This window comes from Bombina bombina, chromosome 5 (genome assembly GCF_027579735.1).
Source record: "Bombina bombina isolate aBomBom1 chromosome 5, aBomBom1.pri, whole genome shotgun sequence".
NCBI classification, from domain to species: Eukaryota; Metazoa; Chordata; class Amphibia; order Anura; family Bombinatoridae; genus Bombina; species Bombina bombina.
The window spans coordinates 564,673,288-564,745,376 of NC_069503.1; the positions used below are offsets into that span (position 1 = coordinate 564,673,288).

The 72,089-nt window shown below is 36.8% G+C and overlaps 1 protein-coding gene across 1 annotated transcript; it reads right to left on the reverse strand.

The window, feature by feature from the left end:
• Positions 1-13,018: 13,018 nt before the first annotated feature.
• LOC128661555 (putative nuclease HARBI1) lies at positions 13,019-19,573 on the reverse strand. Its single transcript, XM_053715798.1, has 5 exons — positions 19,467-19,573; positions 15,341-15,914; positions 15,058-15,237; positions 14,905-14,973; positions 13,019-13,075 (listed from the first exon to the last, which is right to left on the reverse strand). Exons 1-5 carry the CDS (start codon positions 19,571-19,573, stop codon positions 13,019-13,021), a joined length of 987 nt encoding a protein of 328 aa, XP_053571773.1.
• Positions 19,574-72,089: the final 52,516 nt, after the last annotated feature.

The window sequence follows — 72,089 nt, forward strand, 5'->3', positions numbered from 1 at the left end:
GATATTTTTGCTCTACCGGGCAACCTAGGATAGATTCAGAGTCTCTCCAGTCCAGAACTGTATCTATATGGTTAGCTCCTGTGAGTGGTGATTTTACATAGTTTATACGCCCCTCCTACAGTTCCAGGTGATGTGTAGTCTGGCCATTGTGGGTTGGACACACTTCATTGAGAATAAGATGATCCTCAGTGTTTTTTGTGGATATCTCTGTTGTGGTTTTAGTATGCCCGCAATTATATCTGAGGTTATTGATCTACCAGGTTGCATTATCCATAGATAGTGTCCATACCAGATTATAACCATACATCCACCCCATTAGGACTTTGTTGATTAGCCAAGCCCTGGCACGGTGAGCACTTGATGTTACATATAAACGATCCGGTTAGTGGTGGATCTGGTATGCTGGTTTGATATGTATGCCTATGGCGATAATTGGCTCTTAGTTTATTATATGTCTATACTTTCTTGTACACTGGGGCTCAGGTATTTTCAGCTTTTGGATCTTGAACTATATGTTTTTACTATAGACAGCTACCGATAGGCATTTTCGGGATGTTCATGGTTTTTCCTATGGCGCTTGCACCCAGTGCCAGTAACCTATATCTGTCGATCAGAGGTTGCAGGACATTTGTTTATAGAATGTTCACACCATTTTTGACAGATCGACTTTATGTTTTATTATTCTTTTTTCGACAGCAGACAGCACCAGCTCACCACACCACTTACGTTAACAGCTGTTCTGACTTATGGTTACGCTTTACATGCTATTTAAGGGTGTGCTGTGTAGTCTTTCTGTATCTGTCTTCCATACTCCATCGGGAGCATGGCTGGTTAGCCAGATTAAGGTATGTTACCCTAAGTATGTTAGCCTCTTACTCTATGTGAGCTACGGTGCCCTCTTTTTGTACTTAACTTGGATGACCTGTTATGTTATCGCTTTGACTCAGTGTGGCTATTTATAAGTCTTAGTCTTATCCGATTGCTATACATTTTGATAGGTGGAGCTGGTTGCTCATGAGGGCCATGATTATTTTTTCCAGTCCATAACTTACCGTACTGTTTTGAACCACCGCTTTAGGTTTGCCCCTGTAACATAGTAGAAGTTTTTTGCTTTCACCATTATTTGCTATTGTTTATTACGGGTTAGAATTATTTGATTATGCAGTGAGCGAGTAGTTTTTAGATGTTTTCATACTCGGATTTATCCCCCACAGTATAAACAGCTCCTATAGTGACCTCACATAGAGTGGATAGAAGGATCCGCAGATGAGACTGCTTTCTTTCTGATTACGGTTGGATACTGCCTAGTTAGCTTGTCTGTCTCATTTCAGTTGAACTTTAACCATCCTAGCTGTTGGTTAGCTATGTCTGCAGCCGTGCCATGGCTTGTGCGCAGGGCTAAATTTATTTATTAATTTCTGAGTAATTGAGCCGTAGGTTTGGTTAACACTAATTCGCCTATTGATTAGAATTTCATATGTATGCAACGACTGTGATGGTGTGCAACAACGTGCCTCTTGCCAAGGTGTTATATGCGCTATTTGGTACCATTTGGGGTAACACTTCAGTAATGGCTCGTGCCACGGTGACTTGTATTTAATTTTGAGTTCCATCTTAGGTGTCTGTACTGTATTTTAATTAGTAACGTGTCTGTTATGTGTTTTCACGGTTCGTAGAGTGGGCTACCCTGACACAATGTGGTATACAGTCTGTGTGGACTTAGAAAATTATTTTCTAATTATCTTGGTGCTTTGTGTGCATATGGTTACCATCCCACTTGGGAGGCTTGTGTGAGCTTGATGGATTCAATGTTTCATTCTGACCATCTATCCTCAGACATACCTGTTTGGGCTTGAGCACCAGTTTATCAATTACATTTTATCTCTATATGTGGTGGTGGGTGCGCTTGTTGTTAGTTCTCACTTATCCTGCACTGTACAAATGTTGTCTTTTTCTATTTTTATAGATTTAAAATTAGTCTTGAAGAAGTCTCACACAATGAACTGAAACATCGGCCATGACAGTTCACGCTTAATGCTTGATGTATTTGTAATAGACTTTTTGACTATTTCAAATCCTGTGAGTGCCCTCCTTTACTACTAAGTTTTATATATATATATATATATATATATATATATATATATATATATATATATATATATATATATATACTGTATATATAGATATATCTATATATTTAAAAAAATATATATATATATTTGTATATATATCTCTAACGATATATATTTATATATATACATATATATATATACATGTGTATATCTATATCTATCTATCTATCTATCTATCTATCTATCTATCTATCTATCTATCTATATATATATAAAATGTATATTTGTATATAAATATCGGTTATGTCCATTTCTTAAACTTGCTAACATATTCCTCAATATAGTAATGCTTTAATAAGGAAACGTTGACCTTCATATCTCAGTATTTATTCATATGACTAATTTTAGAAATAGTAAATATATTATTAATTGTATAATTAATATATTTAAAAACAACATGTAAAGAAAATTCTTAGGCAATTCATTTTTCAATTTAAACAAATGTTATTTCATATCTTAAAGGGACATCAAACTCAAATATGTTATTTCATTATGTAGATAGACAAGACCTTTTGCAAGCAGCATTAATAATTTTCACTTCTATTATCCCTCAGATATACTATTTATTAGAAATAGCAATGCATATGTAGACAGCATTCAGCAGCTATATAGTTTCTATAAATATGCTCCCCATCAATGGATAGATGCAAAAATGGATAACAATAGAATATATATCAAACAAATTAATATTCAACAACATTGCATGCTATTTATACATGATTAAACATATATTTCCTTTTTATGTCCCTTTTAGATAATACTTAAAGTAATGCAGCGACAACATGATATTGTTAACAACATTTTTTTTTATTATTTATAAAACTTTAAAAAACAAAAACAAAAAAATTAAAATTCAAGTAGGGCTTCTTGAATCTCCCTCACAGCCTCAGCCACTGCTTGTAGTGCCTGTGTCAGCTGCTGAAATAAAAGAACAACAAAGGGCTCAATTTGTGTTCCCTGATCCCTGTAATAAAAACACAAACAAAATTAGTAACAACAATTCCCTTTCAAGATGTAATTTATAAAACATCATATGCTAAATTCGGACATTCTGTTGCTGCCACCTCATCCTCTGCTATCTCTGGCGACGTTGCCGCTGTGGCCTCATTGTCAGCTGTGAGAGAAGAAGCACAAATCAAAAACGTTGTTATTGAAGTTTGAATATGTGTCAAGGCCTATATTATACTCCACGTTGTTCTAAAAAGAAAAACAAAATACGGTCTCCAAAATCACAATCAATGTAGAAATGAAAAAAGATGATATGATAAATTCTTACATTCTGTTTCAGCAACCTCCTCTTCTTGACTCTCCGGAGTCATGGCTGCTGCAATGAAAGTCTCAGTTTCATCTGTCAGAGAAGAATCACAAACACAAATGATTGTTAGGATGATGAATATGTGACAAGTACTAGATTATGCTCATCATTGCTGTAGACGGTTATGGCAACCTCATGATAACAATCAAATTAGTGATTTTAAAAACACAATGACTTACCTAAAACTCAGTGGCAGATTTATGATTTTTTTTCCCTAGGCACTCACAATTATGTGCCCCCCCCCCCCACCTTAGAAATGTTTATACTATTTTTCCACTTAATATTTTTGTATGTGATTGTGTTAATTTTTATTTTTATTTTTTTTGTAAACCAAAAATAAAAATAAAAAGGTCTATCAAAACACTTGCATACAGGTGGGTTGAATTGCATGCATCTCATACCATTTTCTCCCTGACAGAAGGGAGAGAAAAGAAGAGGAATGTTGAAAAAGGTAGGGAAAGGAAAGCATGAAGTGAGGTAGAGAGAATAGAAAAGTGTTGATTGAAAGAAAGGAGTTAAAAAAGCGAGAAAGGGAGGTAGTTTAGCTAAAGGAGGTAGTGAGTTGAGAGAGGTATTGTGTTGAGGGAGTAAGGGATGGAAAGAAGAATACACTTTGAACCAATTAGTGGCCTTTACATGCAACAACATGCATACATTAACTTTGTCAATCAATGAAAATGTTAAATTGTCTGCTATTTTCTTTATGGGTTAATGAATGCATATAAAGCTAGCTATTAGTAGCTTATATACATTATCACTGAGAGTTAATGATTAGACATTACAAGCTGATCAAAGCATTGCACAGATGCATCTATTCTATTACCTGTTAAGACCTGCAATAAGCACTGAGCTTGCAGACCCACCACAGCTGATAAGGGGAGGCAGCATATCGGCACAAGGTCTTCTCCTCCAGTCTCACCTTTGGAAGCTTATCCCCGGTCAAGTTTCTCACGTTTAATGCTTCCACATCAAAAATTACTTCTCCTCTAAATGAAGCAATGGTTTAAAGTAGCACTGCCTATAAGCCTTAATGTGTGTGCCTTGTCTTCTCTTTAAAAGCCTGCACATTATCGGTCACTGTATTGTATGCTTGATTTTAGATAGAGGATAGTACAGATGTGCTGCACATCCCAAATCTGATTCCCTATGCACAGAACTTGTGTGCCTAGGCCATAATACATCCCTGATGAAACAGTATTATGAAAATTAAAATTTTTACATTTCTCTTTCTCATGTAAATAATGGCATGTTGTTACATTACTGTCATGATCCCGCCTCTTGTGGGAGTGTTACTCCAGCCTATAAAAGGGCTCAACAACCATCTATCATTGCTTGGTAATTTTCCCCTCAGTTCTAAAGTAGAAACACTATAGCTAATTCGATCCGAGATTACTCATCTCAAGTACCTATAATTATTATCGTATTTTTGTCTCTCCTTAACTCCTAGTTGTAGGCTTCCTTTGCTTGTCTAGCATTCAGCTGCATTTGCTGGAGCTCTCTCTCCACTCACCTTGCCACCGCATTTGTGACTACTCTAACGCTGTATTGAGATCCGTGTGTTAGACTCACTTAAGTACTGGTGTGACATCATCAGCTACAGACCGCTTCACTTCAAACGTGCACGCTTACAGCTCATCCTTGCCATCCAGTTGCACCCTTTACAAACTTCTCTGACTGCCTGCAGGTAATTGTTTATCAGGATTCTCTCACTGACTTATTTGTATGTACCCTAGTTATCGGATGTGTTTAACGGAACTTGTGCTGCATAACTATATACCTTAAAGAGCTCTTCTTATTTCAGGTACCGTATTTATTATTTCCATTTGACAGTTGAAAGTTGGGTTGTGTTTGAATTCCATTTCACCTTTTCACGCAACGTTCATTACATCTGTCATTCAGAATAAACACAGAATTCTGAACGCCTGTGATTCAGTTAGTTCACAGAATAAAGAGATCTGTTACAAATTTACCACTGTTGCTGCATTAGAGTTCAGCAGCTGAGTTATCCACATTTTGATAAATTTGGTATTAACCTTTCAGATACTTGACATACATTTGATGTGATTCCATCACCACTTTATCCAGTGGTATTAAGTATAAACTGGTTACTAAAACATAAACCAGAGATGGATTGGGAAAAGCTATCCCTACATCTTAAATCTGATTATTGTAGGAATACATGTTACTGTACTCATGACATTTTAAATTTCACTAGCACTACTTTACCCCAATCTTACTCAGACTTTAATGAAATTTTTGATCCTAAAGAGGCACAAGTGTTGCCTCCCCATAGACCTTATGATTGCCCAATTGAATTACTACCCGGTAGCACAGTCCCATTTGGCTGTATTTATCCTTTATCGAAACCTGAATTAGACCACTTAAAAAACTACATCAATTAAAAATTAAAGAATGGTTTTATCAAACATTCAACATCTCCAGCTGGGGCTGGCATATTTTTCGTTCGGAATAAGGATAATTCCCTTAGTTCGATAATAGACTACAGACAGTTAAATAAGTGTACAAAAAAAATCGCTACCCATTACCCTTAATACCAGAACTAATAGAAAGATTACACGGTGCCACTATCTTTACCAAATTAGACCTTAGAGGTGCGTATAATCTCATTCGTATTAGATCTGGAGATGAATGGTTAACTGCATTTAAAACCAGGTGTGGGTTATTTGAATATCAAGTCATGCCATTTGGCTCATGCAACGCCCCAGCTACGTTTCAGAATTTTATAAATTATATATTCAGAGATATCTTAGATGTCTACATTGTAATCTACCTAGATCATATCTAAATTTTTTCCAAATCTACAAATGAACATATTATACACGTCAGAACAGTACTTTCACGATTAAGAGCACACCATTTATACGCCAAACTAGAAAAGTGCATCTTCAATTCCAGAAAGATATCATTTTTAGGATATCATATATCACCAACTGGTATTGAAATGGATCAAACTAAGGTCCAGGCTATACAGAATTAGCCATTACCCACCACAAGAAAGGAAATGCAACGTTTCCTTGGATTTGCGAACTTCTATCGCAAATTCATCAAGAATTTCATCAAAAAATATTCATCCTTTTAATTGGGATAAAGAAGTACTTCATTCCTTTGAGTACCTCAAAACAAGATTCCCAGATCCTCCCAGACCATGACACCCTTGGGTGCTCCTTGGGGGGGAGATATGTCATGATCCCGCCTCTTGTGGGAGTGTTACTCCAGCCTATAAAAGGGCTCAACAACCATCTATCATTGCTTGGTAATTTTCCCCTTAGTTCTGAAGTGGAAACACTATAGCCAATTCGATCCGAGATTACTCATCTCAAGTACCTATAATTATTATTGTATTTTTGTCTCTCCTTAACTCCTAGTTGTAGGCTTCATTTGCTTGTCTAGCATTCAGCTGCATTTGCTGGAGCTCTCTCTCAACTCACCTTGCCACCGCATCCGTTACTACTCTAACGCTGTATTGAGATCCGTGTGTTAGACTCACTTAAGTACTGGTGTGACATCATCAGCTATGGACCGCTTCACTTCCAGCGTACACGCTTACAGCTCATCCTTGCCATCCAGCTGCACCCGTTACAAATTTCTCTGACTGCCTGCAGGTAATTGTTTATCAGGATTCTCTCACTGACTCATTTGCATGTACCCTAGTTATCGGATGTGTTTAACGGAACTTGTGCTGCATAGCTATTTACCTTAAAGAGCTCTTCTTATTTCAGGTACCGTATTTATTATTTTCATTTGACAGTTGAAAGTTGGGTTGTGTTTGAATTCCATTTGACCTTTTCACACAACGTTCATTACATCTGTCATTCAGAATAAACGCAGAATTCTGAACTCCTGTGATTCAGTTAGTTCACAGGATAAAGAGATCTGTTACAAATTTACAGCTGCATTAGAGTTCAGAAGCTGAGTTATCCATCTTTTGATAAATTTGGTATTAACCTTTGAGATACTTGACAATTACATTACCTTCAGTATCGGTGACATCTGAAGATGCCCCTGATTCCTCCTCCCCCTGAGGCTGTAGCAGAGTCAGCGGCAGTGGCAGCAACAACCGGTTGCTAATCGGGCTGTTGTAGGATACAGGCATCAGATACCTAGTTATCCTCTCCCTTGGCCTTGATAAGTCTGTAATTATACAATGATGTATGTCCACATTACAACCATGTATTATATACTATTATGTGTAATGTTTATGCAGCTTCAATGCATGGAGACTATACTCAATACTCAAGATTAAAATAACAACATATATATATATATATATATACATATATATATATATATATACACACACACACCATCTTGATCTATCTATATCTATCTATCTTTCTATTAATTTATATATATAAATATATATATATATATATAAATATATATATATATTTTTATATATAAAAATATTCATAATATATATATATATATGTTATCATTAATATATTTATATATAATGATATATATATAGATATATATATAGATATATAGATATATGGATATCAATATATATAGATAGATAGATAGATAGATAGATAGATTAATATATATATATATATATATATATATAGATATATTGAGAGAGAGATACATAGATAGATTGAGATAGATAGATATATTCTCATTTTCTGTTATCTTACATTTTTTTTTTTTTTTATTATTTAAATTATTATTTAGTATAATACACTGGATAAATTATACTTACATCTCCTAATCAGCGGCCTTATGGCCATACAAGGCTCCGGCTCTCTGCGCCTAAGGTCACTAAACCTCCAGAGACGCTGACAGTGTGTCCTCCAGCTCCCGGACAAGCCCCTCATCCGGTAAATCATCTCTTACACGATTTGAACTCTGCAATCGTGTCTTATTCCTCGCAATCCCCTGATCCTCCTGGGGAAGTACCTGTCCATGCCATAAACAAATATGACCAACTCACCATCTGTGAAAATTGGTGGTCATGACATACTTGAAACTCAGAACACACTGAAATTTTTTTTTAATGCGACACAAAAAATCCAAAGTATAGAGCTATCTGATTGGTTCTTGACAATATCAATTTTTTTTAGCTGTTATATGCATCATCAATTACTGTCACGAAAACTATAAATATTATATCTGCGTCAAAAATGAACCAAATATGTATAAAAAAATGTATTTTAATACAGATATTAAATGTATATTGGTTATTAGGATTATTCAGGTGTTTGTAAATGCATAAAACCAACAAATGATTTGAAAAACATTTTTGCGAATTAAAAAAGAAACAAAAAAAAATATAACTTTTCATGATATTTTAAATCATTCAATATAAACTATAGGGATAATAGGATTCATATATATATATATATATATATATATATATATATATATATATATATATATATATATATATATATATATAATAAAAAAAAGATACATACCTGTTGTATGCCCAAATCCGGGCTCAGGGGTTACCCACATCATAACGATTAAGTGCATACTCATTTCTGAGAATAAACAGGCGCCACCAATGACGCACAACATAGAGGAACTTATATCAAGTATGGATTATTGATGATTGGTGATTGTTTAAATAGCTTAGAATAGCATCCTGATTGGCTGATTTAAATGATCACATGATTGATCTATTGCCAATAAAAATTGATAAATTCATAATTGATCATTCAAAAGATTGTGGATTGTTTAGGAGCTGGAATTGTCTGTTGATTATCAGTTTGTAGCTTGGTATTTTTGAAGATTATAATGGCGTCTACAGAGTCTGGTAAAACTAAATCAGGCAGTAATATACAGTTTAATTTTCAGCAGAACCAGGTTCTTGTAACTCTGGTTCTGCAGCATTATGACTTCTTATATGGTGCTAAAGCACAGAAGACAACTTCCTCCAGGAAAAATGAAATCTGGAGAACAATTGCAGATAATGTTTCTGCTGAGGGAAACCATAGGAAATTGGTCGAGCATTGCAAAAAACGGTTCTCTGATGTTAAGAGAATTTTAAAATCAAAGTTGGCCAGGGAGAAAAAGTTGACGCATGCTACAGGCGGTGGCACCGCATATGTTGCCGAACTGGCGACATATGAAAATATGCTTATGGAGTGGTTGGGGGACAATCTGGCACAGGGCCTAGAAGATTTTGAACACGACACTGACGCGATGGCAGGTATGAATTGTATATTACATGCGTCAATTTTGGCGCAAATGTTGTGAATGCTAATTATCTTGTGCTGCAGCATGTAATGTAAAGGGTTAAAGGGACACTGTACCCAAAAATTTTCTTTCGTGATTCAAATTGAGCATGACATTTTAAGCAACTTTCTAATTTACTCCTATTATCAAATTTTCTTCATTCTCTTGGTATCTTTATTTGAAATGCAAGAATGTAAGTTTAGATGCCGGCCCATTTTTGGTGAACAACCTGGGTTGTCCTTGCTGATTGGTGGATAAATTCATCCACCAATAAAAAAGTGCTGTCCAGAGTACTGAAACCAAAAAACAGCTTAGATGCCTTCTTTTTCAAATAATGATAGCAAGAGAATGAAGAAAAATTGATAATAGGAGTAAATTAGAAAGTTGCTTAAAATTGCATGCTCTTTATGAATTACAAAAGAAAAAATGTGGGTTCAGTGTCCCTTTAATCAGTATAAGGGCACATAGAAAGATTTAAAAATATAACTGTGTGTGGAAAATCAAATAAAGGGACATTACTGTCAACTTTTTCATGCACATTGATGAATTACATCAATGTCTATAAACAAATTGGCAAGATTTATGTAATGACCACAAATACTTAAAGGGACATGAAACCCAATTTTTTTTCTTTCATAATTCAGATAGAGAATACAATTGCAAACAACTTTCAAATTTACTTCTATTATTTATTTTGCTTCCTTCTCTTGTTATCCTTTGTTGAAAGGTTTATCTAGGCAAGTTCATGAGCAGCAGAGAACATAGGTTCTAGCTGTTGATTGGTGGCTGCATATAGATATACCGATTGTGATTGTCTCACCCATGTGTTCATTTAGAAACCATTAATGCATTGCTGCTCCTTCAACAAATGATAGCAAGAGAATAAATCAAATTAGATAATAGAAGTATATAAGAAAGTTGTTTAAAATTGTATTCTTTATCTGAATCATGAAAGAACATTTTTGGGTTTCATCTCCCTTTAAGTTAAAGTGATCTGTTTTATTGTTCGCTATTATCTAAAAACATGCATGTGAAGCATAGCTAGAGATGATTAGTGCCACAGCATATTAAACACTGCATCTGTTAAGTGCAGAAGAGGTCATTGTATCATGTGAACAAATAAAAAAATAATTCATTAGAGGATGGTAAAAGCACCTCAGGCTCAGGAACTGAGTGCTGTGTTTAAAATGCTGGTGCACAGTGCTTATTTAAAGGGACACTGAACCCAAAAAATTTTCTTTCGTGATTCAGATAGAGCATGCAATTTTAAAAACTTTCTAATTTACAACTATTATAAATTTTTCTTCATTCTCTTGCTTTCTTTATTTGAAAAAGAAGGCATCTAAGCTATTTTTTGGGTTCAGACCATGGACAGCACTTGTTTATTGGTGGATGAATTTACCCACCAATCAGCAAGAACAACACAGTATGTTCACCAAAAATGGGCCGGCATCTGAACTTACATTCTTGCATTTCAAATAAAGATACCAAGAGAATGAAAAGTATTTGATAATAGGAGTAAATTAGAAAGTTGCTTAAAATTACACACTCTATCTGAATCACGATAGAAAAAAATTTGGGTTCAGTGTCCCTTTAAATAACCTTTTTTAACTGGGTTACTTTGGATTAAAAACATTGTTGCTAATACATGTACAGAATATTACCAATTTTTTTTTAATATAACAACATCAAATACATCCATATGCTTTTCTATTTTGGATATAATATCGTTTGAAAGGTGCATGTAACACAAATTTTTAATTTCATTTTTGAAATGGAGATGACAATTTATAAAAACATTAAAAATTAATTATATTATGTGTTTGATTTATATTGAATAGTTATTTTTTAAAGAATTAATAATGCACATGGGCGAGGCAATCACACAAGGCATCTGTGTTTTGCAATCAATTTAATAGTTTAATACAACATTGTTGTGTTTTTCAAAAAAGGATATCAAGAGAATTTTTTTACATTTTATTTTTTGGGCAATTAACTTAAAAAAAAATAAGGATTTAAGAAGATAGGTGTGTGTTAAATGTCAATTGCAATATATTATTATACTTTGATGAAGGAAAAGGAGTGCAATTCTGGCAGATGGTTGTACACTATATTGATGAAAATCACAACAGACAAATATGTGCAGGCAACAACCATAAAATATCTAACACTAGTGCTGGATAGTTGCATATTTATAATTCAAAAGGACATACCAAGAGAAGAAATAAATATTCTAAATATTATTGTATTTCAAGGTGTATTAAAATCACAATACCTGGCAGAATCATGCAACTTTAATTTATTCACTATAAAATCCATTTCATCTTTAAAGAGACAGTCAAGTTCAAAAAAATGTCATGAGTCAGATAGGGCATGTAATTTTAAACAACTTTTCAATGTACTTTCATCACCAATTTTGCTTTGTTCTCTTGGTATTCTTAGTTAAAAGCTAAACCTAGGAGGTTCATATGCTAATTTCTTAGACCTTGAAGGCCGCCTCTAATCTGAAAGCATTTTGACAGTTTTTTCACCACTAGAGCGGGTTAGTTCATGTGTTTCATATAGATAACATTGAGCTCACGCACGTGAAGTTACCTAGGAGTAGGAGTCAGCACTGATTGGCTAAAATGCAAGTCTGTCAAAAGAACTGAAATAAGGGGGCAGTTTGCAGAGGCTTAGATACAAGGTAATCACAGAGGTAAAACGTGTATAATTATAACTGTGTTGGTTATGCAAAACTGGGGAAAGGGTAATAAAGGGATTATCTATCTTTTTAAACAACAAAAATTTATGGTGTTGACTGTCCCTCTAACTTTAGATTAATCGTGATTATAATATTTTTATTTCACATTTACATTAGGTACAGAATGGTGTCATCAACTGTCGAAGGAGCTAACGATGGTTGTTAGACAGATCCAAAAAAGTCTATTTGAGGGATCCCAGGAATTGCTTGGTGACATCCTTTCTCAGGATGCTGAGGAGCTGGAAATCTCTCTTGAAGCTTTAGCTCCTTCTGCTCTTGGCCCTGCTGGCCATGGCCATGGTGATTTCTCACCCATTGCCCATGTCCCATCTGCCCCTTGCCCTGCTGCTGCCCCTGGCCTTGCTGATGATGATGGAGCAATGCTGGATATGGTCAATCTGGGGAAGCACTATAGCGATAATCAACAGGAGTTGATTAGGCAATTGGGGGTATATATACAGCAACAGGGGTGTCAGGTGGAGATGGCCATGTAATTGGTAAGGGAGAGGATAGCAATAGATTGTCGCAGGGTAGCCATGGAGGAGAATTAGTTGGAGCGAAGAGAGAGGGCTGATGAAGATAATAGAAATTTAAATCAAAATCTATTTCTATTGATCCAGGGGACCCTTAGTGAATTAATATCTTCAAGAAGGGAAAGATCACCTCCACAATCTCCAACTGCCTCTAAGAGGTCTAGAGATTTTTTATTGTATTAAAAAACATATATGTGTGTATGTGTATATATATTTTTTGTTATTTTGTATTATGCATGAAGAAATGCTTAAATTTCAATTTCAACAATAAAAATATTTTGTTGATTATTATTTTTATTTTTTTTAAATGAAGCATGTTTTTGAAGTACTATTTATTAGCCAGATATAATTTGATTAGTTTTTTAAAAGGGACAATCATTGACCTGTTATGCATAACAAACACAACTATATTAAAGGGACATAAATAAAATTCAAATTATTTTCAAGGTTATAAAAAAGCATGTGATTTTAAAACATTTTATAATTTACTTTAATTATTTAATTTGATTCATTCTCTTGTTCTCCATTGATCAAAGCTGTATGTATGTAAGTTCATGAGCAGGTAATAACCAATGTTATGGACAATTATATATATGTATGTATATATATATATATATATATATATATATACAGGTGGTTCAATTTACACCGTTTCAGAATAACACCCTTTTTTTCCAGTCATGTGACTTCTATTGAAAAGCATTGAGAAGCAGTGCATTTATTAAAATAGCCAGTATGTGGAGCTGTCCACTTGTGTTGCAGCAAAGCCAAGCAAGCTGAAATTAATCAGTTTAACCAGACCTGAGCTATCGAGCAGACTTCAAAGGAACAAGATCTTCCTGTCTATAAATCAGTCCAGACTGGAATGAATAGAAAGAACTGTTTGCAGAAAAATGCAAGTGAAGTACGTGTTGTGTGATTATTTTATTAGGTTTATAATGCTGTTTAGCAAATTTTTTTGTTCATTTAACTTAGTTTAATTATATATTCTGTGTTGTGTGATTATTTTATTAGGTTTATAATGCTGTTTAGCATTTAAAGTCTTCATTTCAAAGCTTTAAAAATAATGTATTAGGTGTTACTTATGACAATTTTGAGAGGGGCCGGGAACCTATCTCCCTCACTTCCCATTGACTTACATTATAAACTGGGTTTCAATTTACAACGGTTTTGATTTACAACCATTCTTTCTGGAACCTAACCCCGGCGTAAACTGAGGGCTACCTGTGTACATATATATATATATTATTATTTGTTTTGATAGAGATATATTAACACACCTAAAAATATTTGTTTTGAACACCTTCCAAAAATTAAAAATACACTACAGTCCTTTTCCTCAGTGGGCAGAATCATTCCTGCTTTTACACTCCATCATATAATTAGACTCCCTGGCTTAATATTCCAAATTATATTACGCTCCCTGATTATGTTAAGACAAATTTTAACAATGTATCTACCCATATAAGAAACTAAACTAAATGTGTTTAATATATTTTTTGAAAGTTGTTATTAAAAAAAAAATCGGATTATAACATATTTAGGGAGACTGACCATCTGCCATTGGTTAAAGGACCCCACCCAAGCTCAAGTGTGAAATCTGTAGTGCATTGCTGCTCATTCAACAAATGATAAAAATAGAATGAGGACAATTTGAGAATATAAAAAAAAATCCCCTTCTAACTAAATCATGAAAGAACATGTTTGTGTTTCATGTACCTAAAATACTTTTTTCCTATTATTACCTTGAATGTAAGCATATTCTGAGAGCCCTATGATAACATGGAATATCATTTATAATCTATTGAGTATTGATTTTAAAAATTAGAATAAAAAGTCATGTGTGAAATAAAGAACATTTATTTTAATACATATTTTTAAAAAATAAAATAATATTAAGACACCCAAAATCATCATTTTTTGGTTGAATGGAAAAAAAAATTATGATAAAATAAATGAACATATGTACAATATATTTACATGATCATTGGTCAAATAAAGCATGGATATAATCGAATCTGGCTTGTACTCCTCTAGCATCAGTTTGCTCTAAGGGTGCAACATTGTCATCATACTCTACATGCTTAAGGCTATGTTGTGGAGCATGCAACATATAAGACATATAAGGGATACTTTCTTGGGTGGGTATTGAAGTACTCCCCCGGAGATGTCTAAACAATGAAATCTGCTCTTCAAAACACCAAATGTGCGCTCTATCACAGATGTGTGAGCCTCATTATAGCGCACTTGCGCAGGAGTTGTGGGGTTCAGCACAGTAATGAAAAGCCATGGGACATGAATAGCCTGAATCTCCTGTATGCAAGAAAAAGACAATATATTATAGCAATCTGAAAGAAATAATGTTATAATATACATATAAGAAAAATTGTAATAGACATTTACTTAGAATAATTGCCTCCGGCATTTGTTGATCCTGAAACATGTTGTGAATGGTCGAATTCCTCAGGATAAAGGAATCATGGGTTGCACCTGGGATGTTTATTATCCTCAATTTGGCATCAGAGATCACTTGTATATTTAAAGAGTGATTATGCTTGCGGTCATGATAGGGCTCTTCTCTTCCCTTTGGAGGCCGCACTAACACATGGGCATAGTCAATTGTACCCAAGAAGTTTGTCATCCTAGCAATCATGTAGAACTGGAGTTTCACACGATGCCAATCCTCTGGTGTTTTTGGAAACTGCACATAATGCACTAGCCGTTGGTGCAAGGCATTTAGAACGACTGATAGATGCTTTGAAAAAGTAGCCTGGCTCATCCCCACATCTAAACTGGTTACTGCTTGAAATGATCCTGTGGCCAGGAAATAGAGGACAGCCAGCAGTTTTAACATTCCAGGGGTTGCCTTTGTCCTATATGTTATAGGTTCAAGGGAGTCTTTGATCTCAAGAAAGAGCCTCTCAATTGAAACTCTATTCAAACGGTAACTAAGGACAATCTCCCTGTCACTCAGGGCATGTAGGCCTATTCTGGGTAAAAATAGCCTGGGTCTCCTGCGCTGTTCATGACACTGAACTAGCTCCAACAATTTTTTTTATATATATTTATATAAATATATATATAGATATTTATATATATATATATATATATATATATATATATATATATATATATAGTATATATATTTATATATATATTTATAGGGGGATATATATATATATATAAATAAATAGATATAGAGATAAATAGATGTCTGTGTATGTCCTACACAGATTTATAACAGTACCATGAGAACAAATGTTAACGTATTTTATTACAAAGAAAATTTGATTAAAAACGATAAAAGGGACATTTTAAATTATAATTCATTATTCTAATAGTTTATTCATATCATCCTTCACAGACCAAAAAGTCACACTAATTATAATGATTCAGTATTATCTGTCTGTGATAAAAAAAACAGCAATTATTTTCAAAACCATTGAGTCCTATGGCATTCGCGACCTCAAAGTTGTCGGGTTGAACGATAGATACGCTGCGTCGGAGAAGACGCAAGTCTAAAAGTTAAAGTTAATACATTTTGTAGAGATTTGAATTGCATCGAATGTGAATGCGGATCATCAGATTATGCTACAATTTCGTAAAATAAGGCGGATCATCTAAATTACGATCGAAGACCGTGAGCATCAATATGCGTCGTATTGATCTCACGGGAGTGTATATTACATCGAACATTCCGACAGTTGATGATGTTGAAACTTTATTAAATATGGTGGATCAACTTTGCGTCTAATTTGACGAGAAATACAAGCGTATTCTCAGTTGAAGTATTGATAAATGGGTGCCATATAGTGCTGCCATATGGAACTGATATGTTAAAAAGAATAGTGGTTCAATGCCATTGAAAGTGAGAAGGTTGGGAGAGATTATCTATATTGATATCTAGGTGCAAGGCTGTCATTAAAGGTACACAATATGTATGCAGGATTAATAGGTGCTAAATAGGTGACCTTGAGGGATAGGCCTCTAGATAAACAGGATTTTCTAATAAACACAATATTGGCAACCAAAAATTACAGTTGTTTACAAATGTAAAGCAAAATGTTATCCTCCAGCACTGGTGATAGGAGTGCCAGCTTGAAGAGCTCCTGCCAAAGCTCCAAACTAGTAATTCAAATGAAAAAAGTTCAAGCAGCACCTCTAATTGTACAAATTATTCCAATTTTATTGTACCAAGGCACACAAAATCATGACGTTTCGGGCTCAAATACCCTTAATCATATAAGTTGTTTACAAATGAATGGAGACTGTCTTCACACGGACTGATACGTGCTACATATTCCTGTACAAGTATGTTATACTTAAGGGTCATCATTTTTATATGCATATCTGTGTGGTATGACAATGCAATCCTTTTATATGGGTTTAAAAACATAATCCATGGTAATATTACCCAATCCCTGTTCAATTGTCCATGAATGCACAGCTGGTATAGTAGGAATGGTGATTAGAATATTTGAGAAGTGGCTGCCAGGACCATGAAGCGTGGATAAAGGTGAGTTCTCCTAACTTGTCATCATAAAATGTTCATAGGGAATGTGTATGCAGTATTCTATAGAAGTACTCATTATTACTCATATATTCTATGTTATTCATCCATCTTTGAGAAGTCTGAGGTGAGAGGACTACCTCAGTGATGGTTATTAGGTTAGATTTTGTGTTTTTATAAGCTCTGCAACATATCAAATTGGTTTTGCACTTACACACTGACTTTAATCCCGCCATGTAGGAGGACTCTAAGAAGCAAGCTTGGAAACAAAGTGATTGTTAGAATAATAATCCAGGGCATACAACAGCAGAATATGCAGGTGAAGCTTGTGGAAAAACATAAAGATTAACAAAGTTCAGATATGGCAGTTGCAGAGACAATGATAATATAATATAATATATGCTACTATATTGATTAGGCCTATGGACAATATTTTAAATGATTCAGGTAAATCAAATTAGCCAGTCAGACATAACAGCAGGGAACTCCCACAGAAATGTTATTGACAAATTGAGAAAAGCGATGAAACTAGAACAAGGCTGTCTCCAAGGTACAAAGAATAGAACATAAGGTCTTGCAAAAAGGAGCGTCTTAAAGAGACAAAAACAGTACTGGTGGAACAGACAGGGCATGACAACCTATTATTTTACACTGTCTGTTCGCTAGAACCAGTGTAGCAGAATATAATTTGCAGGCAGTGGTCAGGAACAGGTTGCAGTTTAAACCTGGAATTTAGGACCAGAAACATTTTTTAAATCTTAGGAAATGTGGTCAGGAGGCAGATGAAGGTCAGGAACCAGGATACTTAGCAGCAGCAGCAATCAAAACAAGGGGAGCAGACAAAAGTAATCTGAGTAGCAGTTCCAGAGATCAGAAGCAGAATACTCAAAACATAATTCAAAGCACAGAGAAGCAAGGCCAGAAATTAAATCCAATTAACAATCTGGGGTTGTAAAATTGAATTATTCCAGCCTCAAATTTGGCAAAATATACCTTTATTTGTTACATGGGGTTCAAAGAAACAAAAATACAATGTTTCAGGCCCTTGCTAGGCCCTTAATCATGTATGAACTTTGGACCCCATGTAACAAATAAAGGTCTTTTTTGCCAAATTGGAGGCTGGAATAACTGTCTGGATGAGAGGACCTCACAAGTCTGGTACTCCGTGTCCCAAATAAGAAAAAAGGTGTGCTGCTTTCCAAACTTTTTTTGAAGTTACTGTTGTAAAATGGAAGACAGATGAGAATAAAAAACACCAGAGTCAACTTAGTAAAATAACCAAAAGCAAAATGATGTCTTCAGAGGCCTTTTAACACCTTTCATGACCTTACGGCATTAATTCTGCCACAAGATCATGTCTGACTTTGATAGTATAATTAGCTCTATTTTTAGCACAGGTCATGAAGTCCAGCATTGAGCTAACCTTAGTGCACTCCTCTTCAGCCACTGAGCTACCTGTAGTACTAAACCCCTCCTTTGCATCAAACATCGGGAAGGACTAAGTGCATCTCAGAACTCCAGCCTCACCATTGATCTTTTTAGCGTGGCCCAGGCTGTACACAGGTAAACTTCTTGGGGCCTGACAATAAGTAAGTTGCGATTTTTGATTGGGATCAGAACAAACAGGATGGGCACATGTTAAGTATATGGACATTTTTTGCAAAACAGATAATAGTAAAATAAACAAAGAAAGTTCTGATTCTGGTTGCTTCTTGTAACAACCTGTAGAGGTTAGGTAAAGTTCTGGAACTCAGATGCAGAAAAACAGCTACAAGCACAAAAAATCCCTAGGCAAGGTATCCAAGAAGGGGGTAAGACAGCTTCAGGCAGGCCAAAGGTCAGGGCAGGCCGGCAATCAGGGAAATCGAGGATAAGTAAAGTCAAAAGACCAAAAAGCAGGATACACAGGAAACAAACGCCAAGAGTTCTGAAGCAGAAAGCAAAACAACCAAGCATTGACTGACAGACGTGCTCTGCTTTTAAAGGGGTTGCTGAATCACATAACCTGGTCTCACCTGTAGGTGGGAGTTACCTAAAGTCAATATAAGTTGGGGTTGGACTCGACGCCATCTTGGTTTTCTCAATGTCCTTGCTCCACCTTCCGCCCATACTCTCAAGCTCCCCCGTGGCGAACGCCATCTTCGGTATAGAGGGGCCAAAATGCAGAGGGAGCAGAGGCTGAAGGCACCGTGATCTCCACAGAATGACGGTGAGTACCCAGCCATTAGCATGCAGATTATTATCAAACAATAGATTTTGGTAACCCCTGAGTTATATGAGTAATATATTTTGGTGTTAACTGCAGTTATTAGTGAGTCTGTTCTAATTCTGGTCAGTAAATTTGCAATATATTACATTAACATTCTCATATTACCACTATTAGTTTCTGAACTAATTAATTCTTATTCTAGCCAATTATTTTTGTTAAATACATTAAAAAAAATGAAACATATTATGTTAAATTAATTTTCTTTCTGAATATATTTTCCTTATTGCAAGCTATTTTTGAACATTGATGTCCTCCTTATTCTAGTTTAGCAAACAAAAACAGAATTTATGCTTACCTGATAAATTACTTTCTCCAACGGTGTGTCCGGTCCACGGCGTCATCCATTACTTGTGGGAAATGTTCTGCCCCACAGGGAAAGGCAAGGAGAGCACACAGCAAGAGCTGTCCATATAGCTCCCCCTCTGGCTCTGCCCCCCAGTCATTCGACCGACGGTTAGGAGAAAAAGGAGAAACTATAGGGTGCCGTGGTGACTGTAGTGTATAAAGAAAATTTTTTTCAACCTGATTAAAAAAAAAACCAGGGCGGGCCGTGGACCGGACACACCGTTGGAGAAAGTAATTTATCAGGTAAGCATAAATTCTGTTTTCTCCAACATTGGTGTGTCCAGTCCACGGCGTCATCCATTACTTGTGGGAACCAATACCAAAGCTTTAGGACACGGATGAAGGGAGGGAGCAAATCAGGTTACCTAAACAGAAGGCACCACGGCTTGCAAAACCTTTCTCCCAAAAACAGCCTCCGAAGAAGCAAAAATATCACATTTGTAGAATTTGGCAAAAGTGAGCAGAGAAGACCAAGTCGCTGCCTTACATATCTGGTCAACAGAAGCCTCGTTCTTATAGGCCCATGTGGAAGCCACAGCCCTAGTAGAGTGAGCTGTGATACGGTCAGGAGGCTGCCGTCCGGCAGTCTTATAAGCCAAGCGGATAATGCTTTTCAGCCAGAAAGAGAGAGAGGTAGCAGTAGCTTTTTGACCACTCCTCTTACCAGAGTAAACGACAAACAAGGATGAGGTTTGTCTAAAATCTTTTGTTGCTTCTAAATAGAACTTTAAAGCACGAACAACATCTAAATTGTGTAATAAACGTTCCTTCTTTGAAACTGGATTCGGACACAAAGAAGGAACAACTATTTCCTGGTTGATGTTCTCGTTGGAAACAACTTTTGGAAGAAAACCAGGCTTAGTACGCAAAACAACCTTATCTGAATGGAACACCAGATAGGGTGGATCACACTGCAAAGCAGATAATTCAGAAACTCTTCTAGCAGAAGAAATAGCAACCAAAAACAGAACTTTCCAAGATAGTAACTTAATATCTATGGAATGTAAAGGTTCAAACGGAACCCCTTGAAGAACTGAAAGAACTAAATTTAGACTCCAAGGAGGAGTCATGGGTCTGTAAACAGGCTTGATTCTTACCAAAGCCTGAACAAAAGCTTGTACATCTGGCAAAGCTGCCAGTCGTTTGTGCAACAAGACGGATAATGCAGAAATCTGTCCTTTTGGAGAACTAGCTGACAATCCTTTATCCAAACCTTCTTGGAGAAAGGAGAGAATCTTTGGAATTTTAATCTTACTCCAGGAGAATCCTTTGGATTCACACCAACAGATATATTTTTTCCATATTTTATGGTAAATCCTTCTAGTCACAGGTTTTCTGGCTTGGACCAGAGCTGCTATAGAATTATCCACTACTGCTGATAATTGTTGCATAGAAATAAGCACTGGCACGCTAGGTGTCGCCTGCGCGGGCAAAGCTGGTGTAGACACAGAAGGAGAGGATGTAGAGCTATCCCCACTACCTTCATTAGATAAATCATCTTGGGCAACATTATGAAAAATAACAGAGCTGTCCTGATTTTGTTTGGACGCTATGGCGCAATTATCACAAACACTCGAAGGGGGAACCACATTTGTCTCTATACACACAGAACATAGGTTATCTGATGGAACAGACATGTTAAACAGATTTAGGCAGGCAAACAATGCAATAAAAACGATTTTAAACAAAAACGTTACTGTCTCTTTAAATAATAAAATGACACATTTATTTCTGAATGTTCAAAAAACTATGAAGGCAATATCCGATTTTTCTGAAATTTGGACCCCAGTGTCTTAATGCTTAGAAAGTATTGTACAGCAAATGTGGAGACTCTTGCTCTTAAAACAAGCAAACAGGAGCTAATTGTTGGATTTAACCGTTTTTACACACCACAATCCCAGCTACAGCCTTGCTGCAGCTTTTTACCTTCCTTAGGGGTCACCATTCACAGAAAAAACCCTTTTGGAGTCACTTTCTGAACCACAGGACCCTCTCACATGAATCTGCATGCACTGCCTTGAAATTCAACTGCACAGCTGAAGTGCCAAAATGAGGCTTCCTCCCTCAGCACACTAGAGTGAAGGGGCCTTCCTGACTAGATTTAGGTGTCTAAAACAAGCCAGATCAATAAAAAACGTTCCCAAGTGTATGTGAGCTTATAAAATATTTCAAATGGTATAATATTGTAATAAAAACCAATCGATTTAGCCCCTAACAGTGTCTACCAGCATAAAAAACAAAAAGGGGAAGCCTGTTATCTTTTTTGCTGAGGTGAAAGAAAAATGGCTTACCGTTTCCCCTGAGGGGAAAAATGACTGTCATCTAGCATTAGCCTGTGTTGTTAGAAGGAGACTAGTCATACCTGAAGCAGATGAGTCTGCAAACTGTTACCCCCAACTGAAGTTCTCTTGTTTCAACAGTCCTGTGTGGTAACAGTAATGGATTTTAGTTACTTGTGCTAAAATCATAGCCCTCTTAAACAGAAATCTTCATCACTTTTCTGTTATAGAGTAAATAGTACAAGCCAGCACTATTTTAAAATAACAAACTCTTGATAGAAGAATAAAAAACTACAACTAACACCACAAACTCCTCGCCATCCCCGTGGTAGATGCTACTTGTTCAGAGCGGCAAGGAGAATGACTGGGGGGCGGAGCCAGAGAGGGAGCTATATGGACAGCTCTTGCTGTGTGCTCTCCTTGCCTTTCCCTGTGGGGGAGAACATTTCCCACAAGTAATGGATGACGCCGTGGACCGGACACACCAATGTTGGAGAAACTAATTTTTTTGTGGTCCCATATTAATTCTATCACAGGTTAAAACTGATATATTTTCATTTTAAAATGATTTATTTCTAAATAAATCAATTTAAAGCTATGATTAATATATTATGTTGATGTTCATTTGCTTTGTAGTGAACAAAATATATGTTCATTTTCTTATAAAATTATAATATATTTCTGATCATCACTTTCTTTTAGGCTAACTTGTTAAGTATACACAGTACTGTGCAAAAGTCTTAGGCCACCATTAGATTTGTTGTTTTAGCAAAGTTTTAATGATCATCCATATTTATTTTTCGGTCTCTTTATTAAGATTTAAAAAGAAAATACAGGAAATATACCACAAATTATTTGTGGAAAAAGAAAGAGAAAATTCCACCAAAGAATGCAATATTAGCACTCTGTGCACAGACTAGAAAAGGCAGAAATTGACTCATATGAGTAAAACATAACCTTTATTATTAATTGAAAATGGGAAATAACAAAAATAAAATTGGAGGAAATAGTATAAATATCAATGTAATCTTGTGGTGTGGTTCAAATAAGGCCTATGATGGTTACTTTATATAATCCACAAGAGTGTGGTTATAACAAAAGATACAGCACCAATCGCTTATAGTAATAATAAGATATATAGCTGCTAGATTAATATAATGTATTGTATGCTAGAATTGATGTTAAAATATTCAAAGTCTGAATACCAATATATAGTGTAGCCCAACTTGATTTTATATGGCACACTTAAATTTGTGGTGATAAATATGCTGATATATTTAGTTCATATACATCTGTATTACATATTATTCAACATAAAACTATCACTTGTCCGAAATAATGGGGCCCATATGTATTAACGATTCTTGATTCATAAACAAACGTGTCACAAAGTAAAGTGTATGGTTGTGATTATACATGTGTGAAATTTATAGTTTGCAATTGTGTATATGTTAGAATTGCAACATTCAACAGTATTGATATTCTTTATTTGGCAAACTGCCTAGATAAATCAATTTTTGATGCAAAATGTATTAGTATTTTGGAATCAGTGCTATTAGGGTTAATAATACTATCTTGTACACTGAGTTGGCGTTTTAAACATCTGTGTTACACCATATATAGATTAAATTGTGTGAACAAGCTCTGATAACCGCTGTATGTTGCATTATACATATACATCAGACTGTGATTCACATTACATCAGCTTAAATTGGTTTAAAGCTGCTAATAGTAACCACACTCTGAGCCGTCATAAGCGATTAACAGAACAGTGGTCCGTTAATGCATAGCTTGCATGGTGTTGTTATCTATAAGTTATATGGGTTAGAAATACAATTCCTCGTTTTTAAAAAGAAGCCCCCATTTGCTCCCAACACCACCTGATGTGTTTCGCCTCTCTGGGCTTTATCAAAGGCGGTGGGATGCCGTTTGTGTTGGGATATAAAACGTGGTAATACCAGAAGTTCCGTCTCTGTTTACTTCCGTTTGGATAATAGTCCTGTCACTCAAGTGCGTTAGCCAATTGGCTGTTAGAAAATCCAGGATCATACAAGTTTGATTTTAAAGGTAGACTATTGCTTTGTATGTTCTTTAATACCTGGGGGGAAATTGATGGTGTTTGTTATTAGAAATTGAAAATATAACATAATTAAATTGTATACGTATTGATGGATTATACCTAATTAGTACATTGAAAAGAAAGAAACGAGAGAGAAGCGCAACACCGGATCTTTGTGCAGAGGTTACTTTTTTTTTAACATAGCCCCTATTCTAAAGGCAGCTGCTCACAAGATACAAAGTAAAAACAGGCAATAAGATACATAAATGTATCAATCGAGCGGCGATTCTCATGTCTGATTCACAAGATAAAGTTTCCTTAAATGTCACGCTGGGCTGTGAAAGATAATGAATCATTTCCTTTAACGTGTCCTGGTCTGGGATATTCAGTGAGTCTTATGTCCTCGATAGATACCTTGGGCTAGATTTATCAAAGTAATTCTCCTATAATCACGCTCAAAATAACACATACGCCTTTTAGTGTTTACTACAAGAAAGTCTGATACCCTCGGCTCTACCGCTCCTGTGTGATTCCTAAGGAACGGAAGCCTCACTGGGAAAGAATCCTCCTATATACTCGACGTATGTTTTGTTCCATGTACGACAGAACTTTTTCAAGAGTAAAGATGTCGGGCGTATGACCTGATTCTTATACCAAAAAGGCCCCACCCATTACCACTATGTAAAAGTGTAAGGTTTCAAATTTAAAGGGGTACAGAGTCTAAAATGAATTGTTCAGATATTAATGCTGTCCATAGCACTGTCATTGAAATTTTTGTTTTAAATGCCAAAATAAATAGAATATAGGTAGAACCGTATCTTTTTGGTAAATTATGATGCATGTATTCCAAAAGAGGTTGAATAAGAATCTGGTGAGACTCCCGACATCTTTACTCTTAAAAAGTATATACAGGGAGTGCAGAATTATTAGGCAAATGAGTATTTTGACCACATCATCCTCTTTATGCATGTTGTCTTACTCCAAGCTGTATACGCTCGAAAGCCTACTACCAATTAAGCATATTAGGTGATGAGCATCTCTGTAATGAGAAGGGGTGTGGTCTAATGACATCAACACCCTATATCAGGTGTGGATAATTATTAGGCAACTTCCTTTCCTTTGGCAAAATGGGTCAAAAGAAGGACTTGACAGGCTCAGAAAAGTCAAAAATAGTGAGATATCTTGCAGAGGGATGCAGCACTCTTAAAATTGCAAAGCTTCTGAAGCGTGATCATCGAACAATCAAGCTTTTCATTCAAAATAGTCAACAGGGTCGCAAGAAGCGTGTGGAAAAACCAAGGCGCAAAATAACTGCCCATGAACTGAGAAAAGTCAAGCGTGCAGCTGCCAAGATGCCACTTGCCACCAGTTTGGCCATATTTCAGAGCTGCAACATCACTGGAGTGCCCAAAAGCACAAGGTGTGCAATACTCAGAGACATGGCCAAGGTAAGAAAGGCTGAAAGACGACCACCACTGAACAAGACACACAAGCTGAAACGTCAAGACTGGGCCAAGAAATATCTCAAGACTGATTTTTCAGTCTTGATGGGCCAGATGGATGGGCCCGTGGCTGGATTGGTAAAGGGCAGAGAGCTCCAGTCCGACTCAGACGCCAGCAAGGTGGAGGTGGAGTACTGGTTTGGGCTGGTATCATCAAAGATGAGCTTGTGGGGACTTTTCGGGTTGAGGATGGAGTCAAGCTCAACTCCCAGTCCTACTGCCAGTTTCTGGAAGGCACCTTCTTCAAGCAGTGGTACAGGAAGAAGTCTGCATCCTTCAAGAAAAACATGATTTTCATGCAGGACAATGCTCCATCACACGCGTCCAAGTACTCCACAGCGTGGCTGGCAAGAAAGGGTATAAAAGAAGAAAATCTAATGACATGGCCTCCTTGTTCACCTGATCTGAACCCCATTGAGAACCTGTGGTCCATCATCAAATATGAGATTTACAAGGAGGGAAAACAGTACACCTCTCTGAACAGTGTCTGGGAGGCTGTGGTTGCTGCTGCACGCAATGTTGATGGTGAACAGATCAAAACACTGACAGAATCCATGGATGGCAGGCTTTTGAGTGTCCTTGCAAAGAAAGGTGGCTATATTGGTCACTGATTTGTTTTTGTTTTGTTTTTGAATGTCAGAAATGTATATTTGTGAATGTTGAGATGTTATATTGGTTTCACTGGTAAAAATAAATAATTGAAATGGGTATATATTTGTTTTTTGTTAAGTTGCCTAATAATTATGCACAGTAATAGTCACCTGCACACACAGATATCCCCCTAAAATAGCTATAACTAAAAACAAACTAAAAACTACTTCCCAAACTATTCAGCTTTGATATTAATGAGTTTTTTAGGTTCATTGAGAACATGGTTGTTGTTCAATAATAAAATTAATCCTCAAAAATACAACTTGCCTAATAATTCTGCACTCCCTGTAGAGTATATAGGAGGATTCTGTCCCAGTGAGGCTTCCGTTCCTTAGAAATCACACAAAAGCGGTAGAGCCGAGGGTATCAGACTTTCTTGTAGTAAGCACTTTATGCAGTATCTATCGAGGACATAAGACTCACTCTGAATATCCCAGACCAGGACACGTTAAAGGTAAGGATTCATTATCTTTCACAGCCCAGCGTGACATTTGGGGAAACTTTATCTTGTGAATCGGACATGTAAGAATCGCCGCTCGATTCTTAGAATAGGGGCTATATTAAAATTGTTTTTAACCTCTGCACATAGATTCGGTGTTGTGCTTTTCTCTCTCTCTTCTATCTTTTCAGTTACTCCATTCGCTGAGAGGAGCAGCAAAAGCACAGTGACTCTTTACATATATTTTCATCTATACCGGTCCGGGAAGCCTTATACAAAGGAGGTTTGTGTACTGGAATATACATCACAAACATCCTTTCTGGACGGTTCTATTATACCCATATATTGGTGTATAAGATTTGTTTGATCTTATCTTGTTCTTATTGTATTTACATTATTATTTTTGTATTACTTTTTTAAAAAAAATTTGAAAGGAAAGTGCTAAGTGTAAATTTGTATCTCTTTCTAATTAGTACATTGTTTATGTGTTGTTGCCTATTATGTGGTGTATATGCACTATGGCCAATGATAATTCTAACAGTGTATGAACATCTGTAGAATTAAAGATGGTATACATAATAGTGAAAAATATGTGGTGATGTTATTAAATAGTGATTTGTAGAAATAGAGCCCATTGATAGTGTTGAAATATGAGTAAACTAATGAATATCAGAATAACCGATTATGCTGTATAACTCAATAGTGTCAAGTAAATTAGATAACATTGAACATTCATATGTATCCATAGTACAATTGAATGTGATAAAATCTTGCAAGTCAATTATAAATATGCACAAAAAAAATTTGGTTATACAATCAAAATGTGTGACGTGTGATAAAGTGTCTTTAAATAATCACATGGGGTGGACCATGTTAGTCTAATTAAAGTAAAACATATGTATCTTTGTGAATTATGAGAAATATATATATATATATATATATATATATATATATATATATATACATATATATACACACACATATAAATATAAATATATATCATCAGAGTGGTTGTGTGTAAAAAGGCCATAGTGTATACATTGAAACATCCAACATATTAGATAATTAATTAAATATATTAGAGTCTCTTTTTCAGTTTGTTTACTGTCTTATGCTGTAACCAATATCAACAACTCCCTGATGATAAGTTTTCTTTCTTTTTTATTGTTGGATGTTTATAAAAACACATAATGGTTATTCTGTTCATTCAGTCCATGTGGCTGTACTGAGTTTAATAGATAAATCCATCTACTTTTTAGCTTTGAGAAGAGCAGTTTCAAGATCCCCTCCTATTATTCCTAAAATGACTTTTCAATCCCCCAACATTGTAGTTCTTATTTTTTGCAATTATGAAACATTAGAAAATGAGATGCAACACTAGATAATGTTTTACCATCCTCCTTATCTTTAACAGAATTTTTAATATTTCTTAATTGTTCCATTAGTCCTACTCTCAGTTTACATGTCGTCATTCCAAGATAGAGCAAATTACATTTACAGCATAATATATAGATCAGTCCTTCTGTGTTGCAGTTGATATATCTTCTAATTGTATGTACATATCCAAATCTATCTGTGATTGTGGTTGTTTTACACATATATCAACAAACACTGCAATTGCCACAGTTAAATGCTCCCAGAGTAAATGATGTTGGAGGTTTTTTTCTCCTGAAAATGACTACTGGTAATCATATCCTTTAGATTATGTGTCTGTCTATACCCGATGGCTGGTCTACCTCTCAGGCTCTTTTTTTAATATTGTATCTGTCATCAAAATGTTCCAATGTTTATTAATTACTTGGGGAGTTTGCGTATCATATATCAAGATTAGTCCAGGTGAGTTTGAACCAGTTTTTGTTTTCTTATACAGTATATCCTGTCTGTTGTTATGCAAGGCTCTATATTTAGCCCTCTTAATGCTCATCTTACAGTATCCACGGTTTGCTAACCTGTGTTATAACTCACTAGCTCTCAGATGGAATGTGTGATCTTCTGAGCAATTACTTCTCAATCTAAGGAATTCCCCAGTTGGTAAACCTTTAATTGTGCCAGGAGCATGGGCACTTGTGCTAAATAGCAAGCTGTTAGTTGCTGTTTGTTTTCTATATAAATCAGTCGGATTTGTGAAAATGGACTGGGTGGTCTCCTAGATTGTTTCTAGTCTCACTGATGGTCCATTTGAGTCAAACTGTGACCTCTGATTTGTCTTTTGCTTTTTCTTCCCCCCTCTGCGGGTCCTTCTCCCTGATTTCCTGAGTCTAAAAAAAATCTTCCTCTTGTTGCGACTAGAGGATCTGGGAGCAAAGGGGGTAACTGAGGTATTTTGAGTTATGGTACCAGTGGAATTTCCTTCCTCGCCATCTGTGTCAGACACGTCACCTTGGACAATGGTTACTTTGGGATTTCTAATTGGGTTTTTATAAAACCATTTGTTCCTCCATTTATATATTCTGTTATTGGTGAAGTCACTTATATCCTGATTTAGTTTACCCTGCTTAGTTGTTTTTAGTTCTAGCTCATATTTGTCCATTTGTTTCTGAAAAGTTTTATATATTTTGTGAAAATCAGGATTCATTTACAATTTCTTTAAGGTTTCATTTTATTCTTTGATCTTAGCTTCAAGTATCTCATACTCAGAGCGATCATGCTTGATTAGAATGTATATTAATTTTGTTGAGCATTAAAAATACAGGAAATATGTACACAAAATATAACAAAAAAAAAACACAATTTTCAGAAATAAATGGTTTCTTCAAGCATAAGTCATTATTTAGTGTGACCTCCCTTAGCACTAAGCCCATCTTGAACTCTTTTGGGGAGAATGTTCTGAAGTTTTCTGATATTATACCAGACTTCTTTCAGCACTTCCCAGAGTTATTTTTAAGAGTGTCTTTTCTTTTTTTCTTTGTCCAGATGATCCCATAATGCCTTTGTAATCAAGTATGGAATCAGTGGAAGCCAGTACATGAATATCAGTGTTTTATCAGCTGTTTTTCTCTCTAAATATGATTTCACTGCATTATCAGTGTGCTTTGGATTGTTATAATTCTGAAAAATAAACTTTTCTCAAACAGGCGCTTTCCAGAAGGAATGACATGATGAATTAAAACCTGTCTGTAGTTTTCAGCATTCCATGATCATCAATTTGGACAATATCGCCAACACCACTGGCAGAAATGCAGCCCCAAACAATGACAGACCCTCCACTTTGTTTCACTGAAGGTCACAAGCACTCATCCTTCCATCTCTCGCCAACTCTTTTTCTCACATATTGTCGACAATTGGACCCAAAATTTCAAACTTAGATTTGGCACTCCATAATACTCTTTTCCACTGATCTTCATTCCAATTTTTGTGAGCTTTAACATATCTTAGCCTTTTCACCCTGTTCCCCTTCCGAAAAAAGTGGTTTCTTGGCTGCAACCCTTCCACAAAGACCATTCCTGATCAAGCTTCTTCAGACTGTAGAAGGGTCAACTTGGCATCCGATGAAGCTGCTAGATACTGAGCCAGGTTCTTGCTGGACTTCTTCCAGTCTCTCAAAGAAGAAACTCTGAGAAACTTCTCATCAGATTTTGAAAGTTTTCTTTACCTTCCAGTCCTTTTTTTGTCCTTGACCTCTCCTGGTTCTTCAAATTTCTTTATAAAAGATTGAATACCACATCTTGAGTATCCAGTTTGCCGATTTCCCTTTGAAAGTGGCCTTGCTAATTCAAAAGTGTAATTTTATGAAGTTGGTCTTAATAGCAAGCTTCCAATTAATTAAACTTATACCACATGTGTATGTAAGGCTCAAGAGCATGTCTTGCACAAACCTGGTATAATGGAGCTTTTTCACAGCAGTCATTTTGACATGAAATAGTAGGACAATGACATTAACTAGGGTTCCATTCTATTTAGGTTTATGAGAGCCAGATTTCTGTTATTGTGCAAGTGAATGGGGAGGTCACACTAAATACTTAATTTTAGCCTATAGAAGCTATTTTTTTTTCTGATTTTGTTTCCAGTTTTTTTAATACTGCATACAAATATCCTGTATTTTCTGGTTGTATTCTAATAAAGGGACTGAGAAATAATTATATATGATCATTATACCATTGCTAAAACAATAAATCTAATGGTGGCCTAAGACTTTGCACAGTACTGTATATATACTACTTAGCTATAAGCCACATTTTGAATAGCATGTTAACAGTTATATACAAGTGCTTATCACGGAGGTTTGAGTGTGTTTTACTTGTATTAGAAGTTGAAAGTAAACACGATTATTTAAGTGTGTAATTCAAGTTAACACATGTTGAGTTAGCGAGACTTAAGAGCTCTGGTTAACTGTTACGTGAAATAAAAAAGTCTCACAATACACATCAAAAATACATTACAAAGTACACTTACAATCATAACACCATCTAATTAAAAGTATTTAAAAAAAAGCAGTAAAAAAAGCTCAAAGATATGAGGTCTTAGGTGCTAGAAAAAAACAGCAGGCAAAAGGCTTTAACATTGAGATACAGTATATACATTTACATGTTTAAAGATGTATATGTATGTGTATATATATGTGTGTGTAAATATGTACATGTGTATATATGTATTTACGTACATATATACACATATAAACACATAAATACATATGTACACACACACACACACACACACACACACATATATATATATATATATATATATATATATATATATATATGTACATTGGATCCCTTTGCAGTTAAGTAGATGAAAACATATTTATGCAATATTCATATTTAAAAAGGTGTTGTACTGTGTATTTACTACTGTAAATATTTCACATTCCAATGTTCTGCACATAGCATAATATGTTTTAAGTATTTGTAAATACATATTACAATATATATATATATCTGTATTGTAATATGTATTTATATATAAATATATATTTTACCAAAAATACCATAATATATATAAATAGAACATATTCTTCTATGTGAAGAACATTGGAATGTGAAATATTAATATTTTCATGTTGCTTTAGCACACTTGATAATATACGATCATGTTTTTGTGCGAGTAGGGTTTTTTCCACTTTTTTTGCTCCATTGACTTCTATTAGAAATAGGTTATCGCATGCGCTATTTTAAATTCGGCTTTTTACAAACGTCGGGTTAGCGTGCGAGCAAAAACAGTTTACTTTCAATTCCTAACATGAGCACAGCCCAAACAAGCTTACCTCTAGCACAGCTAACGCTTAAGCGGGAGCGTTAAATAGTGCTCCACTTGTAATCTAGCTGTATATATGCACATATTTGTAATAATTACTGTATTATTTAGATAACTGAAATGTAGTGACATAACACAAGGAAACAAATACATTTTCTAGAAATTCTAATAATATTTATCAGTCTCAAATATTATTTTAAAATTAAAATATTTCAAACCAAAACTTTATTGTCCCCACATTTAGCACCAGGTCTCCTTCCCAACACAATGGGATCTAGGATTTTATACTTATATTGTTCACTTTAAACTATTAAAAGAAAAGTTAAAATGTTATTTTTATTACTATGCATCATCTTGCAATTCATGCAGAAGTTTAGATTATCTTTTTTTAATTAATTAATTTAGATACTTTTTTTTAAATTATTTTCTCTGAGGAGTATTTAAACCATTTTAACAATATATGCATATTCTTTCCCTTCTTTCGGTGAAGCAAAAACTATAAACAAATCATAAAACTTTGTACCAAAAATAGTCCTGTACATAATTTCACAAAATCTTACATCATTTTACATTTACCCAGTTCTAAAATGTATTTTACTTTCTATTTTTTATTATTTAACAATATAGATCTATTTGAAGAGGGGATACTGCCCTTTAAACTTGTCCTTCTAGCACAAAAAGGGGGGGGGGGGGTTGGTGCTCATTTAGAGCCTCCCTCTCTCTCAGGTTAAAAAGCCATTTTAAGTGCTGCTGCAAGTTATTGATTGTTTAAGGCTGATTACCAGCATATTACAGAGGCATGTGACCCTCATTTAAAAAGCAGACTCCTGTAAGGCTTGGGTGATCATCAAAAAAGCATGTACTGTAATTACAGTGCTGTTTACCCTAAGGGGAAGGTAGGCTCTAATTCAGCCCCCTATATCCCCATCTGTTAATGATAGGGGGCAAGTATAGTATTTAGCATATTGTGAGCTGTCACAGCATTTTCCTGACTGGTAAAAGGGCAACCCAGGAAATCTCAGAAGTAAACCAACAATGCCCAATGCTCCACCCCATGCCAAATACAGTGGACACAAGATATTTTTAACAAACATGTACACTTAGATGTTGAATGATTTTTGTCACCCAAAGAGGTTCTTTTTTTCTATTAGAAACAGGATTGTGCATTTCCTTAAGGAGGCAGAAACAAAGGAGGAACACTTAGGGAGATGCAGACACCAATCCTTAACCTACAAATTAGGATCCTGGATTTGGTTTGACGTGTGATATTGTTGTTCATAACTGCAGAAAGTCTGGAAGCATAAATTCAGGTTTGAGTCAAGATGAACTGTTACAAACTAGGTGGTCGATCACAATCCTTCTGAAAAAAAAAAAAAAATATATATATATATATATATATATATAGCAAAAGTATATTTTGAAACAAGTTGAAGGCAGGACCTTAGAAATTGGATTACATATGACCGGTTTTCAGGCATAGGGCTTCATTTATGAAAGCTGTGGATTTAGCTTTGAAGCCCAACAATAGTTAAATAGCTAAATTATTTAGATCAGATCAGGATGGATGGATGCAAAGCTTGTCAAGAGGTTGCACAGACATCCTAAATAGACAGCTGGTACGATCATATGGATGATCAGGCAGGTAAGATAAAGCAGAAGGAAGGAGAAGACTAAGCCCAAGCAACTTGATTGACAGGCACAAATGAAGCAGTGACATATCCAAAGTAAACAGCACAATCCAGGCAGCATCCATCATGAATAGTTTAATGCACTGATACAATATCTTGTGCATTTGTAATACATATGATTTACATTATTATAAAAACATAAAAAAGAAAGAGGATATCTAATATTGTATAACAGTATACAGCAACAATGTTCAGATCATTATAAATATTTCATTTTCAAGTGATCTAATAACAAATCACTTGAATATAAGCTCTATTTAGTTTCAAAAGGCCATACAAAATAATTTGTAAAGTCCAAGATGATCATTAATATAATGAGCAGAGAGCAACACTGAAAGATCTAACTAGCACATGAAAGCAGCTCTTGGTAACCAAGCAGAAGGCAGGTCATACAGTAGATAAATGTCAGACCCCAAAGTGTTTACAAACCTCAGTTTTTGTTTCTGAAGTGTGATGTGAATAGTGCCGGACAGGAATATAAAGGTGAAGAAAGTTTTAAAATACCTTTAAATAACCGCATTTGATGTTTGTTCTACTCATCTCTGACCCCCCTTCTGGTATGACCTTGCTGTGTTATCTGGGCTCTGCTGAGCTTTTGCCTACCTATTTCTGGAACTATTTGACAATTCTTCTGGATCCTACCTAGGTGTTGCTGATGGATTTTCTGACTTCTCACCTCAGCTGTGTTCCTTTCTATTCTTCAGTTTTACTACAGTGTACTGCTGCCTGGCTACTAACTGATCTTCCGGTCCCTGACTTTTTCCTGATCTATATACTTGCGATATTGGGTATTCACGATTGTTTGCACGTTGGTTAAATTACGCTGGTATTAGGGGTTGAAAGTAAATGCTATCACTTGAGCACAATGCAAGTTAATGCTTGTTGGGTTAGTGCGTCCACAGGCTGTGGCTAACTGTTTTGCAAAACAAAAAAGTATCACAAAACACGTCAAAAATACATCACAATTTGCACATACACTAATAACAACGCCATCTGTTTTAAAAAAAAATATTTACAAAAGTTATGTGTTCATAAGATATAAGGTCTCAGGTGTTAGGAAAAAAAAGGCAGGCAAAGGACTTTAGCATTGAGATACATACATATACATTTCTAAAGATGTGTGTGTGTATATATATATATATATATATATAAATATATATATATATATATATATATATATATATATATATATACTGTATATACACATTTACAGAGATACCAAACTGAGCACATAAACATGGAAGTATCAAAGATAAGACAGGACGCATACACTATATATACACTGTACAACTTAAAAAAAAAAAACATACACAGCTCATTCAATATATGGCACTTGCACCTATTAACATACGATTATATCAAAGTCCCATATTGAAAGTCACTGTGATAGTGCAAAAATGCAAAAAATCAGGTATGTCCTCAGTGTGAATGATGGCTTGCACTCCTCTTCACAGAAGATACTGTATAAACTGTAAAATAGAAGAAAGAGAGGGGCGCCTCATGTGTAGAATCACCAAACCACAAAAGCCAAAGCTTATGCACTTGTGCCAAATTGGTACTTACATTTGAAATAAGCACCCCAATGTGCTAATGGAAGCAGACTGACATAATATGGTGTTTCAGTACACCCACTCCAGGATATCCCCGCCAGGTGTGTCTGTAATGGAGAGTCAAGACAACAAAGGAAACCACATGTGCAGATCAACCAAATAAATGGAACAATGGAGATAAGTATGCCAAATGGGTACTCACAATGTCCAAAAACACTCCTATGTGCTGGTAGATGCAGACTGATAATTTTAGGTTAGGGCATATCAGCTCACCCACTCCAGGTGTTGCCAACAATATGGTCCAAAAACAGGATAAATGCACAAACAGCCCAATATTGGGCAATGAGAGGTAAGGTAGAAACCACTATACTTGTGTTATAGTAAAAAACATTTTTATTAAAAAACAAAACAAACATTTAAATAAAAAATTAAAATATTAAAAGAATATAATAACAACAAGTAGTGGTCAAGGGGGTAATCCCCTCTAATGCAACATGTTTCTCGGCACTGAAGGGCCGTTTCCTCAGGCATGTATTCACCTTACCTCTATCCTGCTATTGGTCTGTAGCAGTGTTCATTAGTGATATTTTCACATAAGAATAGAATCCCAGGGATTGATTATCTATTAAAACGGTCTGCCCAATCATAAACAATTGTTAAATTGAGAACTCGTCCATGATTGGTCGATATGACCTGCTCAAACAGTGTAGTCTGTGAGGATTTGCTACTAGCCATTAACTATAGAAGTATAGCAGGAAGTGTAATGTTTTTTTGTTTGTATGTAGAAATACATGCATTCAATTAATTATTAGTTAGAGATATCTCATGGAATACATTAAGCACACACATATATCAGGACAGCAATTATCATTGATTGTCATTTAAAGAATTGAGGGTCCGATTTTGAGTCGCACACACTTTGCAATTATAGCTAACATTAATGCTTTGTAGAGGTCCTTGCAGCTTAACACTTGTTATTGTAGTATTTTCTTTAGCTCCATTGGTCTGTAGCAGTGTTCATTAGTGATATTTTTACATAAGAAAAGAGTCCCAGGGATTGGTTACCTATTAAAACGGTCTGCCCAATCATAGACAATTGTTAAAATTAGAACTTGTCCATGATTGGCCGATATGACCTGCTCAGAGAGTGTAGTCTGTGAGGATTGGCTACTAGCCATTAACTATAGAAGTATAGCAGGAAGTGTAACATTTTTTTTTTTTTTGTATGTAGAAATACATGCATTCAATTAATGATTATTTAGAGAGATCTCATGAAAGATCTGAATCCTGCACTATGGACATCATTAAGGTGAAAACAAATCCTTTTTTTTTTTGTTTTATGAATAGGATGGAACTTTAAAATGAAGTTAAAATCATAACAAACAATTGTGGTACATGAAAAGGAAGGGAGCCCAAAACGGATTTAAAATTAATAACATCAAATGATGACTGTTTATAATGAGACAATTTTATTGAAATACAGAACACTCAGTTAATATATGACACCAAACCGATAGGTACATTTTAATAAAAACAACAATATAGAAAAAATGGGGAATGTAGCTGTGTTAACAGAGAAATTCATTATGGTGAAGATGGATATGGTTGCAACTTAAAGTTTAACTAACTAACTAACAGGATGATGATGATGTATTTGAATATTCTAAACACAATGCTTTATGTATAAGAATAATATGTTTGGTTTGCTTGGATTAATGCATAACATGTGTCTTATGGACACGCCCATTGTGGGTGTTGTTCTTTAATCAATTGTGCATTGGTAGCATAAAGGTTTAAATATCAGGATAGAGGTAAGGTGTATACATGCCTGAGGAAACGGCCCTTCAGTCCCGAGAAATGCATTGCATTAGAGGGGATTACCCCCTTGACCACTACTTGTTGTTATTATATTCTTTTAATATTTAAATTTTTTATTTCAATTTTTGTTTTCAGTTTTTTAATAAAAATGTGTTTTACTATAACACAAATATAGTGGTTTCTACCTTACCTCTCATTGTCCAATATTGGTCTGTTTGTGAATTTATCCTGTTTTTGGACAATATAGTTGGCAACACCTGGAGTGGGTAAGCTGATATGCCCGAAAGTAAAATTATCAGTCTGCATCTACCAGCACATAGATAGGAACATAGAGAGGCGACTGTGTGTATCAGTAATAAACAGAATCAAATAATATATGTGTGTGCTTAATGTATTCCATGAGATCTCTCTAACTAATAATTAATCAAATGCATGTATTTCTACATACAAACAAAAAAACATTACACTTCCTGCTATACTTCTATAGTTAATGGCTAATAGCCAATCCTCACAGACTACACTCTTTGAGCAGGTCATATCGACCAATCATGGACAAGTTCTAATTTTAACAATTGTTTATGATTGGGCAGACCGTTTTAATAGATAACCAATCCCTGGGATTCTATTCTTATGTGAAAATATCACTAATGAACACTGCTACAGACCAATAGCAGTATAGAGGTAAGGTGTATACATGCCTGAGGAAACGGCCCTTCAGTGCCAAGAAACATGTTACATTAGAGGGGATTACCCCCTTGACCACTACTACTTGTTATTATATTCTTTTAATATTTAAATATTTTATTTAAATTTTTTGTTTTGTTTTTTAATAAAAATGTTTTTTACTATAACACAAGTATAGTGGTTTCTACCTTACCTCTCATTGCCCAATATTGGGCTGTTTGTGCATTTATCCTGTTTTTGGACCATATTGTTGGCAACACAAGGAGTGGGTGAGCTGATATGCCCAAACCTAAAATTATCAGTCTGCATCTACCAGCACATAGGTGTGTTTTTGGACATTGTGAGTACCCATTTGGCATAATTATCTCCATTGTTCCATTTATTTGGTTGATCTTCACATGTGGTTTCCTTTGTTGTTTTGACTCTCCATTACAGACACACCTGGCATGGTTATCCTGGAGTGGGTGTACTGTAACACCATATTATGTCAGTCTGCTTCCACTAGCACATTGGGGTGCTTATTTCAAATGTGAGTACCAATTTGGCTCAAGTGCATAAGCTTTGGCTTTTTTGGTTTGGTGATTCTACACATGAGGCGCCCCTCTCTTTCTTCTATTTTAAACATGGAAGTAGCAAGCAAAGCACTTATGACAATGGAGTACTAAGGAAATATCGGTAGTAGTATAGCTAAGAGGACATCTGCCCCTAACAGCCTGTAGCTGTTCCCACTCACCGCTTCCGTGTCACCATAAAAACTGTGCCTCTTGTTCCATGATACTGGTTTCCAGGCTCCGTATATAACTCTGTGTGTAACTCCGTATTCCGCTCAGCTGGGCTCAGCGTGTACAGCTGTAAACACAACAGTAACATCGTAAGTCTGTTGATCCGATCACATGATCTTTGACAGCCAATCACTTTTTCGATGTTCAGGTTCTGACATGCAAATGTTGCAAGGAAGACTCTGCAGGGAAAAGTACCCTTCTGCAGGGAGAGAGAAGGGCTGGCGAGCTCTCTTAGACCCAGGATCCTGGCCAATAAGTAGCAATTAAATGAAAAATGATGATCCTGAGGTCAAGTAAAAGTAAAAACAGTCTTTATTAGAATACCAAATGGATAAAAATAAATAAACCCATAAGGGAGCCAACACACAAATCTGAGCGCTGGGTGCTCAAGCTGACATGTTTCAGTAAAACACCGTAATCATAGCTAAAATGGGTACACATCTGGAACGCACTTCCTCGAGCCGTCAGACTCTCCCCTAACCTCTCCTGCTTTAAACATTCCCTAAAGACCTTTTTATTCAGGGAAGCCTATCACCCGACTCATTAACAAATTAACTTCTTTGACCCAACAGTTGCCCTCATCTCCCCACTAATATCATTCCCACCTTTGCAATCCCCACCTCCTGTTTCCCATCTTCCTACCCATCTAGATTGTAAGTTCCCACGGGAACAGGGCACTCAATTCCCCCTGTATCTGTCTGTAAAATTTTGTCTTTTATTGTATTGTTTCTCCGTCGTACTTCTATCCTTGTACCCATGGGCAGCACTGCGGAATCTGTTGGCGCTTTATAAATAAAGAATAATAATAATACACAAGTGCTGTCCATTTAAAAGCCAACGAAAAACCTCATTGGTTAATACAAAAACCAATCACCAGTGTTCATATATGTTCACATTAACTATTACTACTCCATAACTAATGGGGTTTTACATAGCATAAACCTGGACACTATTTACCCTCCCCTATTAATTACTGGATAATGTAGGTAGTACATATAAATGTTTATAAAAACATACAAATTAATCAATACATATAGTACATTTAATTGGTATATCTTAACCCAATGCGACCATAAAGATCACAAATTCCCTGACTTGGGGACTAAGGGGCTACTCGATATATAATCTAGGCCAATATGGGGGGATATTAAAAAGCTTCAATTTGATGTGTGGACTTTTGAGAAATATGTGAAACTTAACATTATACCGTTCCCCCACTTTTGAAGTGAAAGATCCTGAATTTGTGGAAACGTGGAACTCTGTTTTGACAGAATGCTCCTTAAGACTGATGAATTTATTAATAATGTATAAAACCAAATTACTTAATATTATTAGAGGAGAAATGGATTTGTTACAACATGAGTTGAATAACAGGAAATTGGAGTTAGATTATCCTAAGTTTGATGGTATCCTAAAAATTGCGATAATAGAGTCTATGAATTTAATTTTAAATCTGAAACACACCAAATACCTCAGGGACCAATCAGATTATGATAACCAGTCTGTTTATGTCTGGAACCATGCACAGAGAAACCAACTCTGAAGGTCTAGTAATAGGAGAGGAAGATCTAGAAGTAGAAATAGAGGATAGAGACAGGGGGGAAACCAAGGATCAACTAATATAAACCCAGGACAGGGTAGAGCCTCAGACAGTGAAGCAGAGTCTGGGGAAGACATGGGGGCATCAGGAGGGGAGGAAACACTAGAAGTACCTAAGGGTATACAGAAGAACACTCAGAAACAGGTTACTATCAAGGGTCCAGTACATGTTCATAGTACAGAACAAGTGAGACCTAAATAGCAGAATACACACAAAAACCACCCCCTTTCGACTAGTACCTCTAACACAAAATATGTTAGTAGTACTAACCTAATTGCTACCAGTAATACAACAAACAATGGAGAAGATAGTAAGGTATTTGAGCAGGTTTTTTACAAAACCAATGAGAAAACTGGCATAGGCCAGGAAAAACAGGACATGTATCCACTGAGAGGGAACAAGATCTCAAAATATCAATAAACAATGTGAATAATGTTATCAACCTCTCAACTACTGTTTTGTCTGAGTTTTGCCCCCACCTGCACATTTAACCTTATCAAGACCATGTTGGATGTAAATAGATTGATTAGAAATCTAACCCTGAAAAAACATTTTCAGGGTGAAATAGAGAGTGGAGCTGTAGGCTCTGATGTTACAGATTGGTGACAGGCCGGTCCTGAAGTTATGCCTTCCTTAGACTTTTCTGAGGCATGTTTCTAGGCAGGGCCTAGGTAGGCATGGGGGACAAAACAGCAGCCCCCAATACCATTAAGAGTTTCAGTGGTTTTAGAAAACAATCTGAATTTTACCTTATACAGACTCGTGGACCCATTTTAGAAACCTTCTATAAGAGGGTTGAGGAGGATCTTACAAAAATCTAATTTGTTGTACAAAGAAAAACAGGTACTTCTGGAGATCCAAAAAAACAAAGATATTTTTATTTCCTGGGTGGATAAGGGGGGCTCTGTGGTCGTACTTGATAGGACAACTTATGTCAGTGAGGCCCATAGACAGTTGCACAATGCTAACAACTACACTAGACTTGACAAAGATCCCACTAAGATTTTTCAAAGGGAACTTAAGGCACTTTTGGATGATGGGTTGGAGGATGGGCATTTTGATCTAGCCATGTATGAGTTTCTGTATACAGAACATCCGGTGGTGCCCATCTTCCACCATCTACCAAAGGTGCATAAAACACTGACTGCTGTACAGGGACGACCTATCGTGAGTGGGATAGGCTCCCTTTTTGAACATCTGTCACAGTGGCTAGATGCCATACTGCATCCTTTTGTAGTTACCCTACAGAGTCATCTAAAAGACACCAAAGATCTATTAAATCTAATGGAAGATTTTACATGGGATATTCATGAGTATGTGTGGCTGACAGTGGATGTGGTGGCTATCTATTCATCTATTCCCCATGAAGAGGGTCTAAAGGCTATAACCTTTTTTCTACAGAATTTTTCTGTCTTTGAAACTTTGTAGAATTTATTTTGAGAGTCACCAGGTTCATGCTCACACATAACTACTTTCGCTTTGAGGAAACCTTTTATCTCCAGAGATGTGGGACGACTATGGGGGCGAAGATTGCGCCCTCATATGCCAACCTTTTCATGGGTTAGTGGGAGCTGTCCCACATCTATGGAGATGAAAATGACTATAGAGTTAATATTGCCTTTTACAGGCGATATATAGATGACCTTCTCTTTGTTTGGAAGGGTTCAGATACACTTTTGGCAGAATTTGTGAGCAGTCTTAATGTAAATACGGTTGGTCTAAGCTTTATTTTTGAGAAACAACCTAGATCGATCAACTATTTTGACCTTACCTTGACAGCTAATGACAATGGACAGGTCTACAGTAGTATATATAGGAAACCCATCACTAAGAATACCTTGGACCAGAAGTCAATTAAAGCAGCCAACGTTCTGGGCCTCCATTACATATGCAGCATCGCCCGCAAAATCCTCCGCCGCCAGATTTTACGCGATTTTGGTATTACATATACGGCGTAGCATACAAGTTACGCGCATATATTTCACCCTTCTGGCGTTTTTTTTTCTACCCATAGACTAACATAGAACAGCCGTGCAATTTAGTATCCAATATGCAGCGTAAGGACTTACGCGCGCAGAATTCAGAAAATCTACTCCATTCTCATCTCGCTACATATTGCAGGCGCAGCATCCCTTGCACTGACTAAAAAAGCAACGTAACTCCCTGGAAGCCTTAACAAACACATACATTTAAGCATTTTTTTAAAAAAAATAAGGTTTATTTGTGTATTTGAAATAGTTTGAAGCCACAACATAATCAAATGGATTGAGCTTGTAGGTACTTTATCACATTGTGGACATATACTTACTTATTGACTTTAAATTTCTTCTCAAAACAATCAACAATACTTGGAGGAGAGAACAATGGGAAATCATAATTGTATTTCCTTCATCTCTTTTGAACCCACTGGAGTGTAATTTATTCTAATGCTAACACAGCTTGGCATTGATGCCAAAATATATAAAGGGACAGTCAAGTCCAAAGAAAACCTTCTTGTTTTAAATAGGGCATGTTATTTCAAACTACTTTCAGATTTAATTCTAACACTTGCTTTGTTCTCTTGGTATTCTTAGTTGAAAGCTAAACCTAATATGGCTCATATGATAATTTCTAAGACCTTCTTGAAGGCTGCCTCTTTGCAATTGTGTCAAACCAATCACAGACACCACAACCTCTCACCTGCAGCCTTAAAACACCTGATAATGCCCACCCTATCAGTAACATCACTACTATATATACCAATGTATCAATTTATATTGGATGTGAGATACATTGATTTACATCTTAGAAGTGAATATTACTATATGTACCCTTCATAAACAACTGTTGTGGATGTGAGTTATAGTACAAGAATATATCATAAACATGATAATATTACCTTTTTTTTTTTTTGCCATTTCCACACAGGTCTTATTATATGTTTTAACAATATTAGTGTACTAAAACACACCTCATATGGATGTGGATGACAATTATATGGTAAACAACAGAGGACAAGATTTATGGTGAACTATAAGAATATTTATTTCTTTTTTGGCTTCTTGGATGAGGGAGCTGAGGTGACTGTAGTGGATTTCCTTGTTCTCCTGGTTTGAGAAGATTCTGCTGTTTCTGCGGGTGTGCTGGCCACAGATGATAGGCTGGAGGCAGTGTCCTGCTGGTGTGTAAAGTGCTCAACCAACACACGCAAGAGTTGATTTTGTTCTCTCCATCTATTGTCCATTTGCATCTGCATATCAGACAGAATTCACATCATCTGTGGTTGGTTATGAACACTTGCACTTAACGATGCTGCCATGTCCCTCTGTAGCTCTATGCTATGTTGTTGTCTCCTCTCTTGGCTCCTGATGAACCTTTCATGGTTCCTGAAGAACCTCTCTTGGCCTCTTTGTATGTTCTCAGTGCTTGTTGTGAGCCTCCTCTGGAGTGCAATGTATTCCTCATCCAGGAGTGAATACAATGCATCCACAGGCTCTTGAGCAGCAGGGCTTCTGGGTGCTTGTGGGGCAGGGTCACCTGCATTCGCTGTTGCTTGAGGTGCAGGGCCAGCTTCAACTGCTGGTTCATATGGGGCAGGGCCAGCTTCAACTGCTGGTTCATGTGGGGAAGGGCCAGCTTCAACTGCTGGTTCATGTGGGGCAGGGCCAGCTTCAACTGATGGTTCATGTGGGGCAGGGCCAGCTTCAACTGTTGGTTCATGTGGGGCAGGGTCACCTGCATCTGATGGTTCTTGAGGTGCAGCTGTAGAATCTGCTCTATTTCCATCTGCCAATGGTGGAGCTCGTCCAATTGCTGAGTATGGTGGAGCTCGTCCAATTGCTGAGGATGATGGAGCTCGTATGGTTGGTTGATAGTTCCACTGATGACGAGTGTGTGACCACTCAGCCTGTCCAATTGGAACTTCCTGTGACATTGTCTGTGGGTAAAATCCCTGACTGCCATGAGATTGTGTTGTTGGGGGGTAAATACATGGACCCTTTGTGGCTGTCTTGGCTCCCCCTCAAAGCCAAAGGGAGGATATTCCTCTGGCCAGGAATCTTGCCAGTGGTCATATGGCAATGGTGGTGGCATCACTCTCGGGTCCTCAAACTGAAGCCATCCAACCATGCTCATGACTGGGAGCATACTGTTGCCTGAAGTGTGGTGGTGGTGGTGGTGGTGGCATGGATGTTTGTATCCTTGTGACAGGAGGTTCTGTGAAGGAGTCAAAGCATGAGATGGATTAGTAAAGTCAGATATATGTCCACGTGGGCATACAATATACATTGATACATGCTAGGGCCTATACTGATTCTCATGTCAAACTCTATAACATGTGTTTTGTGTTAATCTGAGACATGTTAGTATTCCACTTTCCGTGGACAAAATACTGGCGTAAGTTACTTGTGACGACTAAAATGTGTATTTGCGCACATTTCAGAAGATCGCAAGTTTGTCCTACTTACGCCAGTTTAGCATATAATATAATAGCACAGTATATGTAATACCCCAATGTGCGAGGTGAAATTACGGGCGGCGCGGGTTCCCACGCTTGCGCCGAAACATGCACCGTATATGTGATCGCGCCCCTGAAGTGTAAAATTTGGAAGATAAAATAGTAAACATTATCAAATCAGCAGATTGAAATTATCCAAATTGACCATCTGATCCACCTGGCTTTCTTCAGATCTGGTAGATGATCCCAAGAATAGTAGAAAGAACACAATTTCATCGATTGCTACAAATAGTACCTTATGCATACAAGATCTTAAGACTACTTAGTTATATTTTATGGAACTCTAATTGCCTTATATCTATTAATTGCTCATAAATACATGCCACAAGGAAGGGCGTGGTTCAAAAAAAATGTTTAAATGTGATTTATTATCTTATTTAATTAGTGAAGTAATTGATTGTTATTTGTGGAATCATTAACTATGCCATGATCATAAATATTGAAGAACATAATAGCCAAAAAATAAGCTTGCAATACAATTGAACATGGGAAGCAAATAGTGTATCTGTTGTGGAATCTACAACTTGTGAACACACACAACAAAGAATCTGAAATGTATTTTTCTAAAGTAGAAAAATACTCTCATGGGCTAATCAAGGTATATCTCATTTTTACTTGGGATTTCATAAGCATTTAAATGTTTTGCTGTGCACTAAATAAATGCATTTTTTTTTAAAAGTTCTGACACAAAAGTAAATAAACAAAAATGATAATATTAGTATAGAATTGTAAATTAAATTTAATATAATAAATTGAATAGAATAAAATCTGATAAACTGCCAATCAGAAATACAATAAAGGGATGTTTTTATATATTACACATATTGATAAATCTAGTTTTCTTTTAAAATGTTTACATTAGGCACCAAATGTGTCTACATCAATGTTCTGACAGAATAAAGCTTAATAAATAAACCTTGAATCTTTTTATATGTTATATGCACATACGAATGTAACATAATTTGTGTTATACAAACATATACACACATATATGTACAATACATACTGTATATATTGTTTGAGGTTATTACGACATGTTACTAATCTAACATTGAAATATAGACAAATAGTAAGATATATCTCAACTATCAGTAGGGGGCGCACAAAATGTTTTCCTGACTATCTGAGCTCAGCCAGCTGGTATGCTGTAAAGATCCAGCCTGTGCCATACAGCACTATAGTGTGCACTCCTTAAATGTGAGTACCTTGCGTTTGATTGATCATTGATGATTGCCCCTGATTAATACACACATGTGGCACCTCTTTTGTTTTCTGAATATTTTCTAACATTCAGAAATGTATTTTATACCCTAGAGAGTAAAATACCAATCATGAGTGAGAAATGAAAAGAGCCATTTCTTTCAGAGATACTGAGACTACAAAAATACACATTTTATATGTTACGATCCCTAGTCTTGCTTTGGAAATAAATGAAAGCGAAGTGATGACTATATAGTGTTTCATTTCTGTGGTGTGCTTGAATAGGGAGACTTGATCTATATTTTGTAGTTTATATATACTTATTTTAAAGTATGTATGTTTTGTAAATAAATAAGTATGACTTATAAGTAATGTCTACATTAGTGACACTATTCTTCATACAAAACCCAATTTTTCATTTGAATTAACCAGTTAATCTTTTTCACTAGACTGATTTATTCATTTACATTTGCTGATTTGCAGTGGTGTTAATCTATGTTCTACACATCTATTACATCTGATCTGTTCATTCTGGTGGAACACCAGTTCACTAATGACATCATTATTTTCTACATTATGAAGTGGTTGTATGTAGCTTGTTGTCTTGAAGGATTTTTTTTAACAGGGTTTATGTCAAAATGTTGTTCAGATTAGAAACAGATTCATTTTTATTTGTTTAGGGATAAGAAAGCAACATTAAACTATTTTCTATCTGAAGGCACATAAAGCCAATCTTGTGGTGTTGTGATTTCTTAAACTCTTGGCCATGTTTATTTTTTTTAATCGTCATGTCAACAGCATACATTAATAACTTAATCCATATAATGTCAATGAGGTATATACAAGGCAGTATCATGAGATATTTTAATGAATCTTCAAATGGTGTTTTTCCTTTCCGCCTAATGCATTATTTACACCACTAACCATTCGGTTTTTGCTTACTTAAAGGGAACCTCATGTCAAAATTAAACTTTCATTATTCAGATAGAGCAGGCAATTTTAAACAACTTTCCAATTTACTTCCATTAACAAAATGTGCACCGTCTTTTTATAGTTTAACATTTTGAGTCACCAACTCCTACTGAGCATGTGCAAGAATTCACAGAATAAACGTATATGCATTTGTGATTGGCTGATGGCTGTCACATGGTACAGGGGGAGTGGAAATAGACATAACTTTTAAAATTGTCAGAAAAAAGAATCTACTACTCATTTGAAGTTCAGACACAGGTGTCAATTAATTAAATGCCGTCGGACATGATTCGCTGTAGCAAATCAATTCGGCCCGGGATTGCTAAATGCTGACAGCATACACAGTTGGCATTTAACATTGCACAAGCATTTCTTGTGAAATGCTTGAGCAATGCCCTACCCCCTGCAGATTCATGGCCAATCGGCCACTAGCAGGTGGTTGTCAATCATTCCAATCGTAAAAAGTTGGCAGAGAAGTTAAGGAGCAGCGTTCCGTCGAGCCAGAAACTACGGGTGAAGATAGCAGCATCCACTGCTTATTAAATCTCCCCCTAAGTGCTATTGCATGGTCTTTTTATCATGCATTTTTTGATTCTGAAAATCTACTGTGTGTACTGGTCCTTTAAAACAACTGGGTCTGTGCGTAGGACAGCAGGAATAAGAGAGGTGTAATATTTTTAAAATTTAGTTCTATGGCATGATGCCTTTCATTTCCTATGCTCTCTGAAGTTTTTGTTACAAAATCAATGGTCATTGGATGTCTAATGGGAATGCATATAACCTCCATACTACCCTGGCTTCTAGTTATGAAAAGTATAATATGGAAGTATGAGCTAATTATTTTTTTTTGGTGGGGGGGGAGGTTGGATCCAAGGGCAGCAGTTTGTCCAGTACCTAGGGTTGCACATAAATGAATGCAAAGTGGGCTTGGTATATTAGACATCAAGATCTGTAGCATTGAGTTAATATTGGCATCTACCCCATAGGTCTATAATAGCAGGTCTATAATATAGTCTCTTTTTCCACATTAAAAAATGCTTTAAATTGTTCAAAACAAAATTGATAAAACTGATCTCTAAGTTGGTCTACAAGTAGATTTTTTATTCTTTCCTTTGAGATTTGTATTTCTCCCACTCCAATATCCCCAAAAAGAAAAACGACCCTGAAATGAATATAGGAAGTACGTTACTTGTACTGGAATGGTGATACATACTAGCCAAGTCGGATACCATCCATCACCTGCCCACACCACACCCACTGCCCCACCCCCTCTTTGCATATGTTTAACTATTGTAAAGCACTTTATTGTGTATTAATTTTTCATTTTTTTTTAAACGATGAAAAATGTAATACAAAATTGACATATATATACATTTGCTGGCAATTTGCCACAGTGTATAAACAGCATTTATCTCCCTCTCTACTCATCAAGGGAGAGTGGAAATGTTGAGCCCTGAAAAGGTGTTACAGAATACATAGAGAATACTGGGATACTTTTTGAAGGAATGGAGGTGTGGAGCAATAGTGGGGAGGGGGCGTGCATTAAAACAAATCAAGTTTGAAGGGTGATGAAAATAGTTGAAGAAATGGAAAGCAGTTGGACAAGAGGAAGTAGATTACATATATCAAAGTGTATGTATTTTGTTGTGAGAATGTAATTTGTTTTAGTTATGGCTTGTGATTAGTTAAAAAATGGTCAGTAAACAAAATAGACATTGCACTATGATCTGACCAGGTAATTTGGCAAATGAAAGACGACCTGAAAGAGAGTATGACTATTTACCTAATTTAAATAATGTAGGTTTGGGAGAAGCTTTTGTTTCCTGGAGAATAATTCAAGCAGTTGGGGTGCATATGCTGACCATGGACATTATGTTCTTTCAGGGGAAAACAATGATGTGTACCAAATGGGAAATCAAACTGACCATTTAAAGTCAGGTTAACCCCTTAATGACCGGACCATTTTTCAATTTTCTTACCCTTAATGACAATGGCTATTTTTACATTTCTGCAGTGTTTGTGTTTAGCTGTAATTTTCCTCTTACTCATTTACTGTACCCACACTTATTATATACCGTTTTTCTCGCCATTAAAAGATACCATTATTTTCATCATATCTTATAATTAACTATAAAAAAATTATAAAATATGAGGAAAAAATTGAAAAAAACACACTTTTTCTAACTTTGACCCCAAAAATCTGTTACACATCTACAACCACCAAAAAACACCCATGCTAAATAGTTTCTAAATTTTGTCCTGAGTTTAGAAATACCCAATGTTTACATGATCTTTGCTTTTTTTGCAAGTTATAGGGCAATAAATACAAGTAGCACTTTGCTATTTCCAAACCACTTTTTTTCTAAATTAGCGCTAGTTACATTGGAACACTGATATCTGTCCGGAATCTCTGAATATCCCTTGACATGTATATATTTTTTTTTAGAAGACAACCCAAAGTATTGATTTATGCCCATTTTGGTATATTTCATGCCACCGTTTCACTGCCAAATGCAAGCAAATAAAAAAAAATCGTTCACTTTTTCACAAATTTTGTCACAAACTTTAGGTTTCTCACTGAAATTATTTACAAACAGTTTGTGCAATTATGGCACAAATGGTTGTAAATGCTTCTCTGGGATCCTCTTTGTTCAGAAATAGCAGACATATATGGCTTTGGCATTGCTTTTTGGTAATTAGAAGGCCACTAAATGCCGCTGTGCACCACACGTGTATTATGCCCAGCAGTGAAGGGGTTAATTAGGGAGCTTGTAGAGACCTTGAAGGGTTAATTTTAGCTTTAGTGTAGTGTAGTAGACAACCCAAAGTATTGATCTAGGCCCATTTTGGTACATTTCATACCACCATTTCACCGCCAAATGCGAGCAAATAAAAAAAAAAGTAAAATTTTTCACAATTTTAGGTTTCTCACTGAAATTATTTACAAACAGCTTGTGCAATTATGTCACAAATGGTTGTAAATGCTTCTCTGGGATCTCCTTTGTTCAGAAATAGCAGACATATATGGCTTTGGCGTTGCTTTTTGGCAATTAGGAGGCCACTAAATGCTGATGCGCACCACACTTGTATTATGCCCAGCAGTTAAGGGGTTAATTAGGTAGCTTGTAGAGAACTTGCAGGGTTAATTTTAGCTTTAGTGTAGAGATCAGCCTCCCACCTGACACATCCCACCCCCTGATCCCTCCCAAACAGCTCTCTTCCCTCCCCCACCCCACAATTGTCCCCGCCATCTTAAGTACTGGCAGAAAGTCTGCCAGTACTAAAATAAAAGGTGTTTTTTATTTTTTTTTAATTATTCATCTGTGATGGACCCCTGCCTTAGCCCCAAACCTCCCTGATCCCCCCAAACAGCTCTCTAACCCTCCCAACCTACCTATTTGCCACCATCTTGGGTACTGGCAGCTGTCTGCCAGTACCCAGTTTTCAACACAAAAAAAAAAGGTTGGGTTTTTTTTGTTTGTTTTTTGCTTAAACAGCGGTTTTCTGTAGTATAGCTGCCCCCCCCCCACCTAACCCCATCCCCCTACCCTAGCAGATCCTATTATTTAAAAAAAAAAAAAACACGTTTTCTGCCCCCCTCTCTTTTCTCTAGTCATTGGTGGCAGTGGTTGCTGCGCGCGCGCACACACACACATGCACGCGCGCCCGCAGGCCCCCCCTCCGCACGCTCCCAGCATCCAGCGTGCACAAAGCACTTGAAGGAACCGGATGCCGGGGAGCGATGGGCCGCCCACCGCCTCCCTTGTAAGCTCCCACCACCCATTCACCAACGGCACCATCGCTACCGGTGCAGAGAGGGCCACAGAGTGGCTCTCTCTGCATCGGATGCTTTTTTTTTTTTTAAATTCTGTTTTTATTGGGAAAAAAAGAGAAAGCTATCCAGTACAAGTTGAAACAAAGTGTCCAAGACATTACAGTGACATAAAAATCAATCATTGTACATTACAGTGCATACAGTAATAAATTTATGAATCAGATTTCTCAATCCCTTTAACCTTTAGCTTTTTCTCTCTTGCTATGATCCAGCAAATAGTGCAAACCTTTATTAACTATACAAAACTCAACCAGTAACATTGAACTGTTCAGTTAACTGTTAATTAATCCAGTCATGCAGAGTGCGTAAATCTTGGGTATATTCTGTGTGAAAAAAAAAAAAAGGAAAACAGTTTATATCGCGATTCTTTCTCTCCCTCCCCTCCCATCACCCCGCATCTGGTACAGGAACCCCCATTCACCTCTCAAAGAGGCCGAGAGCATATACTCAGTGTGTGCAAAGGGAGTCAGTATTTGACTTTGGTCATCTAAGCTTAAAGTTACAATATATTCCCGCCACTTATTTATGAAGTGTTTAAGTCTTTTGTTAGTGTCCATCTTGGTGTCTAGCTGCTCAATGAGCATCTGTTTGTGTAGGGTGCGTTTAAATGTGGTAAAAGCAGGGGCAGCGCTTTCAGTCCACACCTTTAGGATAACCTTCCTAGCTATCAGAATGATGGTAGTGAGCAGGGGGACAACTTTAGGTCTCTGCTCTCTCCACTCCAAAAGACAAATTTGTTCTATGCCAATTTGAACTCTAAGCTTCATGACTCTGTTGATCCAAAAGGAAATCTTACCCCAGAATTGTCCAACTCGCGGGCAGGTTAGAAAGTAGTGGATAAAATCCGGGTCGCTAAGTCTGCATTTACTACACTCGTTCACCACCCCAGGGTCCCACTTAGATAGCCTCCTTGGAATAATATAGTCCTTATGTATCATTCTAATCTGGGATTCTCTAAGAGTCATGGACAAGGTAGCCTTTCTAACAGTTTCTATGCTCTGCTGAATGCATCGGATGCTTTTTAAAGGGTATTGCAGGATGCCTCAATATCGAGGCATCACTGCAATACCCTGAGAGCTGCTGGAAGCGATTGCGATCGCTTCCAGCACTCTCTTAGACAACTGACGTACCAGGTACGTCCATTGTCACTAACTGTCAGTTTTTGCAGGACGTACCTGGTACGTCAGTTGTCATTAAGGGGTTAAAGGGACACTGAACTCAAATTTTTTCTTTTGTGATTCAGATAGAACATGCAATTTTAAAGTAATAAACAAGGATAGGTAGTAAAAACCAAAGTGAGCATACAAGACCTTACATTACAAGACCTTATTGGGCCCTGGGATCAAAGCGGTGACCCTATTTTCAGCAGTGGCTATTTTCAGCTGTGGGAGAGGATATGCATTGTGCAGTCTTCCTGTACAAATATGGTGATAGGTTTTTCTGTACAACAACACTGTGGTTGCCATCTTGGAAACCTGTGAGGGCAATGTATTACTCTTTTCTGAAAATGGGAGCAAAGATTGGCACAAACAAGTACAAATTCCCACAGCCACACTCCAAAATCCATTAGAAAGTTTTACTAGAAATGTGACGGCTGTTGTAACTGCTAAGGGTGGCCAACTCCATAATAATTCCCATAGTATTACAGTAGAATGGGATGTCCAACATGCTTATATAGTTGTGATTGTCTGGAGTCCACATACCTTTGCTGTATAATGTGTGCTAATTTGAACTATGTCATTGGGGCAACTACAGTATTTTGTAAGACATAGGCAACCACAGGGCTCTTCTTTTGGTTGGGTTGAGAGTGTTCTATTTTGAGGTCCTGGATAATCCACATCCCCAAACTAAATCATAAGTCACAATTTAAATGAAGCGTGTTCACCATTGAAATAAGGTAGTATACAAAAGAAAAGACACTACTAACATTTTAAGGATATATGTATGATTTGTTCTATACAGCTTGCCTCTATTTTACAGTATAAGATGTCTTGCTTCTTGAACTCTAATAAAAGACAAATACTGCTGCACTCTGTGTTTTAATAAGACTGCAGCTAAATGATAACTATTTATGTGCTTCCTTCTCAACATAATTTGCTGTACTTACATACTCTGTTTTGCTGCTTCTGCTCTATAGAGACTTATGTTCTACTGCAAATGTAATATTTTGTCGTGAGAATGCTCTGAGATGACACAGATTTCAGCAGCTGTTTGTGATTTACATTTTGACAGATTTAGCTCCTTCGTTTCAAAGTTACAAATGCATACGCATTTAAGAAAATACTATTTATAACAATTTAAAGCTAACAATGTAGTTCTTATAAATAAATATAATATTTTTTTGTAATATACAAATCATTTGAAAAAATATTTTGGACATATACTAACTGAGAGTATCTCCTTGAGCTATTTTCAATTATACATAGTTACTAAATGTATTTATTGCATATATTTCTGTATAAGGTTTAGGAAGAAAGCTCTGGTTTTGATTCATTACCATGCACATTAAATTTGTGCTGCAAACTGAATTCATAAGCATGCATAAATACTCTGTACTGGAATAAGATCACATTTAACTAGTGGGTCAATCCATCTCAAATTATCCAATAATGGTCAAGCTGGTTACTTGATGATTTTTAATTTTACAAGTTTTTTCAAGTGATTACCTTTATAAATTAGTATTGTAAAACCACCAGTTTTTTTAATTTAATTTTACTTGATTTAACCATGGCCGCCATCTTTGTGTCATGGTTGATGACAAATTTTAGTTACACAGATGCATACTGAAACCTCAATATCTCAGGTCAGTATGATCCTAGCTCCTTGGAACAAAAGCTGGGTTCTAAAGCACTTAACAAGGTACATGAACATATATAAACATTTTTATTACATTCTTGTTTCATAGACATAGAACTTAAGTCCTAATGTAATGATCAAGACCATTGAAAATTTCACTTTAACCCCTTAATGACCGGACCATTTTTCAATTTTCTTACCCTTAATGACAATGGCTATTTTTACATTTCTGCAGTGTTTGTGTTTAGCTGTAATTTCCCTCTTACTCATTTACTGTACCCACACATATTATATACCGTTTTTCTCGCCATTAAATGGACTTTCTAAGGATACCATTATTTTCATCATATCTTATAATTTCCTATAAAAAAAATATAAAATATGAGGAAAAAATTGAAAAAAACACACTTTTTCTAACTTTGACCCCCAAAATCTGTTACACATCTACAATCACCAAAAAACACCTATGCTAAATAGTTTCTAAATTTTGTCCTGAGTTTAGAAATACCCAATGTTAACACGTTCTTTACTTTTTTTGCAAGTTATAGGGCCATAAATACAAGTAGCACTTTGCTATTTCCAAACAACTTTTTTTCAAAATTAGCGCTAGTTACATTGGAACCCTGATATCTGTCAGGAATACCTGAATATCCCTTGACATGTATATATTTTTTTTAGAAGACAACCCAAAGTATTGATCTAGGCCCATTTTGGTATATTTCATGCCACCATTTCACCGCCAAATGTCATCAAATAAAAAAAAAAGTTCACTTTTTCACAAATTTTGTCACAAACTTTAGGTTTCCCACTGAAATTATTTACAAACAGCTTCTGCAATTAAGGCACAAATGGTTGTAAATGCTTCTTTGGGATCCCCTTTGTTCAGAAATAGCAGACTTATATGGCTTTGGGGTTGCTTTTTGGTAAGTAGAAGGCCGCTAAATGCTGCTACGCACCACACGTAAATTATGCCCAGCAGTTAAGGGGTTAATTAGGTAGGTTGTAGGGAGCTTGCATGGTTAATTTTAGCTTTAGGGTAGTGTAGTAGACAACCCCAAGTATTGATCTAGGCCCATTTTGATATATTTTATGCCACTATTTCACCGCCAAATGCGAGCAAACAATTAAAAAAAAATTCATTTTTCACAATTTTAGGTTTCTCACTGAAAGTATTTACAAACAGCTTGTGCTATTATGGCACAAATTGTTGTAAAAGCTTCTTTGGGATCCCCTTTGTTCAGAAATAGCAGACATATATGGCTTTGGCATTGCTTTTTGGTAATTAGAAGGCCACTAAATGCTGCTGCGCACCACACGTAAATTATGCCCAGCAGTGAAGGGGTTAATTAGGTAGGTTGTAGGGAGCTTGCAGGGTTAATTTTAGCTTTAGGGTAGAGATCAGCCTCCCACCTGACACATCCCACCCCCTGATCCCTCCCAAACAGTTCTCTTCCCTCCCCCACCCCACAATTGTCCCCGCCATCTTAAGTACTGGCACGCTCCCGGCACCCGGCGTGCACATTGCACTTACAGGAGCCGGATGCCGGGTAGCGATGGGCTGCCCACCCGCCTCCCTGTTATGCTCCCACCCACCAACGAACCGGCACCATCGCTACCGGTGCAGAGAGGGCCACAGAGTGGCTCTCTCTGCATCGGAGTCTTCTGAAAGGGTATTGCAGGATGCCTCCATATGGAGGCATCACTGCAATACCCTGAGAGCTGCTGGAAGCGATTGCGATCGCTTCCAGCACTCTCTTAGACAACTGACGTACCAGGTACGTCTATTGTCATTAACTGTAAGTTAATGCATGACGTACCTGGTACGTCAGTTGTCATTAAGGGGTTAAGGGTAATTTTTTATGGACTGTGTTTATATATGTACATGTACCTCGTAATGTGTTATAGACATCCGATTTTGTTCCAAGGAGCTAAGACTATTCTGAGCTTATCTACATTAAAAAGTACACTAAAATGCATCAAATTAATCTTGGGCTTCAGATGCTCTGTACAAATTCAGTCCAAATATACAACATTCATAAAATCATACATTTTTAAAGCTAATTCCCAAATGCATTTACATTATTAAAATATATTTGGGTTTAAACTTTTGAATAAATTACTATTTTCTTTAAATATTTGCAGCTGCCAGAAAAGTTACATCTATAGTGCATTATTTTGCCAAAATATATTTTCAAAGCTTTTTCCATAAATCTAAATCCACATTTTCTTTCACATAGAGAGTAATAACCATTCAATCAATTTTACACACACGCAATAATGTAGCAATTCCTGCAAAGAATTCAAAATGAAAATAAATCAAATGTTACATTTGAGAGACGGTATAATTCTGTGATATGCAGTACATGAACTATAACTAAAAGTATGATAGATCTTCTTTCAAATTATCTCTAACTTTACATAAATAATCTAAAGAACAGCATTTTTGCTGAATTTAAACAGCAATGAACAAACAGTGTACTGGCTCTGGAAGCAGATGATTATGTTTTAAATTGTATTTATCTGTAAAGCATGTATAGTGAATGAAATATAGTTATCTTCTTTAATAACAGTTTTGTTGTAAGTGTGGGCAGATTGAAGGTTCTCTTCATTTAAAAAGGGCAACCTTTAAATTGCCAAATTTAAGGGCCATTAAATTAAGAAAATTAAATGCTCTGATTCATTAGAGCATGTCATTGTTAGGCTAGCTATACTTTAATGAAATTGGGCTCCATATTTTAAGCAGGGAATCCTGCTATTGTGAGTCAGGATCACTCATTTAAGATTGCTTTCTACAATGTAAGAAGCAGGGGGTCATCCGACCACTGCTTCTTTCCCTCTCCTCCACCTCTAAGTTCGAGATAAATGTGTTTGGGGTGATTGACAGGCCCTGCTCGTGTATGCATACACATACAGTGTCTGCTGCTCTTTAACCACAATCCTGCCTGACAGTCAGGAACCTTGTCCGCTTGTGGCATATTTCATGGGGCCTTAAGTTTTTATTTTGCATTAGCACTATCAGATATATATATATATATATATATATATATATATATATATATATATATATATATATATAGACATAAATATTTAATAATACAATTTAAAAAAGTTATATGTGAAGAACATAGGAATGTAAAATATGTTACGCGATTTGTATTTTGCAATCTAAGTCTAATACAGTCGGGTTAGCTCATGTGAAATCTTAGTTATCTTAAGGTGTGTTTATGAAATATTACATATAAAATATTAAAAATGTTAATAATTATTATATATTATTATAGATGTTCTAAAAAAAATCCAAATAATTCTTAGAATATATATATATATAAACAAAAAGGATATGATATCTGCGCTGTCCTAATGTCATTCAAGGGTGCATACCAGCAACAACCAGATACCATTGGTAATATGTATAAAATATGCTTATTGGTTACAAGCTATATATGCAAAATACGCAAAGTCCACAGATGTAGTAAATCTGAAGATAGGCAGCTGAATCAAAATAGTGTGTGAAGGCTCCCAGTATGCCTCCACAAAGAAAATGATGTGAAAAAGTTTGTGTTCTGCGCCTTTCTTCTGTGGAAATACAAAGATGGTGGGGTAATCTCCCCTATCCCTAAGAACTTACTTCAGAGAACCTCAATCGGTATGAGGTAAGTAGTCACCCTTCGCAAAATATCTCCAAGAACTGCAACGATTCCAATCTGTCAGCTGATTCGTCAGTGAGACCAGAAGCTGCATCAATTGTGCTGTAGACTGAGGCTGTGTATTAAATCCTCACTGTAGAGCTTGTCTCGAAATATATGTAAGGGGAACAGACAAAAGGGTCCAGAAATAGGGAAGTACATCTTTATTAAAAACCACACAACATAAGACACAATTGTCAGCCCACTCACTCAGTGTAACCTCAATCCGTATGAGGTAAGTTAAAAGCAAAAAATTCCACAAGTCAATACAGTGATATTAGGATTTACAATAACCTCAGAGTCTTTGATAACTCAAAGTATACCCGTACAGCGCCCCTGACGCGTTTCAAAGTCACCTTCTTCCTCAGAGGGATTGAAGTACAGAGTTACTTACATCAAGCATCAATGAAATGTTTAAAAATGGCGGTGTGTTTGCTGGAACATAATTCTCGCTCCCTGATTGGTCCAAATACCAAGCTCTTCATTGGATATTCATTCCTATGTGTGATTGGTTCAAAGAAGGTCACATGTAATGATCACATGACCCCCTTGCAAATCCATTCATAGATTTTAAGGTGGACTCATCACACAATGGAAGAAATACAGCACAATTGATAAAAACAGGGGTAACTACTTAAATATACGTTAGTACAATATGACGGTACCAATACATATCTACATACCAATGTCTCTTACAATTAATATAATAAATATATATAAAAAGTATATAATTTACAATTGTGTCCTATGTTGTGTGGTTTTTAATAAAGACGTACTTCACTATTTCTGGATCCTTTTGTCTGTTCCCCTTACATGTATTTCGAGACAAAAAGCTCTACAGTGAGGATTTAATATACAGCCTCAGTCTACAGCACAATTGATGCAGCTTCTGGTCTCACTGACGAATCAGCTGACGGATTGGAATCGTTGCAGTTCTTGGAGATATTTTGCGAAGGGTGACTACTTACCTCATACCGATTGAGGCTCTCTGAAGTAAGTTCTCCGGCGACGCCAGATTTTGCGCAATTTTGGTATTACATATACGGCGTATCATACAAGTTACGCGCGTATATTTCATCCTTCGGCCGTATTTTTTTATCCATAGACTAACATAGAACAGACGCGCAATTTGGTATCCAATATACAGCGTAAGGACTTACGCGCGCAGAATTCAGAAAATCTACTCCATTCTCATCTCGCCACAAATTGCAGGCGCAGCAACCCTTGCACTGACTAAAAAACCAACTCCCTGGAAGCCTTAACAAACACATACATTTAAGCAGCATCTCAAGGTTAAAGGGACAGTATACTATGATATTGTTTTTTTAAGGTTTATTTGTGTATTTGAAATAGTTTGAAGCCACAACATAATCAAATGGATTGAGCTTGTAGGTACTTTATCACATTGTGGACATATACTTGCTTATTTACTTTAAATTGTATTACCTTCATCTCTTTAGAACCAACTGGAGTGTAATTTATTCTAATGCTAACACAGCTTGGCACTGATGCCAAAATATATAAAGAGACAGTCAAGTCCAAAGAAAACCTTCTTCTTTTAAATAGGGCATGTTATTTCAAACTACTTTCATATTTAATTATAACACTTGCTTTGTTCTCTTGGTATTCTTAGTTGAAAGCAAAACCTAGGATGGCTCATATGATAATTTCTAAGACCTTCTTGAAGGTTGCCTCTTTGCAATTGGGTCAAACAAATCACAGACACCACAACCTCTCACCTGCAGCCTTAAAACACCTGATAATGCCCACCCTATCAGTAACATCACTACTATATATACCAATGTGTAAATTTATATTGGATGTGAGATACATTGATTTACATCTTAGAAGTGAATATTACTATATGTACCCTTCAGAAACAACTATTGTGGATGTGAGTTATAGTACAAGAATATGTTATAAACAGGATAATATTACCTTTTTTGGGCCATTTCCACACAGGCCTTATTATATGTTTTAACAATATTAGTGTACTAAAACACACCTCACATGGATGTGGATGACAATTATATGGTAAATAACAGAGGACAAGATTTATGGTGAACTATAAGAATATTTATTTATTTTTTGGCTTCTTGGATGAGGGAGCTGAGGTGGCTGTAGTAGATTGCCTTGTTCTCCTGGTTTGAGAAGATTCTTCTGTTTCTGCTGGTGTGCTGGCCACAGATGATAGGCTGGAGGCAGTGTCCTGCTGGTATGTAAAGTGCTCAACCAACACACCCAAGAGTTCATTTTGTTCTCTCCATCTATTGTCCATTTGCATCTGCATATCAGACAGAATTTGCATCATCTGTGATTGGTTATGAACACTTTCACTTAACGATGCTGCAATGTCCCTCTGTAGTTCTATGCTACGTTGTTGTCTCCTCTGTTGGCTCCTGAAGAATCTCTCTTGGCCTCTTTGTATGTTCTCCGTACTTGCTATGAGCCTCCTCTGGAGTGCAATGTATTCCTCACCCAGGGGTGAATACAATGCATCCACAGGCTCTTGAGCAGCAGGGCTTCTAGGTGCTTGAGGTGCAGGTTCAGCTGCATTTGCTGGGTCCTGTGGGACATTTTCAGCTGCATCTGCTGGTTCCTGTGGGACATTTTCAGCGGCATCTGCTGGTGCTTGAAGTGCAGGTTCAGCTGCATCTGCTGGTGCTTGTGGGACATTTTCAGCTGCATCTGCTGGTGCTTGTGGGACATTTTCAGCTGCATCTGTTGCTGCTTGATTACTTTCAGCTATATGTTCTTCTGCAGATGGTGGAGCTCTTCCAAGTGAAGAGGATGGTAGAGCTCTTCCAAGTGAAGAGGATGGTGGAGCTCTTCCAAGTGAAGAGGATGGTGGAGCTCTCCCAAGTGAAGAGGATGGTGGAGCTCTCAGGGTGGATTGATAGTCCCACTGATGACCAGTGTGTGTAACAGGTGTGTGACAGTTTGTTAGTAATACCATTATCATCAAGTCTTTTGTTAACATAATTCATGAATAGATTTTCTATAAGGTAGAAAGTATGATTTCCAAGTAAAAACTTCAGTGAGTGTTTCATTTTTAAATATAGGTAATGACTCATGGCTTTGAGTTATACATATATTTGTTATGAATTTAATGTATAAGTCAAATATCATGAAAGATTGTAGAACTATTAAACCCTGGCAGCAATTGGTAGTTCAATTTGGTCAGACATAACTACAAAAAATAAATACTTTCATTGCAATGAATAAACAACTAAAGAAAGTATGAGTAAAAAAAAATCAGGACTGAAATAATAAGTCTCAGCTTACCAGTTCAAGAGCAGCAAACAGTGGTATTTTGAAGAGAGAGCTCACGGTTTGAAAAGGCAGGATCTGTTAGAGGGGAGAGAGAGCACAAGGCAGAGACGCTGCAGAGGCGGCTGACAGGAGCGCTGTGAGACACTGCAGGTGCGGATCGTAGGAGTGACGTCACCCGGTCCCAGGCCAGAGCGGATGGTTCAGCAGAGTGAGAAAGGCAAATAGAGGCTCCGGTTTCCACAGAGGAGGAATCTTGATTCCAGAAAGAGCAAGTAAGATAAGCTCACAGGAGGGTAATACAGGCTGGATACAACAATACCAAGCATTGGTATGATGTATCCAGCGTAATTTATACACAATTTAGGTAACCTCCCCTTAAAGGGGTATTATGTTACAGTGTGTGACCACTCAGCCTGTCCAGTTGGCACTTCTTGTGACATAGCCTGTGTGTAAAAGCCATGACTGGTGGTGGTGGTGGAGGTGGCGGCATGCCTGTTTGCATCCTCGTGACAGGAGGTTCTGTGGAGGAGTCAAATGATGAGAGGGATTAGTACAGTCATATATATGTCCATGTGGGCATACAATGTACATTGATACATGCTAGGGCCTATACTGATTCTCATGTCAAACTCTATAACATGCATGTGCACATTGTGATTTGTGATATTAGGAATTTTAATATGCGCGGTATACAGGTATGTGTTTCATACAATAGTTATGTGTACATGTCAATGATGGAAAAAATGTGTTCTTTAAGTGACACTATGGTCACACAATTTACTTTAGCCTGATGTAGGCACAGAACCTGCTTTCTTGAGCTAAAAGTATTGTGATGGCTATAGTGTCCATTTACTGAAAACTCTACATGTGGCTTGTGGCCTGTGTTACTCTGAGACATGTTAGTATTGCACTATTCCACCTCATATCATGAATTGCATTGTGTTAAGTAGCATTAATGTCAAATATAATTGTAGATGTTTGTGTTAGTAGGCCAGGTGTGTGGGATGTTACTCACCAGCATGATGTGCTGTGGTTGCAGCCCCTGAGTCACGAGCCCCTGGAAGTCCATGGACTGCTGTGATACTCAGGGACCTGTGTATCATCTCCTGCCAGGTGTTGTATTCTATGTCCAGGGGTGGACCACCGCCTGTTCCCCTCTGGTGAATAGCTTCCTGCCCCATCTTTTCTTTCACCCGCCTCTTACAGTCATTCCACCGCTTTTTAAGGCCCTCAACAGTCCTCCTTTGCGGGGCCATACTGTTGACGGCATCCTCTACCGCCAACCATGCTGTTTTATTATTATTATTATTATTATTATAGGTTATTTGTAGAGCACCAACAGATTTGCCTTTTGGCAACGCCTTTGCCCTTCTCCTGGCCAAAGAGGGCACTGTGATTGTCCATGATGGCCTGGACTAGGGCAACATTCTTATCGAATGAGAAGTTTGGACATCTCATCCTCTCATCCTCCGTGGACACCTGGCTTGCTCCCTGTGATGTCCCTGGTGTGAGTCCCTCCCTATCCTCTCCCTCCTCCCCCCTTCTGTCCCCATGTGCACCCTATGTCCCTCTTCTAGATGTGCCTGGTCTCTGGGGCTCTCGGGCATCTCCCCTCCCATCATCCCTTCTAGCTCTCCCTCTCCCCACTCCACTTACTCCCTGATGGGGACCCCACTACTCCTCCTGTCCTCTACAATACTCCTCTCCCTGCCACTCCTCTCCCCTCCGCCCTACCTCTCCCTGCCATCCTCACACTACACACACTCACACTCACTCCCAGTTCAATCACACACAATCACAACCAAACACTCAGCCTATCACACTGTAAAATTGAAATAAAATGTGTGAGGTGTTTGAAAAAAAAGTGTGGTGTATTTGTATATGTATGTATGCAATATGTGTGCAATATGTAAAAATATGTTTAAGTGCACAAGCTTAATCAACCAACAATGCGACCTAACTAACTCCTCTAAGCGTCTCTCTCTCTACTCTGACTAATCCTCCACTGTAGTGTGCTGTAGCTCAACGAACCATCCAAACACACTGAAGAAAATGGCGGCTGCGCATGGGTTTATATATGACTTTTGAATAGCGTAATTACGTGTCGCATTTGTAGATGGAGTCGCGGTTCATTTTTATGAGTGTTAGCCTAATTTGCATAAATCTACTCTTTATTGAGACTTTACGTGGACAAAATACAGGCGTAAGTGACTTGCGATGACTAAAATGTGTATTTGCGCACTTTTCGGAAGATAGCCAGTTTGTCCTACTTACGCCAGTTGAGCATCTAACTGCACAGTATATGTAATACCCCGATGTGCAAGGAGAAATTACGGGCGGCGCGGGTTCCTACGCTTGCACTAAAAACTATGTAGTATATCGGATCGCGCCCCAAGTGTGTAGTTCCATTTGCGACAGTCTGCTTATGGACTCTGTTTTATACTGGACCTTGGGATGAGTTTACCCTACGCTAGATGTTTGGACTTTCCAGTTTCTAAAGAGTGCCAGTAGGAGGAGTTTCCGGACATCCGTGAGATATCTGAATAGGTTGGATTGGACATACCCTGCTAAGCATGCTAACACAGAACTGTGTACATTGGAAAGTTTTGGGCTCAACAACCCCAAATCTGTATTTACGCTGTATATCGGCTCTGCTAAACTACAGTTTGCCTTTGTCTATGTTTATCTGCTGCTGACAGGCAGAATGGTCTACGCAGCTGAGGCATCAGAAAACAGACCAATCGGATGAGGGGTGTGTTGGGACGCCAGCACTCCTACCTGTGACGTCACTCCGCAAGATCGGAGGATCCATGCTGAGGAGTTCAAAGGCGGTTTGTTTGAAACAGGCCTGTATTATTCATAGGTATACTGTAAACCATCAGTTTGCTGGCCAGCTTGATCCACTTTGGGGACTGTGTTAGTAAGATAACCTTATCCTGGATACAGCCGTTTGGCTGCGGCCACGCATTTGAAGGACTGTACTCCTTTATACATCTTTACCATAAGGGCTCTTTCTTCTGTTCTGTTTGCAGGGTTTTTTGCAATGGTTATTGTTTTTTATATATATGATATGTGTGTGGTATTTATCAACTATAGATCTTTGTAGATAACTTTCAGTCAATGACTTATTTTGCTGTAGGCATTTAATAAATATGAGATATATTCTCTAAAGATTTTTGAGTGCAATTATCCCTTTCTTTAAGGTGACAGTACTATATGTTACTTTTATCTTTTCTATAGTTATAGTGTTTATATTATTTTAAAGGGCTGCACCTTATTTGTCTTTTTAAGTAGTATTTTCTCCTCCCTCCTACATATATATAGAAATTCATTATTTTTACTAATTATTTTTTTTTTTAAATATTTGATATGTAATATTTCAATAACGGGCCTTAAGATAATTACATTTTCATTTGCACTAACCCGACCGGCGTTAGATCTAAATCGCGAATCACATTACACATTTTACATTCCTATGTTCTTCACATAGATTTTTTTATTTATTATTAAATATATATTTTTATATATATCTGAAATGCTAATGTAATATAGATATCTATACCTATATATCTATAGGAATACACATGCATGTATATGTACAGATACAGAGGATATAAAAAGTCTACACACCCCTGTTAAAATGTCAGGTTTTTGTGATGTAAAAAAATGAGACAAAGATAAATCATTTCAGAACTTTTTCCACCTTTAATGTGACCCTATAAACTGTACAACTCAATTGAAAAACAAACTGAAGTATTTTAGATAAAGGGAAAATAAAATAAAAAAAATAATATGGTTGCATAAGTGTGAACACCCTTAAACTAATACTTTATTGAAGCACCTTTTGATTTTTATTACAGCACTCAGTCTTTTTGGGTATGAGTTTTTCAGCATGGCACATCTTGACTTGGCAAGATTTGTCCACTCTTCTTTGCAAAAACACTCTAAGGCCTAGATTTGGAGTTCGGCGGTAGCCGTCAAAACCAGCGTTAGAGGCTCCTAACGCTGGTTTTGGCCGCCCGCTGGTATTTGGAGTCAGTGATTAAAGGGTCTAACGCTCACTTTTCAGCCGCGACTTTTCCATACCGCAGATCCCCCTACGCCATTTGCGTAGCCTATCTTTTCAATGGGATCTTTCTAACGCTGGTATTTAGAGTCGTTTCTGAAGTGAGCGTTAGAGCTCTAACGACAAGATTCCAGCCGCCTGAAAATAGCAGGAGTTAAGAGCTTTCTGGCTAACGCCGGTTCATAAAGCTCTTAACTACTGTACCCTAAAGTACACTAACACCCATAAACTACCTATGTACCCCTAAACCGAGCTCCCCCCACATCGCCGCCACTCGATTAAAATTTTTAACCCCTAATCTGCCGACCGCCACCTACGTTATACTTATGTACCCCTAATCTGCTGCCCCTAACCCCGCCGACCCCTGTATTACATTTATTAACCCCTAACCTGCCCCCCACAACGTCGCCGCCAGCTACTTAAAATAATTAACCCCTAATCTTCCGACCGCAAAGCGCCGCCACCTACGTTATCCCTATGTACCCCTAATCTGCTACCCCTAACACCGCCGACCCCTATATTATATTTATTAACCCCTAATCTGTCCCCCTCAACGTCGCCGACACCTGCCTACACTTATTAACCCCTAATCTGCCGAGCGGACCTGAGCGCTACTATAATAAAGTTATTAACCCCTAATCCGCATCACTAACCCTATCATAAATAGTATTAACCCCTAATCTGCCCTCCCTAACATCGCCGACAGCTACCTTCAATTATTAACCCCTAATCTGCCGAGCGGACCTCACCGCTATTCTAATAAATGGATTAACCCCTAAAGCTAAGTCTAACCCTAACACTAACACCCCCCTAAGTTAAATATAATTTACATCTAACGAAATAAATTAACTCTTATTAAATAAATTATTCCTATTTAAAGCTAAATACTTACCTGTAAAATAAATCCTAATATAGCTACAATATAAATTATAATTATATTATAGCTATTTTAGGATTAATATTTATTTTACAGGCAACTTTGTAATTATTTTAACCAGGTACAATAGCTATTAAATAGTTAAGAACTATTTAATAGTTACCTAGTTAAAATAATAACAAATTTACCTGTAAAATAAATCCTAACCTAAGTTATAATTAAACCTAACACTACCCTATCAATAAAATAATTAAATAAACTACCTACAATTACCTACAATTAACCTAACACTACACTATCAATAAATTAATTAAACACAATTCCTACAAATAAATACAATTAAATAAACTAGCTAAAGTACAAAAAATAAAAAAGAACTAAGTTACAGAAAATAAAAAAATATTTACAAACATAAGAAAAATATTACAACAATTTTAAACTAATTACACCTACTCTAAGCCCCCTAATAAAATAACAAAGCCCCCCAAAATAAAAAATTCCCTACCCTATTCTAAATTAAAAAAGTTACAAGCTCTTTTACCTTACCAGCCCTGAACAGGGCCCTTTGCGGGGCATGCCCCAAGAATTTCAGCTCTTTTGCCTGTAAACAAAAACATACAATACCCCCCCCCCCCAACATTACAACCCACCACCCACATACCCCTAATCTAACCCAAACCCCCCTTAAATAAACCTAACACTAAGCCCCTGAAGATCTTCCTACCTTGTCTTCACCATCCAGGTATCACCGATCCGTCCTGGCTCCAAGATCTTCATCCAACCCAAGCGGGGGTTGGCGATCCATAATCCGGTCCAGAAGAGGCTCCAAAGTCTTCCTCCTATCCGGCAAGAAGAGGACATCCGGACCGGCAAACATCTTCTCCAAGCGGCATCTTCGATCTTCTTCCATCCGGAGCGAAGCGGCAGGATCCTGAAGACATCCAGCGCGGAACATCCATCCGGACCGACGACTGAACGACGAATGACTGTTCCTTTAAGGGACGTCATCCAAGATGGCGTCCCTCGAATTCCGATTGGCTGATAGGATTCTATCAGCCAATCGGAATTAAGGTAGGAATTTTCTGATTGGCTGATGGAATCAGCCAATCAGAATCTAGTTCAATCCGATTGGCCGATCCAATCAGCCAATCAGATTGAGCTCGCATTCTATTGGCTGATCGGAACAGCCAATAGAATGCGAGCTCAATCTGATTGGCTGATTGGATCAGCCAATCGGATTGAACTTGATTCTGATTGGCTGATTCCATCAGCCAATCAGAAAATTCCTACCTTAATTCCGATTGGCTGATAGAATCCTATCAGCCAATCGGAATTCGAGGGACGCCATCTTGGATGACGTCCCTTAAAGGAACAGTCATTCGTCGTTCAGTCGTCGGTCCGGATGGATGTTCCGCGCTGGATGTCTTCAGGATCCTGCCGCTTCGCTCCGGATGGAAGAAGATCGAAGATGCCGCTTGGAGAAGATGTTTGCCGGTCCGGATGTCCTCTTCTTGCCGGATAGGAGGAAGACTTTGGAGCCTCTTCTGGACCGGATTATGGATCGCCAACCCCCGCTTGGGTTGGATGAAGATCTTGGAGCCAGGACGGATCGGTGATACCTGGATGGTGAAGACAAGGTAGGAAGATCTTCAGGGGCTTAGTGTTAGGTTTATTTAAGGGGGGTTTGGGTTAGATTAGGGGTATGTGGGTGGTGGGTTGTAATGTCGGGGGGGGGTATTGTATGTTTTTTTTACAGGCAAAAGAGCTGAAATTCTTGGGGCATGCCCCGCAAAGGGCCCTGTTCAGGGCTGGTAAGGTAAAAGAGCTTGTAACTTTTTTAATTTAGAATAGGGTAGGGAATTTTTTATTTTGGGGGGCTTTGTTATTTTATTAGGGGGCTTAGAGTAGGTGTAATTAGTTTAAAATTGTTGTAATATTTTTCTTATGTTTGTAAATATTTTTTTATTTTCTGTAACTTAGTTCTTTTTTATTTTTTGTACTTTAGCTAGTTTATTTAATTGTATTTATTTGTAGGAATTGTGTTTAATTAATTTATTGATAGTGTAGTGTTAGGTTAATTGTAGGTAATTGTAGGTAGTTTATTTAATTATTTTATTGATAGGGTAGTGTTAGGTTTAATTATAACTTAGGTTAGGATTTATTTTACAGGTAAATTTGTTATTATTTTAACTAGGTAACTATTAAATAGTTCTTAACTATTTAATAGCTATTGTACCTGGTTAAAATAATTACAAAGTTGCCTGTAAAATAAATATTAATCCTAAAATAGCTATAATATAATTATAATTTATATTGTAGCTATATTAGGATTTATTTTACAGGTAAGTATTTAGCTTTAAATAGGAATAATTTATTTAATAAGAGTTAATTTATTTCGTTAGATGTAAATTATATTTAACTTAGGGGGGTGTTAGTGTTAGGGTTAGACTTAGCTTTAGGGGTTAATCCATTTATTAGAATAGCGGTGAGGTCCGCTCGGCAGATTAGGGGTTAATAATTGAAGGTAGCTGTCGGCGATGTTAGGGAGGGCAGATTAGGGGTTAATACTATTTATGATAGGGTTAGTGATGCGGATTAGGGGTTAATAACTTTATTATAGTAGCGCTCAGGTCCGCTCGGCAGATTAGGGGTTAATAAGTGTAGGCAGGTGTCGGCGACGTTGAGGGGGGCAGGTTAGGGGTTAATAAATATAATATAGGGGTCGGCGGTGTTAGGGGTAGCAGATTAGGGGTACATAGGGAGAACGTAGGTTGCGGCGGTTTACGGAGCGGCAGATTAGGGGTTAAAAAAAATATGCAGGGGTCAGCGATAGCGGGGGCGGCAGATTAGGGGTTAATAAGTGTAAGGGTAGGGGTGTTTAGACTCGGGGTACATGTTAGGGTGTTAGGTGCAGACGTAGGAAGTGTTTCCCCATAGGAAACAATGGGGCTGCGTTAGGAGCTGAACGCTGCTTTTTTGCAGGTGTTAGGTTTTTTTTCAGCTCAAACAGTCCCATTGTTTCCTATGGGAGAATCGTGCACGAGCACGTTTTTGAGGCCGGCCGCGTCCGTAAGCAACTCTGGTATCGAGAGTTGCATTTGCGGTAAAAATTCTCTACGCTCCTTTTTTGGAGCCTAACGCAGCATTTGTTTGAACTCTCGATACCAGAGTTAATTTTATGGTGCGGCCAGAAAAAAGCCCGCGGAGCGTTAACAGCCCTTTTACCGCCGAACTCCAAATCTAGGCCTTAATCTGTCAGAATGCGAGGGCATCTCCTGTGCACAGCCCTCTTCAGATCACCCCACAGATTTTGAATTGGATTCAGGTCTGGGCTCTGGCTGGGCCATCCCAAAACTTTAATCTTCTTCTAGTGAAGCCATTCCTTTGTTGATTTGGATGTATGCTTTGGGTCTTTGTCATGCTGAAAGATGAAGTTCCTCTTCATATTCAGCTTTCTAGCAGAAGCCTGAAGGTTTTGTTCCAATATTGTCTGGTATTTGGAACTGTTCATTATTCCCACTACCTTGACTAAGGCCCCAGTTCCAGCTGAAGAAAAACAGCCCCAAAGCATGATGCTGACACCACCATGCTTCACTGTGGGTATGGTGTTCTTTTGGTGATATGCAGTGTTGTTTTTGCACCAAACATATCTTTTGGAATTATGGCTTAAAAGTTTAACTTTGGTTTCATCAGACCAGAACACCTTTTGCAACATGCTTTTGGGAAACTTCAGATGTGTTTTTGCAAAATTTAGCCTGGCTTGGATGTTTTTTTTGTAAGAAAAGGCTTCCGTCTTGTCACTCTACCCCATAGCCCAGACAAATGAAGAATACGGGCCATTGTTGTCACATGTACCACACAGCCAGTACTTGCCAGATATTGCTGCAGCTCCTTTAATGTTGCTGTAGGCCTCTTGGCAGCCTCCCAGACCAGTTTTCTTATCGTCTTTTCATCAATTTTGGAGGGACATCCAGTTCTTGGTAATGTCACTCTTGCACCATATTTTCTTCACTTGATGATGACTGTCTTCACTGTGTTCCATGGTATATCTAATGCCTTGGAAATTCTTTTGTACCCTTCTCCTGACTGATACCTTTTAACAATGAGATCCCTCTGATGCTTTAGAAGCTCTCTGCGGACCATGGCTTTTGTTGTAGGATGCGACTAACAAAATGTCAGGAAAGACCAACTAGAGCAGCTGAACTTTATTTGGGGCTAATCAGAGGCACTTTAAATGATGACAGATGTGTACTGACTCCTATTTAACATGATTTTGAATGTGATTGCTTAATTCTGAACACAGCTACATCCCAAGTTATAAAAGGGTGTTCACACTTATGCAACCATATTATTTTATTTTTTTATTTTTATTTCCCTTTACCTAAAAGATTTCAGTTTGTTTTTCAATTGAATTGTACAGTTTATAGGTCACATTAAAGGTGGAAAAAGTTCTGAAATGATTTATCTTTGTCTCATTTTTTTTACATCACAGAAACCTGACATTTTAACAGGGGTGTGTAGACTTTTTATATCCACTGTATATATAGAAATATGTATTTAAAATAAAAATACAATTTTCCTGTACGTGAAGAGCATTGGAATGTGAAATATTAATAACAGCTGTTGGGTTAGTGTGTGTGCAATGAGTAAAGTCTAGGTGGAGAATGTGTTAGCACAGTCATGATATCCGAAGTCCAAAAAATGTGTTAGCACAGTCATGATATCCGAAGTCGAAAAGTTTGTTCCCGTTGGATTTCACTTGAGCACAAACTTTATACTTCAACTTGTAATACATGTTATACGCGATGAGCACAAAAGGTTTACGCTCGAGCAGGAGTGCTAAATAGTGTGCCACTTGTAATCTACCCTTTGTGTTTTACCCTTTGTGAGGCTTGATCATATAGCATTAAAGGGTTGATAGTCTTAAAATTACATTCTCTAATAAATTAAACATGTAATTTTTTTTTTCTATAATGGCCCATTAAACTGTGAGGTTATTTTGTCCCCTACAAAATAAGAATGTGTTTTGGGATATTGGTACCTGAACGATTTACAATAAACACAAATATTTGCACACTAGATAAAAATAACAGTCTGAATACAATTTTTGGATGTGCTCCAAAAGTATAATTAGGATAAAATAAAGTCAGCTATAATTTATCATTAGTATTGAACCAATAATACAAATGATAGGAAAATGTAATAATCTTTAACAACATAATAGTGAGTAGTACAAATAGGGATATCTCGTCAAACTTAATGTGACAGGTACCACGCCCCTTTATATGCAAACCACGCCCCTTTATAGGCAAATCCCCGCCCCTTTATAGGTAAATTCACGCCCCTTTATAGGCAGATTCACGCCCCTTTATAGGCAGATCCCCGCCCCTTTATATGCAGATCCCCGCCCACTCTCCTCCCAATATTTCCACCCTACCCGCCCACTATTTTCCATATTTTACGCCCCTTTTATGGCTTCTTCTAAGAGCATTTTAACATTTATTTTAATGTTAAAATAATTCCCTTTAATGGCTTCTTTTAAGAGCATTTTAACATTTATTTTAATGTTAAAATAATAAACAATATAATTTTATTTTAAATAGTATTGTGTTAATGTTTTATGTATCATTTAACTGATATTTTGTAACATTTCAATGCATTTAAATTTAAAACAAAACAAAAAACAAAACAGAACACATTTTAATTCAATGTATTCCTAATAAGGCTATTAAGAAAAAAAAAGATACAAAATATCTTCTCTGCGTAATGTCCGAGGGCATTACGCAGAGAAGATATAAAAATAGATATCTTCTCTGCGTAATGGGACTCGATCATTAGACAGAGAAGATATTTTGTATCTTTCTTAATTAACCAAAAGTTGTTAAGCTATACAGTCTTTTTGAATCTAAAAAGTGTTCAACATGCAGTTTGTCTGATACATGCTGGAGAAAATATGAGCTAATTCACATATCTCTTACACAGACAGAAGTATTCTCCCTGCAAAATCTGATGTCTGTAGATAATGTGTGCTAATCACACAGCTCTTGCACAGAAGCATTCTCCCCCTGCACAACCCCTCCCAACTGAAAAAAAACCTCCCACATAGACACACCTCTTTTTAGTATAATTTCTTGTATCAAATTTATACTGATTCTACATGTACTTAATATTAAAAGCAAATAAATTTTATTTCTTCTTTTCACATTCTTTGTGAAATGCTATGATCAACACATGTCTAAAATTAGATAGGGTTGTTAAACACTGTCAAATGTTTATTTCAACATTCCTCCATGCTTTAAAATGACCACAGGTCACACAGGTCAGTGCAGGTGACAAAAAGATAATGTTTACATCTTTTTTTAAGACTAAATAGCCTCTGTTTCAGATTAGACATGCTTTCTTTCCTGGTGAATCGCTATTGATAACACATGTCTAAAATTAGATAGGGTTTGTTAAACACTGTCAAATGTTTATTTCAACATTCATCCTTGTGTCAAAATCATGCTTTCCTGGTGAATGGCTATTGATAACACATGTATAAAATTAGATAGGGTTTGTTAAATACTGTCAAATGTTTATTTCAACATTCATCCTTG

Bases quoted from the DNA above. Each gene is read 5' to 3' on its own strand.
- LOC128661555 (XM_053715798.1), bottom strand. From the start codon at position 19,573: ATGGCGTTCGCCACGGGGGAGCTTGAGAGTATGGGCGGAAGGTGGAGC. The intron at 15,238-15,340 runs GCAATTATTCTA...TCTTGCATACAG, and splicing joins AGGATCAACAAATGCCGGAG to GAGATTCAGGCTATTCATGT. The intron at 14,974-15,057 runs GTATCCCTTATA...TTGCACCCTTAG, and splicing joins TTCAATACCCACCCAAGAAA to AGCAAACTGATGCTAGAGGA.